This window comes from Juglans microcarpa x Juglans regia, chromosome 7S (assembly GCF_004785595.1).
Source record: "Juglans microcarpa x Juglans regia isolate MS1-56 chromosome 7S, Jm3101_v1.0, whole genome shotgun sequence".
Classification (NCBI taxonomy): Eukaryota; Viridiplantae; Streptophyta; class Magnoliopsida; order Fagales; family Juglandaceae; genus Juglans; species Juglans microcarpa x Juglans regia.
In genome coordinates this window covers 20,478,808-20,550,896 of record NC_054607.1, presented here as the reverse complement: position 1 = coordinate 20,550,896, position 72,089 = coordinate 20,478,808, and the positions used below count along the sequence as shown (strand labels likewise).

Genomic DNA, 72,089 nt, shown 5'->3' with positions numbered 1-72,089 from the left:
CCTGGCCATCTCTACCATCTTTACTCCTGAGATTCTGACTATCTTTCTGTTGTTCAGTATTATCCTTTTGTCGTTCTGAAGTTCTACGTGCTTTCCTGTCATCGTCGTCCTCTGAATCATGACGTGCATGCCGGTCCTTTTTTCTACTAGCACCCTCCGTTTCCCGTTGTCTATGCCCACCTTCATGCCGACGGGATCTCTTTCTTTCTTGCTTCTCTCTCTCAAATCGCCTATCATATTCATCAGAACTTGGATAAGATTCTTTCACCTTATCAAGCTCTCCAATTTCTCGACGCCTATTCCCCTCATGTCGATGGGTTCGCTCTCTTTCTTGCCTGCTCCTGTCTCTCTCTACCCACTCGCCATCTTCATCAGAACTTTGCCGAGATTGCTTTCGCCCTACATGCTCACTTCGCGACCTACCATCTCCATCCCTAACATCCTTCTCGTTTACTCTTTCCCTATCCTTATCAAAACCATTATGCTCATCTCGCCTCCCATGCTGTTTTCTACTTCTTTTATCAGAATCCAACAAATCCTTACTACCATTGGCTCTGTCCCTATCTTTATCATCACGGAGGCGTTCACCTCGCTTGTCATCACGTTTATGTGCATTTCTTTTCTCAGAATCCGAAGACTCACTACTGTACTTTCTAGCCATTTTAATTTAAAACCTAATCAACACCCCCGGAGCACACACTAAACCTGCAATCTATGCGTCTGCAATGGAAAAAAAAAAAAAAAACACACATTTCACGGCCAAAACTAAAAGTGAATGCACATATCATTGACAAAGTGGTATCAATTAATAACCCTAAAGCTAAAATCCAAGCAAAATTGATAAAGAAATTAAAAATTAAAATAAATTTATATTCGTTTCTATAGCTTTTCCTTTATTATTATTATTTTTAATTTCCAAGGTTCCTATCGATTTGGTATCAGAGCCAGTTAGTTTGGAGTCCACTCAAAAAAAAAAAAAGATAAAAATAAGAAGAGAAGCTGACCACAGCCGAACCTCTTTGAAACGCGATGATCTGTTTCCATTTACAAAAATTAATTAAAAAGAAGAAGGGGAGAGAGAGAGAGAGAGAGAGAGAGAGAGAGAGAGAGAGAGAACCATACCTTGAAGAGTGGATCGTTCTCCTCCACAGCCCTCACGCATTGGGTGTGCTGTGTTCATTTGCCATTTCGAAGATGTGGTGGGCGGTGCGACTGCTTTTGGTTTGGGGGGAGACGCGAGGAGGAGGCAGGGACCCTGATTTTTTTTCGAAGTAGAAAAGGTGCGTTTGGCTCGAAACTTTAACCTGGTTTTATCATATCCCAGTCCTGTATGGGTGTCTGATTAAGCCCATGTTTGGACGTAGAAATATATCACTGTTTTCTTCTACCGTAAAAACTTTTAATCAAGCTATCAAAAAAAAAAAAAACTTTTCATCAATTTCTCCTCAAATATATACAACGTTTCATCTTTTTATATTTATTATTTTATTAAAATATATTATTTTAATACAATTACATATTAATATAATTATAAAAATTCATTAATATAATATTAATTATATATATTTAAAAATTACGTCGAAAACTATTTCAATGGAAATTTGTCATAATTTTGTCTTTGCATAATTAGTTACTTTCATAATTTAGATAAAAGAAATCATACGATTAAGATATAAATATATAATTGGCCTTTATAATCTTTTAAATTGAAAGCTTTTTTTTAAATAAATTATGAAATAGTTATAAGAATTTTTAAAATTAGCATCCATTTAAAATAGAGTTGTAAAAAAATTACATTTGTATATATAACTATTCGTAGCGAAATCTTTTCAAGTCTAAACATTATATATATATATATATATATATATATATATAACCAGTCTAATTTGTATCTAATTTACAATCTATTGTATAATATTTAATCAGAACCTCATGGGTGCAAACAATCATTTGGAGCTACATCTCTTGTTAAAAAACCAACAATTTAACCAATTCTGTATAGAAAAACTTTTGAGGATGAGGTGCACAGGACCAAAATTACTTTGCAGGAGTCGGTCCACAGGGCCCAGCCTTGAAGAGGTTTCCAACATTAAAAATAAATAAAAATTAATCAGAACAGGCCAGTTTTATACACTACACCATTTATGACCTTTTTTCACGAGTCAAAGTGGTCGGATTACATACCACATTTTCTCACCAAATTCGTTCATGGGAGCCTCGGGGCATATTATTGGTGAGATAAGGTATTTGTTTCCACCAAAACGTTATCTCATAGGAAAAAAGTAATGTTTCCCACAATGACGGTGTGGAAATCATCTAAATTTGGTCGCAAATATGTCATCTTCTGTAGTGGATTTCGTGAAAATAAAGATATTTGCAACGAAATGAGGTGGTGGAATTCAGTTGTTGCCATGACCAGTTTTTGTCAGAAAAATATTTTTGACACAAGCACCAATTGTCCGTATAGGTGGAAAAGAAGACTAATTGCCACGAGATGATGTGGTGGAATTCCATTGTTGCCATGACTAGTTTTCGTCGGAAGAATATTTTTGACACAAGCACCAATCGTCTATATAGGTGAAAAAGAAGACTAATTGCCACGAAATAAGGTGGTGGAGTGCTGGTAATCCCATGAACTTCTTTCGTTAAAAAAAGTATAATTCTCATGAACACACAACCGCCCGTAACCAACATTTTCCCAGGAGTTCATGTTGTGAGAAATACTTTTTTGACATTGTGTAAGTACCTATTTCTACCACCTCAACTCTTCTTAAAATATATTTTCTCACTAATACATCATGTAGACAAAGTTTTGAGATACAACTCTTTCTCCACGAATTGTTCGAATAAAAAATACCCAAATATCATTCAATTAAATTAAAAAGTAATAAATTAAGCAATATATCATAAATAGTCACAAGGACACTCATGTACAGAACGACACTCTTGCACAAAAACCAACACCTGAACAACTTTAACCAAAATTACAATTCACTCATATATTTATATAACATAAGTAGTATTAGTTTTACACATCTTAATTTCCACTGGGTTAACCAATCAATCAAGGCAATGGAAATACATCATGCAGTTTACAAATAGGAGAGTACCACAGGAAGAAAGCCTACATGGCCTTCAGATTGTTCATAACAAATCGAGCTGCCTAACTACATGCATACATGCATATTTTTTGTTCAATACACATGACTGAAAACAATTTCATGCTGCTGCAAATTCTCCATTTCATCTGTCCAAAATTTAGAAGTAAAGCCTCTTCATCCACAAATATTAGTCCTTCATAATTACCTGAAAACCATTCCAAATCATCTATATTAGCCAATAGAAAACATTTCTTACCAACTAGCTATTAGGACATTACAGATGGCAAATACTTCAAAGGCTGATACAAACATTTTCTTATCTGATACATTATAACGACCTTATTATAACTTCCACATATCCAACACTTTAATTTCATGGAACCTTACTCAAGTCTTCATAACATGATCTCGCCAGTTTAAAATCAAAAAGACACATTTAAATATTTTCCATTGACTTATCAGATTTGAAACTTTGCACTCCCCCCTCCTGTGGTTTACAACCTCACATTAGGAGCCTTTTAACAACCATTAATGGAGACCTCAAACTAAAACTATGGAGATCATTTTTCACATTAAACATAAAACAAACAAGACAAAGCAAAAACCATCCATATAAAATCCACCATGTTTCTAATTCCATTCATAAAGCCACTTGAAACAATACATGCATACTAACTGCAGTATATAAATTTTCCAAACCACTTATGAATAGCCCTATAATTCTTTGTAAGCCATCTCAAACATGCAATACCAACTTATGACCAGCCATATACATTTTTACTAAGATCTATCTAAAAATCTGCACCATCAGTTTTGGCATCCAAAAATACTCCATTCCAAACATCTCACATATCCAAACTGGCACTATGAAAATTAACACATTTCATATGCAAACAGATATAAAGTAGATGCATAAAATATATTTCATGAATAACTAGAATCTAAATTCCAACCCACATTTTATACTTACCCCTGTCCAAGGAGTACAACTATGTCTAATGCTTTTGCCGCTTGTCCATTACCTCTACCACCTCTTGACAACTGCCTTCCATGACTATGAATAATCAGTTTGCTGGAAACCTTGTCATCCTAATCTCCTACATGCATGTTGGTGCATGTTGTGGAACCAACATAGATTGAAACAGGGCAAATGTAGGTTCTTATGGTTGTCATCATAATACCTTTCTACAAACCCATTAAAGTATATATATGTCATTGGTTTCTCACCCCTTCATAATAACCACAACGCTCTGATGAACAACTTAGAGGAACAACAAGAGACAATCCCAAACAACCATGTATCTATGCAACCAATTCAAAAGGCAAATCTTACACACTTCTAATGAATTCTAAAATATATTCATAAAACAACCATCATTTCCCTATCACTTGTTTTAACATACCCTACCTAACACTTCCCTACTTACACATCAAAATAATTTCTCTACAATTCACACTGCCTTGACCATTGGATTGATGCAATCCATACAAAAAATTCACAAAAAAGGCTCCTGCTTCCAGCAACAGAGATGCCTAAGCATCTTGCTGAGTCTTTCTATGAGACTCACTGTTATGTTCCAACTCAAACATCCAGAAGTTCATGTATTTCTCATATTCATAAAAATCTCTCCTCATAGCAACTATATCACCCATAATTTGGTCTAGTTCACTCTTGTACATTTCTACACAAGTCTTGTTCTATTTATTCTCATCGACCAGATGCATAAATGCATTGTTCTTCTTCATTGAAGGAGAGGGGTTGAGAATGATCATGTGCCCCATCCTTTGTGCGTACCAAGATCTGAATCCTAAAATATCTTTGAAAACAGCCACTGCCGCTTCATCAACGTCTTCTTCGGAGTCTTTCTAATTCAATCTCTCCACCATTAGGTTCTGAATGTCATATTAGACAAAATCAACCATGCTTATATTAATGTAATAACCAGGTTCAACAAAATTTAAATCAAATCTAATCTCACATAATTGTGTTCAGTTTTGTCATTGATAAATTTGCCCTTCTTATTTGACTAGTGTGTGTCTTTATAAAATGCAACCATATTTGGTGCCGTCTCCCACTGCCACACATCATTAGATAGTTAATGCTTATGTAGAACAATTTTACTACATATATTAAAGCATCAGAAAGAAAATACATTCTCTCCCAAACTCCTAACAAAGGATTTTCCTCCCTGTTGTATGCTTCACTTTTAGTTTTTGCCTATTCTTACTGTTTCTTCAACACTTCTCCTAAATTATTATAGAAGATATCAAGTCCCATTTATTACCTTACTGCTCGAAATTATAGAGTTCAACAAATTAAATTTAATAACATCTAACAGATAAACAAAATCAAATGTCAACTAAAGAGCCATAATGGTTGCTAAAAATTACCTAAACATATTTTTCAAAGAAAAAAAATGAAGTGCTTATTTCAGTTATACATTGAGAGCAGCTCAAAGTGGTGAAACCAATTATGAATTCTGGTTTTCCCACTCCTCAAACACATAAGTCTCTGCATAACCATTCTAGTTTTCCCAGTTATGAAGTGCTTACTGTAGTTATACATAAAGTTCATTATCTACTTAAGTCTCTGCATAACCATTAAATCATGTCAGAAACTAATACATGCCACTGCCAAACAAGTTTGTCCACCATGGAAGTCCCACCACGTGCGGCCTCCTCATGCGATGCATATTTTAAGTACATTTTGTGAAGTTCATAGTGATAAGCTTTGTACTTATCGGACAGATACCCTATCACCATTTCACGATGGTTGTCTTTGTCCAGTCCAACACAAAATCCGCCTACAAGTTCAAAATATTGTCCCCACATATTGTCATCAACCGCACATTAAGATAAATTATAATATTAAGAAAATTTGAATACATAAAGAGAATAAACACTTGCCCTAACATGATCAATCAGCTCTTACTTCTCCTCTTCAAGTACAAAACTCTAACTTTCATGCCTCATTTCGACATATACTTTAACAATCCATGTCACTTAACTAGTTAAGATGGAGGCATTATCGCACGATGGACCTTTATGCCCATCCTTTATAACCAAAGGAATCTTACCAATCTTCTGGAGGCATTCAAATTGTGTGTCCCGTGCAAACCCTTGGTCCCATTTCTTAATGGGTGGAACTATAGCAACGAAAAATAACACGGCTATGAGTCAGGAAAATACTGTGCATTAAGTATTGTAAATGTGGAAAGTGTACTTGTATACCAATCTTGAACAAAGCTAATATAACATATATAATGTACACAAACCTGACATGCCTGTAGTAATATTCCCCTCTCCACTCTGTTCTACGTCCATTGACTTTTGTACGCCCACATTTGCTACTGCTTGAGTTGAGTCATTTAAAATTGGGTCATTCTCGTCTCGTAAATTCCTTCTCGGAGGCAACTCTTGTGCATTTAGGCCGTTACTTGCAGATGATGGTGCTCTACTGTGTCCACCTTGCCCCATCATTCCCCCTTTTACAGATTGCCACATCCTTTACTGAAATTCAAGAATGGTGTTTAAGTTAAAAATTATGCACACTTTCTTAAATAATGTCTATGTTATTATCATAACTCCCTCATTTTATAGAAATGAGTACCTGTGACAGCTCTCATAAACTCATCAGCATATCATTCTCAATATGTGTAAAACCATTCATTTCAACTTTAGTCTAAAGTTTTGGAAAAAAAAATTACCTAAACAAGCATTTGAAGGAAAAAAAAACAAAGTGCTTACTGTAGTTATACATTGAGAGCAGCTCAAAGTGTAAGACCCAGCCCATTGTCAGGCCTAGGCCCATGAAACACCTCTAGTTTTAACGTCGCGTAGAATCACGTCCACCTTCCATTTTCATGCATGTCGTTCATCACTCTTCTCTCTAGGTTTTTACCCTTTACTTCTTATAGCTTATATATATATATATATATATATATATGTTATGCATTCTTGACCTAGTTTCAGTGCCGCTAATATATCTTCATGCTCGCAGCCGCTCAACTATCTGAGTCTCCACCTCTCATTGTGAACCTCAGCCAAACCGCATCGCTGGCACCAGCCATCACTCCCCCGTAAACACCAAACCAGTGAACTGCCACCACCAAGCCGATCCACATACTGCAGCCTCACCAAATGAAGCCCACGCCGGTACCTCAGTCATTCGGAGTCCATCACCCCAGCCATGCGCCACCGCCCTTCGAGTATCCTGTCCGGTTCTCAGCTATCGGTAAAAACTAGCACCCCTGTTTCCCGCACAAAAAAAAAAAAAAACCAGAGCACCTATTGATCTCCACCGTGTGCCATCAACCTGCCAACCCAGACCGCAAGCAGTCGTTCCGTCAGCCCCATTCCACCACACGCCACCTCAGTCTGATGGTGCTGCCACCCAACGCACGTAGCCTCGGTTGCAAGCCTCGAAATACTCTGTTTTAGTTGTAAAATACAGAGCATCGTCCAAGCCGCTGCAGTCATCCTCCATCGAGAGCTCCACCGCGCTGCGCCCCCACAGAAACTGCCGGCGAGGACTTCCCATCATCCCTGAACGCCGCACACCGCCTCAAGCCCCCGGTAAGCTCACGCCATTTTCTTGTTGGTGGTTCGTTTCTCTCGGTCTCTCCCTCGTTGTCTCATCGTATGTCTCTCTCGCTCTCGCCGCCCAGCGTAGGTGGACTTGCCGCCATACGCCCTCCGTTGCACTCCTGTCGCGCCACCGTAGTCAACCGCCAGCTCCACGCTGTCGTGCCCCCATCTCCCCGTAAGTGCTGCCGCTGCATTGTTGTTGCGTTTTTATTTTTTGTTTTCTAGTAGTTCATTATAAGGTCTATACATATATTTTTATATATATATATTTATATATATATATGTAATTACCTTAACCATATAGTAGGAAGTAATATTACTTTTTACCCCTTATAGTATTCCTCCAGAGTTATTGTTTCGGGTGTTCAATTTAATGAGTTTATATTATGTACTTTGGGTTTGAAATCAATGAATATATTACATGGGTTGCAGAGTATATTTTTATTTGGACGGCGACGTGTGGTTTTATATTGTTAAGTTGGTTTTTGTAGGAGACTGATATTTTAACGGAATATTTTCTTCATAAAAATATTGATGAATTTTTGAAGTGATCGGCAAGTGTAAAATCTTGATTTTTAAATCCTTTTAAAAATATATATATATTTTTTAAACAATAGTATGATTTTCTACTTATGATGATCACGATATAGTTGTGTTATTTTAGTTTTATAAATTATAGTAAGATCTCAATTGTAAATAAGTTGGAATTTAATGTATTTTAGTCAGAGTTATTATGTTAGATATTGATGAGTTTAGAACGTGATGTTGGTATTTCAGGAATAATGAGAATTTTGGATCTGAGGAATTAAAAATGGATTATTTTAGAAGTTTTAGGCTTGAATATCGAAATACGAGATTGATTGGAAATTTATAAAAATTTACGTGATTATCTTGTAGGTGAAGATTAATATTTATTCGGCACTTTTGGAGAAATTTTTGAAAAAGTTAAGAAGTCCAGGTAAGCGGGGTTTCTATGCTAGATTTGCATAAAAAGCAATGAACTGTGGTTGGTTTGTAAAAATGTGCATGTTGTTTTAAAAAGAAAAAGTGAAAAACAACCTCAGTATATGTTTTGCATTCACCCATAAGATACGTATGAAAGAGAAAAGAAATATTTTTGACATGAAATGTGTAGACATGAGCAATATTTGATAAGTTTCTGAAATATGCAAAAGAGCGAATATGATATCATTGAGAATTTTTTTTTTTATGCATGTGGTATGAAATGATTTGGATATGTTTTTGATCAAATGGAAATGATATGAATATGTTTCGGACGTGTTTTGATATGATATGGATATTTTAAAACTTTGGCATACTTATCTGTTCTGAATATGATTCTAATATGATGATACTGGTTCACGTGATATGGTTGGTACCAACATGATATGATATGATATGAGTGCACCCACTTTGGAAACGAAGTGGTCTTTTACGTGTTCTTTCCTGTGTGCACACTCGGGGCTCCGAGATTAAAAAGGGAAAGTTTCACAATATGATACTGCCTGGTTTGGCCACCGGGAATAGCACAACCCTACCACGAGGGTTAAACATGGTATATGACATAATATGATATAATAAAATGAAGATGTGCAGTTACGTTATGCCAAAGCGGTTTTCGAATATGAAAATGGTTTATGAGTATAAAAAGATTTAAAAGTCGCTTTAATTTTCTGATAACACGTTTTGAGATGTGCATATGGAAACAAAATGTTTTATTTTTGCATACCAAACTTTCTAAAAATGGCTCATGTTTACATACTAGTATATGTACTCTGCTTACTGAGTTGTGGATAACTCACCCTCTTATCTTCATATATTTTCAGACGACATTGACTACCCAGCCGTGGGTCAGGAATAGAAATTGAAGCTTGGATAGATATGGATGGAAGGTTGGGTACCTAAGAGTACCATTGTTAGTAAAAGGATTTAACTTGAGTATTTGAAGTACTTTTTGTTGTTTAGACCTATTAAGACCTAAAGATGTATTGTTTATTTTCGTTGAGGTTATTGGGAGACTGCAGACCCTCCTTTGGTTTATGTTTTTGTAATGATGACTTATGAAATTTGTATTATGTTTATTTGGAAGATATGAGTTTGTGTGCTAATCATGAAGTCCTTTGAGTTTTAAGTGCTTGGAGAGACAGGTTTGTAAGTGACAGATAGTAATTTTCCGACCCTCCCGGGGGCGTTACACAAAGTGGTGATACCAGTTATGAATTCTGGTTTTCCCACTCCTCAAACACTTACAAAATTAATTTCAACATTCAGGAAGCTTTAAAATAGAGTTCATTATCTACTTAAGTAGGCTGCATAACCATTAAACCATGTCAGAAACTAGTACAGGTTTGCTTAACCAGCAGCTGTGAAGTATGGTTATCTATTTTCATGAGCTATGAAAGCACATCTCAAATAATATGTATGAAGAGCTAGCTTTTAGGATGATTCATGTTAGCCCTAACTAGAAACAAAAATACTCTTTTAAATCCTAGCTAAATATGAGTGAAATTCCTACCATGTTTTTATCTAATATATATATGTGTGTTGATAAACTATACATGCAAGCAAATCTCTTGACCATGCAAACATTAGTTCATCATCAAGTTCTTTCTCGGGCATATTATATATGCATCATACATATCCTATATATATATATATATATATATATATATATATATATTATCAGAAGTTAAGCAGATAATATTATTGGACCAATTGTTTGACAATATGAAATCCAATATAGGATTGACCATTTTAAGCTTCTTTTGAATTCTAACAATCAACACTTGCATTGCCAAAGATGCTACTAAATATATGGTCTAAATCAGAAGTTCTACCTTTCTACCATGATCTGTCTTCCTCATTCTCTTGGTCTTCCATATTATCTATGTATATGTTCACACACGTGGTAGTACAGCCCAAATTAAGCATAAATACTGGGCATGTCTTTTCACATGCTTCTTACTTGCAGAGTTAGATCACTCTCTGAACCAACAATGGTATCTTGTGTATAGGATGGTATGTTTGTAAAATGGCAGCAAAAGGGAAATGCTACTTGGTTAAATGGATTATCAATTTGCATGTAGGTTTTAACTTCTAGATTAGCTTGTTATAAAGTGTATTATTATGAGTTTATGGAATCTTAAAACCCATAATATTCAGGGGTCTTATGTAGATTAATATTTGTTTTCCTAGAATTTTTTTTTTCCAAAACACGTTCAAAGCATAAATATATCTTAGAGAGTCTTTGAAGATAATAAGCCTATGCATGCATCTGGATGTGTGTTGACAAATCCGTGTTCTAAAACTTTTTCCAAGTAAGTGAAAAGTATTCTGCCAACTACTTATTAGTTGGGAGATGACTATGATTTTTAAAATAACTCCCAACCCATATAAATATTCCCAATCTCAAATAACTCTTATTAGGTCACATTTGCAGGAGATTGAAGAGTGCATGTAAAACCCATGCCAAACTAGGTAAAAAAAATGTACAAATTCTAAACCTAGAGGAGTCCTCGCATGGGAAAACCCGTACCTAGTTTTACACCCTGGGTTGCGTGGTAGAGGTCAACAACCAGCCTGTTAGACTTGCAATGCAGTTTAGTGAGAGGGAGCCCAGGAATACGAAGAGAGCTACAACTTCTTTACCAAGCTAGACCAAGAAACCGAAGCAGGGAAGACATGTTCTACATTTACTTAGCTAAAGTAAAACCAGAACTATGGATAGCAAGGTGTACACAGCGTAAAGGGGAGAAAACTATCCATTTAGGAAAAATCATACCCAACACAGTAATAAGCAGGGAAGTGACCTCTGGCACCATTTCGCTTTTTCACACTATCCCACCCTTACAATGTGCAATGAAAAATTTGGGAAAAATTGACTATCCCGCCCATAACGTCCTCTTTGCTTCCGCCTCTTCACTTGTAATGTAAACTTCACTCTGTGACTATGATTAGTACAAGTCACTACACGGCCTTGAACTGCACAAAAGTGGAAAGTGTTATATTTAACATATAAAAATTAGAAATTTCAGTTTTTATCCTTGTAAAGGAAAAATTACCTTTTTGCCTTAGACTTACTAATGAAACCAGAAAATTTTTAACGACTCATGAGGAGATTGCTCCCTGTTTTTTACTTTGCAAGGAAATTTAATTTATTTCATTTTACAATAAATTAAATTCTTATGAGCCCACATATTTTCATTCTGAACGTACAAATACAAAACCTCATATTTAATAGTTAGTTTTGAACCAAAAATAACCCTCTAAATAAGATTTTTAAAATTTACAATGCGCAAAAGTGATTAAATTAATTCAACTATATAACGCATTAAAATTTTCCTGAAAATTCACCATACACTTCTCATTTCAATGTCATGCACATTTTTAAAAAATCGCATAGATAGTTCCTTGAATCCACCATACAGTTCCTATTTCATTGTCATGCTTTGAAAATAAAAAGTTCACCATATATAGTTCCTTAAATCTACAAAGACTATTAACATTCATTCTAAGCAAATGCAAGATTGCTTTTCTGCGATGACACAATTACATTAATTCAATCATTCCTGAAAGCACCTACAAACTTTAAAACTACAAAGAAACTTGGGAACATCCTATTCAAAGTAAACTCCCCTAACATGATAACATATAATTTCTTATCATTCCTGTCATTATAAGAATGGGAGAGCTGGCAAGTAATTATACAATTCAATTGAATTATACTAGCCCCTGCCTATAGGCATGCAAGTAATTGTATCATTTATGGAATTATACCATCCAACTACTTGCCTGTATACCATTCAATTATCCATGTGCTGCTCTCCAGCAAACCAGGATGAAAATTGCAGTGTGTGCATACAATTAAGGTAATAATCAATACCATCTTCAACATACATCATCATCATTCATTCTTCCAACTTTCAGTTACATATTTACACCTCATATCCAATTTTTGACATTGACTCCCATTTCTAAAAAAAATCCAAAAAATCATGAAAATGAACCCACTAGCTGGCAATTCAAAGAAGATGTCCATCATTCTCGTCTATCAAAGTTCTTCCTTCGACCTTCAATATAGTTCTTCCATAATGTTAGCTGTGAGAAACCACTCCATCTGCACACAATATTAACACCTAATGAGTAACATGATCCCACCTTTACATAACCATGTTTTTTTGTGATTGTTAACTACAAAATACCAAGCATCATTTGCCTATCCAAATTCGTATCATGTATATGTTATAAACTTCAAATAGTTGAGAGATGAGGCATTATAATAAATACATCTTACTAGTTTTCATCTTACTTCTATTGGAATACAAAATCTTGAAGATGGACTCCACTTCCTACCACTTAAGATAGTCACAGGGTTTGGGTACATTCATTTTCCTTTATCTACAACAATTTGCCAACAACATTTCATCCATCATTTCCAATTTAATAACAATAGTCATTGATGGGAAACCAGTTACCCCATAGAAGAAGGTGTTCAAATATACATCATAGTGATAATAGTTTCCTTACAATACAACAAATATTGAAATTATAATTTTTCCCACTGTTTTGCCCCATAATTATTCCTATCGTGAAATGAGGTCATGAAAGACTAGGCTGTTTGTAATCTCTTTAGCCGAGGATGAACCAACAAAGTCCTACTTATTTGTTAGTACTAGCTGCCTAACCTCATGAAATAGAAGTTGAGCTTACGAATATTAATACGCAATGAAGCGTGCATTAGAACGTCAATTTCAGTTCTACTCATCTTATGCCGAATGGTATTACTTTAAGCCCATCATGTCAATTGAGAAGTTCTGATGCTCCCATACAAAATTAAAAAATAATAAGTAAAGTGCATGTAGTTTAAGAAACAATACCTTATGCACCAGCCTTCAATAATTACAACTTTATTCTTACACTTACATGTCATCTACTCTCCTTGAGTCTAAGCAATACCATGTCATGCACCGTCTGTGAAGAGCCATATATACACAATAAGCATTTAGTATAAAATATCAATACATTTCCTAGTTCATTCAAACAAGTTTATTCATGCACATGGGTTGTGATATAGTTGGTAGAAAATACATTCATGAAACCACGACACGTGCTCATGGATGGGAATATAAAATGAAGGCAATGAATTCATGAAAAAAAACCCATTCACGATTATCGGGCCTATATGTAAAAAAGTATGAATTCACTAAATTGCATATCGACTCATTCATGACTACATATTGGATTTAAGCTTAAATGAAAATAAAATTTGGGAAATCAATAATACCATCATCATCATTCGTCTCCTCATCATGCAGATGAGGCTCGGACTCGCTACCGGAGTTATCATCGTCATTTATGTCCTCTATCCCCAATACATCATCAAGTGGGTCGTCATCAATAAATGCTTCATCATCAACTGGTTGGGACGAATGTCGACGTGATATGATTGAGGGGTTAACGAGCAAATGCTCTTCAGCGACTCCATGCAATGGATCGGACATGCCATATGCACTCTCAATAATAAGAGGATAGTTGACAACATTAGTATGACCCTCGTCGTCTGCTTCACCCCCAGAGGATTTGTCAACAGGGTCCTCCTCAACTAAACCAAATTATGAGCCATATTGTTGCTATGAGGAGAGCCTTTTTTTAGTATAAGAAAAGTATGAACTTCTGGATGTCTGAGTTGGAACATAACAGTAAGTCTTATAGAGAGACTCAGCAAGATGCTTAGGCATCACTGTTGCTGGAAGCAAGAGATTTTTGTGGATTGCATCAATCCAATGGCCAAGGTAGTGTGAATTGTAATGAAATTATTTTGATGTGCAAGTTGGAAAGTATTAGGTAGGGTATGTTAGAACAAGTGGCAGAGAAATAACGGTGTTTTTATGAATATATTCTAGAATTCATTAGAAGTGTGTAAGATCTGACTTTTGAATTGGTTTCATAGATACATGGCTGTTTGGAATTGTCTCTTGTTGTTCCTCCGAGTTGATCATCAGAGTGTTATGGTTATTATGAAGGGGTGAGAAACCGATGACATATATATATATATATATACTTTAACAGGTTTGTAGAAAGGTATTATGATGACAACCTTGTGAACCTACGTTTGTCCTGTTTCAATCTATGTTGGTTCCATAGCAGGCACCAGCATGCATGTAAAAGATCAGGATGACAAGGGTTCCAGCAAACTGGTTATTCATGGTCATGGAAGGTAGTTATCGAGAGGTAATGGAGGTAATGGACAAGCGGCAAAAGCATTAGGCATAGTTGTACTCCTTGGACAGGGGTAAGTATAAAATGTAGGTTGGAATTTAGATTCTAGTTATTCATTAAATATATTGTATGCACATACTTTATATATGTTTGCATATGAAAGGTGTTAATTTTCATAGTACCAGTTTGGATATATATATATATATATATATATATATATATATATATATATGAGATGTTTGGAATGGAGTATTTTTGGATGCCACAATTGATGGTGCAGATTCTTAGATAGATCATAGTAAAAATGTATATGGCTGGTCATAACTTGGTATTGCATATTTGAGGCGGCTTACAAAGAATTATAGGGTTGTTCATAAGTGGTCTGAAAATTTTATACACTACAGTTAGTATGCATGTATTGTTTCAGGTGGCTTTGTGAATGAAATTAAAAACATGGTGGATTTTATATGGCTAGTTTTTGCTTTGTCTTGTATGTTTTATGTTTAATGTGAAAAATGATCTCCATAATTTTAGTTTGAGGTCTCCATTAGTGGGTGTTAAAAGACACCTAAGGTGAGGTTGTAAACCACAGAAGGGGGAGTGCAAAGTTTCAAATCTGATCAGTCAATGGAAAATATTTAAATGTATCTTTCTGGTCTTAAACTGGTGGAATCAAGTTATGAAGACTTGAGTAAGGTTCCATGAAATCAAAGTGTTAGATATGTGGAAGTTACAATCAGGCCATTATAATGTCCCAGGTAAAAAGATGTTTGTATCAGCCTTTGAAGTGTTTGCCATCTGTAATGTCCTAGTAGCTAGCTGGTAAGAAATGTTTTCTATTGGCTAATAAAGATGTTTTGGAATGGTTTTTTCAAGTAATTATGAGGGAGTACTAATATTTGTGGATGAAGAGGCTTTACTTGCAGATTTTGGGAGATGAAATAGAGAATTTACAGTAGCATGGAACTGTTTTCAGTCATGTGTCTTGAAACCAAAATATGCATGTATACATGTAGTTAGGCAGCTCGATTTGTTATGAACAATCTGAAGGCCATGTAGGTTTCCCTCCTGTAGTACTCCCCTATGTATAAACTGCATGATGTATTTCCATGGCCTTGATTGACTGGTTAACCCAGTGGAATTAAGGTATGTAAAACTAGTATTACTTCTGTTATATAAATATATGGGTGAATTGTATTTTTGGTTGAAGTTGTTCAAGTGCTGGTTTTTGTGCAAGAGTGTCCTTCTGTACATGAGTGTCCTTCCGTACATGAGTGTCCTTCTTGTAACTATTTATGATATCTTGCTTAATTTGTTACTTTTTAATTTAAAGGAATGAAATTTGGATATTTCTGATTGAAACAATTTGTGGAGAAAGAGTTGTGTCTCAGAACTTTGTCTACAGGATGTATTAGTGAGAAAATACATTTTAAGAAGAGTTGAGATGGTGGCCGAAATATATAAGTACCTTCCACAATGTCAAAAAAGTATTTCCCACATCATGAACTCTTGGGAAAATGATGGTTACAGACGGTTGTGTGTTCATAGGAATTATACTTTTTTCGACGAAAGTAGTTCATGGGATTACCGGCACTGCACCACCTCATTTCGTGGCAATTAGTCTTCTTTTTCAGCTGTGCAGATGATTGGTGCTTGTGGCAAAAATATTATTCTGGCGAAAGCTGGTCATGGCAACAACGGAATCCCACCACATCATTTTGTGGTAATTAGTCTTCTTTTCTACCTATACGGACGATTGGTGCTTGTGTCAAAAATATTTTCTTGACGAAAACTGGTTATGGTAACAATTGAATTCCACCACCTCATTTCTCGGCTATTTTCACGAAAATCACTGCAAAGGATGACATATTTGCTGCCAAATCTAGATGATTTCCACACTAATCTCATCCTGGGAAACATTGTTTTTTTTTCCACCAGACAGCGTTTTGGTGGGAATAAATACCTTATCCCACCAATAATATACCACGAGGCTCCCACGGGAGAATTTGGTGAGTAAAAAGTTTTTCTCACCAAGGTGTATGTAATCCGATCATTTTAATTCGTTGGAAAAGACCATAAATGGTGTCATGCATTACTCTGCGCGCATGGTCATTTCTTTTGGTTGTTCGGGAGTTGTGCTTCACATAGAGACGTTTCATGAGTACTGTATATTTCTTCTATCTATTAGATTTCAAGAACCCAACTCTTTTTTATTCACCTAGTTTTCTCCTAAACAATTAATTCAATTCCGAGCCAGCTTTGTTGGCTGCGAAGACGCGCGGCTTGATGCAGATCAACATATAATATGTAAACCCAAAACATCATGATCATGTGCATATTATATGTACTGACCGGGCTTCATGAGTACTCTTGATCCTTTTTTGGTTTAAGCTCGAACTCAAAAAACATCATGAGCATATAAAAACACCATTCCCCCATAAAGTAACTACAAGAAAAAAAATAAAAATAAAAATAAAAAAAATTCTAGAGGAAGTTTGTGAGCACAAGGGTACGTACGTATACAATAAAAGATGCTGCGAAGGCAATTAGGGATGGAAATGTTATTAAGGAAAAGACAATAGGCTGCCCACATGATGTAGTAGTCGATCGGAGTAAAAGTTTGTGATTCATGTTTTCATCTCATTTCATGCATATATAGTAGTTCAGACTATTGGTTCAGTACGTACTAGATTTTTGGGGATGAGACTAGGTATATATATATATAGCTACATGGCCATGCATGCATGCAGCTGGGTCTCCAAGTTCTTTGACCTGCAGATTGCACAAATGTTTAGAAAGAAATAAGCTGCTGCTTGCTGGGCTAGCTTTCCTATATCTATATATATCAACATGATGGACTGCACTGATCATCATCGTGAACTTAAAATCATGTGCAGTTGATTGCAGATCGACCAGTTAATGTACCATGCATTAACGCGTTTAACACTCTAAACCAAACTTCAACTTCTTTTCTATTCCTTGTTGGTTTGTCCTAAAAGGTGGCATGGATAATTAGTACTACGTACTAACGCATTAGATAAATCTCCAAGCTGTACTTTTTGGATCCAAGGTTTTTTTTTTTTTTTAAAAAAAAAAAAGCAATTTCTCTTTCATTTCCTCTTTTCTTTTCTTTTTAGTTTGTAATTCCTTCGACGATTAATCTTAGAAAGATTTGAAATGAGAACTTAAAATATATATATATATATATAAATATATATATATATATATATATATATGTAGTATTTGGCTTATTTGCTTAACATGTATTATACTCATACGACTGCATGCATGCAATCGTGTTTAATGTATTTGCAGGCATGTGTTCGATTCCATTCAACAGATCATCATGCAGGCCTGAAAATTATATCATTATGATCTTCTTTCTTATTGGGCTTGAATATTAATGATTATGGTGATCACTTGTTTATAACACAAACAAAAAATTTCCTGGCCTGTACCTAAGATCCAAGTTGCGCGCAGTTTATAAACAAATGATTTTCATCCCCTTAAGCTTTAAAAGAATCCTAGTATATATGAATGAATGAACAAACAAAGTCAAATTTCAGAAGATCTCCTTGCTCCCTCCAATCTAGGATCATTGTACGTCATTAGCGACATTTCAAATACCTACTTCCTTAAATTAAGTGGTTATTTTATACCCTAGCTATTATATCTATTACAGAAAACAAGACAATGCCATGCACATGCCCTTTGCATATCCTATTAGTTTATTAATAACATGTACACATGGTTGATCATTCATGTTCATTTTCTGAGGTTAAGAAGCTCGATCCAATTATCGAGTGTGGCGCCCCCAATCCCCCTTATATAAATACACAGGGATCGAGACGTCAGGATGGTGACAACACGGTCACACATCCCAACGAAGTGCCAGTGTGTGTACATGCAACAGTGTACAAATAAAATAACGCAGCGGATAGTCAAATAAGTACCAGAATTTAAATACAAATATTTAACACAATTTATCTTTTAAAAAAATAAATATACAGTCATCCCAAATATAATACAAAAGGTAAATACATAAACTGATAAAAACACATAACTCACTAAACAGGAGCAATCCCAGATCACTCCTCCAACGGAGCCAAGCTAAGGCTCGTCATCATCATCTGCATCAAAATCTGCGATACCATAAAATGGTACCACAGGTAAGTATAAACCAAACAACTCTCGGGATAAAAATACATTAATGCAACCAACAATATAGCAAAATACATTTAGCCATAAAATATCATTTTTTCCCAGAAAAATGATTATTTCCAACACACGCCAAAAAATCCCATTTTGGCCCAAAATAACCGTAAAACATTTTCTCATAAAATGATTCACACAAACAATCCATTTATCGGACACTGTAGGCGGGAATCGCAGGCGGGACTCTACCACCGTCCCTGCTTACCACCATCCCTACCGCGTGCACCGTAGGCGGGAATCACAGGCGGGACACAACCACCATCCCTGCTTACCACCATCCCTATCGCGTGCACCGTAGGCGGGAATCACAGGCGGGACTCTACCACCATCCCTGCTGACCACCATCCCTACAGTTCCTTTACACACAATGCATACTTAACAGAGCACTGTAGGCGGGAATCACAGGCGGGACACAACCACCATCCCTGCTTACCACCATCCCTACAGTTTCTTTTCCTTTTACTCACATGAAAATCCAAATCCAATAAATACATGAACATGTATGCAATACACGAAAACCCAGTTTTCTTTACAAACATGATCATGCATGCAATATGCGATGTACGTGAACAAGTCATAACCAACAACCACAATTCACAATGCAAACAAACACAACTCCGTCCACAATCCATCCGACCCCCGAAACTCCTCGGACTCAGTCCGGCAAAACAAACCAATTCACAGATAATATGTGTTAGTGCAAAAATATATTTAAATCACGAAAGTTCTTTAAGGAAAATACTTACAGTGCAATATAATAATTTCCGGAGGATCTCGAAGTTGCAAGTGGTGATTTCTGAGTAACACCACAGTGTAAAATACACTGTGGCCGTGGGTCACAGATACCCACTTTTCAACGAGGACAAACGAAGACCCAAGATTGATAGGGTAGGGCCTAGGGAGGTCGGTGAAGCCAATGGTGGTGGTGGTTTGCCGTGGGTGGCGGCGAAATGGGCGGTAGAAGACCAAAATGCCCAAATCGGAAATGTAGTTGGTGGAGCTTCACCGGTGACTGATCGGAGGTGGGGTTGGGTCCAATGGGTTGCCAAGAGGTCGGGGATGAAGTGGTAGGAAGATGGTGGCCAATGGTGGTGCGACGGCGGCGCAACGGCGGAAGGAGTGCCGCGGCTTCGAAGAGCTACTGGTGGTTAACGGCGGCACGGATGGAGGTGAGATTGGTGGGGTGAGGTCGCCGGCGGCTGGGGAAGCTAATGGGCTGGGCGGTGAGGGCCACCGCCGGCTCACGGCGGCGCTGGCGTGAAGGTGGCCCGCGGCTTCGTGGGGGGCGTGTGGGCTACCGGCGGCGAGGTAGGGGCTGAGATTTGGGAGGTGAGGTCGCCGGAGGGAGGGGGAGCTGGTCGGCTGGGCGGTGTCGCGCACGGCGGCGCGACGGCGGCGCTGGGAGGAGAAGATGGAAACGGGCGGAGGAGAGGAGAGAGAGAGATCGCGCGGGAAGGAGAGGAAAATAAGGAAGAAAAAGAAAAGAAAGAAAAGAAAAAGGAAGGAAAGAAAAAAGGAGGAAAAAGAAATGAGGTCCAATCCTCATAACTTGGGTCACAAAAAAGATCCAACGGAGACGATTTTAAAACCACAAGTTAAATAAAATAATTTAAACGTAATGGTAAAGTCAAATTGAAATAATTAAATCTCACGGTAATTAATTTAAATATTAAAAGCAATTTAAATGCATAACAATAAATAAATATTTAGAAAGCACATAAAAATAATTTTCACCAAATTAAAATCATAGAAATAAACTTACTAAAAATCCAACCAATTTTAAAATAAGAGGATAAATTTTTGAACAATCAAAAATAATCCTTCAGTAAAAATACACTGAAATACGGGGTGTTACATCCTCCCCCCTTAAAATAAAATTTCGTCCTCGAAATTTGTAGGGCCAATCATCACTCTAGAGCAGGATACCAAATACAACCAGAACACCCTTAAGAAAATCACACAACCTCCAACACCCAACGGGCATGGATACAACTTGCATAACTTTCCAAAACCCAAGAATAAACCATACATGGCATCCATTACGAAAGGTAAGATTAGACCCATACCTGTCGTAACTCCAGCGTCCTGAGTCCCTGGAATCTCGTCGCCAGCACTACCAGGAGTCACTGCATACACCCGAGCCTGAACTAGTTGCCTCTGATTAGTCCTACCACCGCGATGACCACCCTGATTCCCTTGGGTCCAATTAGGGCACTCACGAGCAAAGTGTCCTGTCTGACCACACTCAAAGCACTGGTTCCAATCCTGACGACACTCGCCCTCGTGGGCTCTATTACATCTACCACAAACTGGAGCTCGGCCCCCAATACGTATACCGGAAGCTGCCTGCGCTCTGGCCCCGATCCTTTGCACAAACTTCTGTGGCGACCCGGAGCTGCTCCCTTCACCATCAACGTTCAGTCGCTTCTTACCCGGAGGGGAATCTACCACAGCACCTCGCTCTCGCTCAGCAATTGAGGCCACATTGACCAACCTCTGAAAGTTCTGGATTTCCAAGCATGCGACCTGCCTGCGGATTTGAGGGCGCAACCCTTCTTGGAAACGTTCAGCCCGCATCTCTTCCGTAGCAATGAGGTGAGGAGCAAACCGCCCAAGCTCCATAAATTTCCTTGCATACTGCTTGACAGTCATGTCTCCTTGAACCAAATTATTGAAATCCCGAGCCAATTGCCGTCTCACCGAAACAGGAAAGAATCGATCATCAAATTCTTTCTTAAAACGCTGCCAAGACATAGCAGCCAAGGATCCCAACTCCATCTCTAAAAGTGACCGCTTGGTCTCCCACCAATTTGCCGCTTCACCTTGCAGCATATAACTCCTATATAATACCCTCTGGGCCTCAGTGCATCCACAGACCTCAAACTTTCTTTCCAGATCTTGAATCCACCTTCTTGCCCGTAATGGATCCTCTTCACCAGAAAAAGCAGGGGTCCTATGCGCTAAGAAGCGCTCATAGGTGCACCCGGCCTGCATCGCCCTGAACTGCTCTCCTTGCTGTGGACGAAAATTCTGCTGAAGAAACTCCGTCATCCTATTCAACGCCCTCGCCATGGCATAATTTCCATCACCCCTCGGTAATTCATCCTCGGGCTCATTAGCTTGCCTTCTTGGTCGTACCATTTTCCTGCCATAGCGTAACCCTTAACCCCACTATCAGTTTAAAACAAACTAAAAAATATAATTATAGTAAAATAAATTAAAATACAACCATATCACATAAAATAAAATAAAATAAAACCAACAAAATAAAATATCATAAGACAAAAGGAATAAAACAAATGAAATAGTACACAAGAAAATAATTGAAACAAGTAAAATTGCCTGCCATATAATAAAATAACTAAATAAACTAAAATAACAAAAATAAGATAAATGACAAACAATTAACGTACAATTAAAATAAATAAATTAAATTAAAATAATGTACTCCCAACAAAATAATTTCAAATCAAAATTTTAAAATTTTCTGGTACTACACCTATGGGACATGTGGTTTTACCCAGAGCCGAACTGCTCTGATACCACCTGTGGCGCCCCCAATCCCCCTTATATAAATACACAGGGATCGAGACGCGAGGATGGTGACAACACGGTCACACATCCCAACGAAGTGCCAGTGTGTGTACATGCAACAGTGTACAAATAAAATAACGCAGCGGATAGTCAAATAAGTACCAGAATTTAAATACAAATATTTAACACAATTTATCTTTTAAAAAAATAAATATACAGTCATCCCAAATATAATACAAAAGGTAAATACATAAACTGATAAAAACACATAACTCACTAAACAGGAGCAATCCCAGATCACTCCTCCAACGGAGCCAAGCTAAGGCTCGTCATCATCATCTGCATCAAAATCTGCGATACCATAAAATGGTACCACAGGTAAGTATAAACCAAACAACTCTCGGGATAAAAATACATTAATGCAACCAACAATATAGCAAAATACATTTAGCCATAAAATATCATTTTTTCCCAGAAAAATGATTATTTCCAACACACGCCAAAAAATCCCATTTTGGCCCAAAATAACCGTAAAACATTTTCTCATAAAATGATTCACACAAACAATCCATTTATCGGACACTGTAGGCGGGAATCGCAGGCGGGACTCTACCACCGTCCCTGCTTACCACCATCCCTACCGCGTGCACCGTAGGCGGGAATCACAGGCGGGACACAACCACCATCCCTGCTTACCACCATCCCTATCGCGTGCACCGTAGGCGGGAATCACAGGCGGGACTCTACCACCATCCCTGCTTACCACCATCCCTACAGTTCCTTTACACACAATGCATACTTAACAGAGCACTGTAGGCGGGAATCACAGGCGGGACACAACCACCATCCCTGCTTACCACCATCCCTACAGTTTCTTTTCCTTTTACTCACATGAAAATCCAAATCCAATAAATACATGAACATGTATGCAATACACGAAAACCCAGTTTTCTTTACAAACATGATCATGCATGCAATATGCGATGTACGTGAACAAGTCATAACCAACAACCACAATTCACAATGCAAACAAACACAACTCCGTCCACAATCCATTCGACCCCCGAAACTCCTCGGACTCAGTCCGGCAAAACAAACCAATTCACAGATAATATGTGTTAGTGCAAAAATATATTTAAATCACGAAAGTTCTTTAAGGAAAATACTTACAGTGCAATATAATAATTTCCGGAGGATCTCGAAGTTGCAAGTGGTGATTTCTGAGCAACACCACAGTGTAAAATACACTGTGGCCGTGGGTCACAGATACCCACTTTTCAACGAGGACAAACGAAGACTCAAGATTGATAGGGTAGGGCCTAGGGAGGTCGGTGAAGCCAATGGTGGTGGTGGTTTGCCGTGGGTGGCGGCGAAATGGGCGGTAGAAGACCAAAATGCCCAAATCGGAAATGTAGTTGGTGGAGCTTCACCGGTGACGGATCGGAGGTGGGGTTGGGTCCAATGGGTTGCCAAGAGGTCGGGGATGAAGTGGTAGGAAGATGGTGGCCAATGGTGGTGCGACGGCGGCGCAACGGCGGAAGGAGTGCCGCGGCTTCGAAAAGCTACTGGTGGTTAACGGTGGCACGGATGGAGGTGAGATTGGTGGGGTGAGGTCGCCGGCGGCTGGGGAAGCTAATGGGCTGGGCGGTGAGGGCCACCGCCGGCTCACGGCGGCGCTGGCGTGAAGGTGGCCCGCGGCTTCGTGGGGGGCGTGTGGGCTACCGGCGGCGAGGTAGGGGCTGAGATTTGGGAGGTGAGGTCGCCGGAGGGAGGGGGAGCTGGTCGGCTGGGCGGTGTCGCGCACGGCGGCGCGACGGCGGCGCTGGGAGGAGACGATGGAAACGGGCGGAGGAGAGGAGAGAGAGAGATCGCGCGGGAAGGAGAGGAAAATAAGGAAGAAAAAGAAAAGAAAGAAAAGAAAAAGGAAGGAAAGAAAAAAGGAAGGAAAGAAAAAAGGAGGGAAAAGAAATGAGGTCCAATCCTCATAACTTGGATCACAAAAAAGATCCAACGGAGACGATTTTAAAACCACAAGTTAAATAAAATAATTTAAACGTAATGGTAAAGTCAAATTGAAATAATTAAATCCCACGGTAATTAATTTAAATATTAAAAGCAATTTAAATGCATAACAATAAATAAATATTTGGAAAGCACATAAAAATAATTTTCACCAAATTAAAATCATAGAAATAAACTTACTAAAAATCCAACCAATTTTAAAATAAGAGGATAAATTTTTGAACAATAAAAAATAATCCTTCAGTAAAAATACACTGAAATATGGGGTGTTACATCGAGAGTATGCAAGTAGTGGTTGTCTCTATTTGAAAAAGTATATATATTATCTTTTTTCTTTCACCTTCTTGCCCTAGCTGATCTCCCCCCTCCCCTTCTCACTCACTCCAACTATATATAAACCATTTTAAATTTATTATTACCATTATTATCATGTCGATAATACCATTTATTATTTCACTATGTTCGATCTATAAAGTGGTGGATATATACTTTTCTTTTCTTTGAATGCACTTAATTCTAATATATAGACATGTCAACCAGCATTAAGCGCCAACGGGCCACATGCATCGATCGACAATATATATTGGTGTTAGGATGGTCTAGAACTAATAATATTCTATCTCGTAACTATCTAGATCACTAATTTGGGGTCACCCCCAATCTATGTTGATTTGATAATTAAGTTAAACATATATAGATGATGCGACTGATAATATTGTTTGAGCTTTTCCCAAGTCGTACGTTGCAATCAAGTTCTTAAATAATAGTTTGATTGGGCACACAACTCAATTTCTCATTCCTTTTACAAATTCAAAGTAATAATGAGTATGCATTGTAACATTTATACATATGGAAATGGCAACAATCATGGGATGAGACTTTGATGGAGAATTGAACTTTGGATGGAGATTTCTTATGCTATTGTATAGTAATACTACTTACAAAAAAGAAACTTACAAATTAATATGGTTTGATTTGATACGTTAGATTGTAAAAAGCTATTTGATATAAAATAGAATTGGTGTATCACATTAAGTTACGACAACATGTAAACTTATTTTTGTAAGACCTCTTTATAGATTTTTTCATTCAAATAAATGTGTAAATAAATTCAGGGTGCATGTATGCTTTAGTACTACTAGCTTTAGGAGCCAGATCAGATGGGTTTTGAAGATGAGAAGTGTTATTGCTACGAAAATATTACACAAAAGTAAACTTATAAATTAATATGGTTTCATATATATGATATGTTAGATACATCAGTTTGTGAATTTACTTTTGTGAGATCGATATTTTTGTGACCAATACATTTCTTTTTTAAGGATATATAGCTTAGGGCAGTTCTTAGAATAAGAATGTCTTGATTATAGTGATGTCATATCCGGCCGTCTTGGCTGCTTAAATGTGTTAAGAGAACTTTTTCAAAGCGCAAACAATACTGACATTTCCATATATTGGGTTTTGGTTTATAAGTAGGAGTTTATACCATTAGATATATGAGTAATACTACTCATCATCCCAATTATGATTATTATCTCGTCATTTCATGATGTGGTATCAGATGATTGAAGATTATTTATTATATTTAACTTGTGAACCTATCATCTAATACTACATCATGAAATGATGAGAAAATAGATGATGAATAGATTTTTTCTATATATATTACTTGTTGAGGGAAAAAAAGAAAGAGGAATTATAAATTCGGTATTATTCATTTAATTGCCCTCCCCGGCTCCTTCTTAACTTTTCGATATCAAGCTCATGATCTTCGAAGTTTGGAAACGTTAACAATGAAACCCGGTTGAGAAATACTTGACCAAATTATCAAGAGGAACATCGATCGCGCGTCTTGGATTTAATTAATAATCTGTCAAATTCTCAACGTACACCAGCATGCATGTCACTGCCTCTACTTGGATGATCGAGGTCTAGTACTCATTCACAAATTAATAATATATGTTTGAGAACTAATCTGATATATCAAGAAGTTGGATATTTCCTGTGATCTATTGATCATGGGTGATAACTGCAGAATTGAGCTGCTGCTCATGCATGCATGCTCCTTATAAAGTTAACCACGTGTAATCATGTATGCGCATGTATATATGTATGCGCATGCAATATTTGACATTTCTTTAATTTGTCTCGAAAACTCAAATATATATATATAAATATATATATATATAATTAAGGTGCATGCAGGGCACTTGACTAGTCTCTGATCAATGGCCAGATTGGCAACTGATCATCGATCATAGTTTTCTAGTACTATAATTAGGTCCTTAGTGCCATCTTGCATGCTTGGGTTTGGTTCATGAACTTTTTAGTACGATCTATACTTTGATGTTCACCATACCTAGACTGGCCGACCGAGTTGATCATGAAATGGCACTTCGCTTATTTCATGAACTATTAATTATATAGTGTGTATATATATATATATATATATATATATATATATATATATATATATATATATATATATATATATATATTGTGCATGGCATCATGCATGGATCGTTAAGCTAAAAATGGGAGGCCAAGATTCTCTGGCCATTTTTCATTTGAAATGTGTAATATCCATTTAGTTTAAAATATGAAATGTTTTGATCATTTCATTTTCACGTAGTAATGTATTAATTGACTTTTAGATATAAAATGACCAAAATTTCTTGTATTTTACATATATTAAATGAGTATTATTTATTTCAAGTGAAATGGAGAGGATCCTATTGATCCAAGAACCCGCAACCTCCCCCATTAATGTTTGTTCCACTTAATCAATTAATAACCATCCAAATTTCCCATGCATGCATGTAGTTCAAAATTAATTAACCATAGCGATATAGTGCCAATCTCATTTATTGTTCTCCGAGATATTAGTTATATGAGCAATAATAAATTTTACTGTATGTGCCGGCCTGATCTCCTACTCGAAATAATCAAGTTTGAATAAGAATTTGAGAAGATTTTTTTTCTTAAAAGAAATTACTTTAGTACTTTTAAATAAAAATATACAGTGATAATCTTTCTTTGATGAGTAATCCTACATACAATAATGGAGTGTGTAAGTACTGTACAATAGTTTTGAAAAAGAGTAGAGTTTACTATTAAAAAATTAATTTTTTTTTCATATAGGTCTAGTATTTACTCATTTTTTTAAAGAAGTTGTGTGGTGCTTGCGCACTCCACGATTGCAAATATAATTTATCTTCTTTAATACTTTAGTCTTCAAGCTACGTTTTGGAAAAAAAATGATACAACATTTAGTAAGAATGTTGTTTATTGTTTCGAAGGAATTAATGTCAAGGCCGGTAATGTATCTTGGTTAGTCTTTTATAAAGTAGACACTTTTTATAAGAACGTTTCAAAAAGATGTACGTATTTTGTAATTCATTTTAAAAATAATATTCAAATACATAAGAAAAAAGAGGATGCAACTATATATAAGGTGATTTGATGATCATGATTCCATGCACATGCATGCAGATAGAACTTGATGAAAACCCTAGCAGCTGATCTTCCTCTCCCCGGCCCCGAGTGTTTTTTACATCGGTACAAGTACTGGCCGGTTAAGCAGTTGCCCTGCACCCGGCCTCCACAGTACTGCAGACCTTTACCATATGCATTCAAGTCAGTCATCGATCTAGGCGCGCACACATATGCATATATATATATATATATATATATATATATTATATCATGCAGAATAAACAAAAAATATGCATTATTTTGTGTTTTTTCTTCTTCTGCATGCCGCTCGTTGGAAATATAAATGTAATGCACAAGGAAATTAATCTCATCTGCCACTCTATCCGGAATGTGTCAATGTCACTGCTGGCAACTGATCCCATAATGAACAAAAGTCAAGAGTTCCAGACAAAGGCCAGTTACATTCCTCTTATTTACTGTATGTTTGAAAACAAACTGGCTGGCCTATGATCTCTACCCTAAACCCTAACCAAGAAGCGCTGCTCTGCTAGGTTTTGTACATGTACATGAAAACATGGGGTTCCCAGAGATACATTTGCCTAATTTTTAGGTGCTGCATTTCGAGGAGGCACGAGCACTTTCCCGGCATTTCGTCTAAGCTCTTCGAAGTTGTCAAAACTTTTCTCTAGATTCTCGTGATCAACTCCTTTGCCCTAAAACACCCTCCATCGTATTTGCAAACATACCCCTCTTTTCCTTCCGTCCTCTCTCTCTCTCTCTCAGATCTCTCTCTCAGATCTCTCTCTCTCATGTTTTCGCTTGGTACGTATTGGACATCAAGCTAGGTTTAGTTTGGGGATTTCGAATCCACAAGGTAAGTTAAAAGATAAATTAAAACATGACGGCCTTGGTTTGGACTATTTTTTTATTTTTATAAAACTTTTCAACTCATCTCATTTAATCATTATAATTTTTTTAAATTTCCATACACAATAAAATAAACAATTTAACTTTTTCAAATCTCAAAATAAAAATAATATTAAAAAATAATATTCTAACAATATTTTATTTAATTTTTAATTTTCATTTCGACTTATCTCATCTGTGAAAACAAAAAGAGTTATATATCTGGGCTGACATAACTTATATAATATATATATATATATGTACCAAAAGACTGATCAAAGAGTATGATCATATGTAGGATTCCTTTAAAAAAAAAAAGGAAAAAAAGGAGTCTTATTCAATTTGTATGATTAATGATAATAGATGAAAGGTTGATAGAGTAATAATCGGAATTGGTGTCATTAATTGATCGTGGTCATATAGTGGTCAAACTAGTAATCCCCTTGTTTATTATGTTTCTTAGTGCAAGCATGCAAACTGGGTAATTGGCCATCCTGGCCCGCAACTAGTGAATAGACAGAATTAAGAAACAGAGTGAAGAAACACAACTTTTCAAACCGAAACCCAAAAGCCGGAATGAGACTGACACGAACGCGTACTCCTTCACATTCGATTCGTCCGAATTTGGTCTCGGAACCTGAAACGGCGTGAGGAGCCTGATTTAATGATCTCTTACCACGATTGGCCGGTGGCGAATCCCCACAACCCCTCCTCCCCTGCATTCTCGACTTTCAAGAAACGAAATAGACTCTCTGACACTGAAGAGAGATTCTTGTTCCTTGGTACACAATCTCGTTTCTTTTTTTGTTTTCTCAATTTTTCTATCTTAATTCATCTGCAAGGCCGTTGCATGGCACAGTCAAAATAATGTTTTTTTACCCCTATCTCCGAGTAAAATAATGGATGTTGTTCTTTGCGATTTGTTTGAACTTGTGCTCCGGCTTTTCTTCTTGCAGCATGCATGCAGTACTGTTTATTATTTGTATTTAGTTAGTTCGATCTTCTTTTTTTCTCTCTTGAACCAGTTAAGGGGATTTCACCTTTTGGTTTCATCTTCTTCTGATATTTTAGTTCTAGGGTTCTGACTGTTTGGAGGTTTTGCAGTTGAAAAGGTTGATCAAGAAAGCGAGAGACGTGGGTTTTGTCTCCTCATTGTGGTGCATGTTAGTCAACGTAGCATTATTTTAGTGTACAAGAATTTGGCAGGAACCATGCATGCCATGTATCTATAACGACAGGTGATTTAAGTTTGTTTCGTTTACATAATTTAGATAACTGTACGTTTTGTTTATTAACTCGTGATCTGGGTTTAGATTCCTAGCTAGACTAGCTAGCTGTGTTCTCTTATAATTAAGTACACGCCTGTAGCCTTGTACAACTCAATGATGCAGGCCACACTGATGCACTGGCCTTCAAGGAAACTGACTACATATGTAAAATTCGGATATCCAAAACCCTGAATAAGAATAAAAATTCTTTTGCGGCTCTGTCTGATCTATTTCGATGTTGGATGATGTAATATAATTTTTTTAGGCGCCATTGACGCATGCAACAGGTATTATTATTTATTTCCGAATTCTTTCTTTTATGTGTGTGTGTTACACATGATGTACATATCCGGACTGAGATATTCAAATTCCTTGGGCTTATCAGTACAGAAGTTAACTTCACATTAAAGCAGAAATTAATCTAGCCTAATGTTGGACGTTTGATTAATGATTATTTTATCTAATGAAAAATTCATTCCAATGATGCAGATAAATTCTTTGAGAAAATATTGTAGGAAAGTAAATTGTCACGGTAAGAAAAGTGCTTGTTGCCAATTATTTTTTGTGAAAATGACTATTTTATGTTAAAATGAGTCTATTTTTGTTTCAAATAGTAGTTATTATCGTCACAAATAATTATTTACAAATACTTATTTTTATTGTAGTGACTATGTCAAAATATTTATAGCTAGTGGCATTTCAAACATTTAGTATATATATAAGTACTGCTTTTACCATGGTCGTTCACTGAATGCTGTATATGCATGTGTACATCCAGTAAAAGTACTTGGGTTAATGTAGTATATATGATCACTTTGTCAATTCTATTCTTTTAGGCTTTGGACTTGTAAATATATTCTGGACGACAGAAAGCATTGCACAAGTACTCTATACTTTGTAATGGATCGACATGAGTTATAGTACCATGCAGTATCTTCTTTTTATTTTGGGATGAATAAGTTCTACTGACATGCATTTTCAAATTTTAATTTACAAGTCTTTGACGGGTGCGAAAATCGACAAGGTGGTCAACATACAGATTTCTACTTGGGGGAACCAAACGAAATCCTTCATTAATCTATAGTTGTATTCTTTTTTTTTTTATATATATATATATATATATATATTGAACAGAGTTGATGTTATTTGAACAAGAGCAATTCTTACTCTTTCTCTAGTACTTTAATTATTTAATATGTCGGATTTTTCCCCTAAAATATTGCATGTCCGTACACATGCATCTTTAACACATGCAGGACTCGGGGATCCACAAATTGGGTGGTGAGTACCCAGTAGGGAGATCTGTAGTTACAGGGTTTGATCGTCTGTTACAACCTTAGTTTGGCCATGGAGATGAGAGTGTGAGAGAGATCAGAGAGAGAGAGAGAGAGAGAGAGAGAGAGAGAGAGAGAGAGAGAGAGAGAGAGATCAGAGGTCGGTTAACTTTACGTAGAGTGTCAATATTGAGGCTGAGATGAATTGCATGAGTGTGGGAATGCTGGGCTTTGGGGAGTCATTTATTGCACAGAACGAGGACGAGAGTTCCAATAAACCAAGTGGGTAGAGAGAGAAAAAGGGGTGGGTTTGGATTTTTCCACTTGGAATTGTGGGTTTGTCTTAGTACAAACACCGAAGAAGCTCAACTCTCATATATATATATATATATAGTTTAGTATGACACTCGATCGTGTCCTTCGACCTTCATACTTTCTTATGGATTTAATAATGCTATCCTGAATCAATAATATACATTATAATAGGATGATCTGACCTTGTTTGAAGCGTTGGATACGTTGAAGAGAGTTAGACCACAAAAAATGACCATTGCTAGAGGGGTTAGTAGGATCAGAAGCACGTTTTAAGAAAGCAATTATTCGTGTAGTACAGGACTATACATCAAGATTTTCTCTTTCCAGTCTCCTCTCCTTTCGCCTAAGCAATAAAAGCTGTCTGAGAGATAGAGAGAGATACCGATTGACTGTTGCAAACCCTAGTCACTTGGTTAGACCCATCGAAGTTTTTCCAGTGCTTCCAATCTTTTCTTTCCCTCAATCATTTATATCGCTCCATTAGTAGTCTAATTCTGTTTTGTTCTCTCATGCAGGGGATTCTTGATTTGTTGAAGAACAAACATATATATAGATAGTCAAAGAATCGAACATCGGCTCCATGAATTCAAACAACTGGCTTTCCTTTCCTCTTTCTCCCACTCATTCTTCCTTACCAGCACATCTGCAAACAACTCCGTCTCATCACTTTTCTCTAGGGCTAGTGAATGATCAAATGGAAAATCCATTCCAAAGCCAAGGTACTTTCTAGTCTTTCCTCTTCTTCTTATCCTCCTCCTATTTTTCTTGATCTCCTCCTCTCTCACTTTCATATTATGCTGTACATTTGCAGAGTGGAATCTAATGAATACCCATGCCAGTAATGAAGTTCCAAAGGTTGCTGATTTTCTAGGCGTGAGCAAATCTGAAAATCAATCAGATCTTGTAGCCTTCAACGAAATTCAGGCTAATGATTCTGGTTACCTATTCCAAAACAATAGTCTAGTGCCAGTGCAAAACCCAGTAATAGCCACCTCTAGTCAATATGAATTTCAAGAAAATGCGAATAGTATGCAGTCATTGACATTATCCATGGGTAGTGGTAAAGGATCGGCTTCATGCGAAGCCAGTGGTGATAGTCCTAATAATGTTGAAGCCACTCCTAGAAGGTCTTTGGATACTTTTGGGCAAAGAACATCAATATATCGTGGTGTAACTAGGTTTGTATATCTACTTGCATCTATTGATAGTGCAATTGTACTGTTTCGCCTCAGAACATCTCAATCTTTACGTTGCTTGATTTATACTATTAATTTGTATTCTCTGCAAATATAGGCATAGATGGACAGGTAGGTATGAAGCTCATCTTTGGGATAATAGTTGTAGAAGGGAAGGGCAATCAAGAAAAGGTCGCCAAGGTAACTTAACATTTTTCAAGGGCTTATTTTTCCTTTTTGGGCATTACCTAATTGCTAGCTATTTCGAACGTTACTAACTCGATGATTCTCTTGATCCTTTGCATCTTCTCTTGCAGTTTATTTAGGTGAGCACGATTTTCTCCCTTAACTTCTTAATTTCAAACTTCTTTTATTCATTTTCTATATTAGTGTTTTTCAAAGTAATAACATCTTCTTATTGTATTTATTTTAATTCTTCTTTTGAGCAGGTGGGTATGACAAAGAAGAGAAGGCAGCTAGGGCCTATGATCTTGCTGCACTGAAATACTGGGGAACATCCACCACTACCAATTTTCAAGTAAGTTTGTGCTGCCATTTCTGTCGTGGCCATCTGGGATACAAATGCATGCCATGCTGCATTTGTGTCATTAATGTACTTGGGCTGGTTCTAATTTGTGGATACTGATTCAATTGGCTTTTGCAGATCAGTAACTATGAGAAGGAATTGGAGGAGATGAAGCACATGACAAGACAGGAATTTGTGGCCTCTATTAGAAGGTGAGATATTGATGGCGTTAATAGCTTGCAGGAGTGAAATTTGACTCAGTAAAATCTTGGTATGTGGAAAAATCATGCAGACTAGATTTAACATGCCAACATTGCCCAACCCATTTTCTCTGTCTGGAAGATATTCATGACAATGAGCAATGTCTTCATAATGAACATATAGTTACATGCAGCATTTGTGCTTGATCCCTAGAGTTATTTTATCGTTACGAGAACAATTATCTGTTTCTTTTCTCGAGTTACTTGCAACTAAGTTCTACATTTTCTTCTATTGGTGATCAATTTCAGGAAGAGTAGTGGCTTTTCTAGGGGTGCATCCATGTATCGCGGAGTTACAAGGTACATTACAAGAAAAGAGGCTCTCTAGTCTCTCTCTATCTCTCAATTTCTCATGACAACATATTTGAACAGGCACCATCAACATGGAAGATGGCAAGCAAGAATTGGCAGAGTTGCAGGAAACAAAGATCTTTATTTGGGAACTTTCAGTAAGTCATGATCTACATGCAAAATATTTTAGCCTCGCAAAAAAGAAAACTCCATATATAGATTATGCAAGCACTTTTTAAGAAGATCCCATCGAATATTACAAATTAAAGAAAAGTTCGCCATAAAGATTTCACCATTATTTAATTCTTAATATATAAATCATAAAGGTACGGAGGAGGAAGCAGCAGAAGCATATGACATTGCAGCAATAAAGTTCAGAGGCCTTAATGCAGTCACCAACTTTGACATGAATCGTTATGACGTTAAGAGCATTCTCGAAAGCAACACTCTTCCAATTGGGGGAGGGGCAGCCAAACGACTAAAGGAGGCTCAAGCCATCGAATCTTCAAGAAAACGTGAAGAAATGATTGCCCTTGGCTCAAGCTTTCATCAATATGGTGGCTCAAGCTCAAGCAGGTTACAAACATTCCCTCTAATGCAGCATCAGCAGCCGCCGCCATTTGAGCAACCCCAACCTTTGCTAACTTTACAAAACCAGGAGATTTCTCAGTACACCCAAGACCCTTCATTCCACCAAAGTTACATACAAACCCAGCTCCATTTGCACCAGCAACATGGTACTAATTATAATCTTCCCCAGCCAGGCCAGAATAATTCTCCGTTTTACAACAGTTACCTTCAGAGCCACCCGGCTTTTCTTCAGGGTTTGATGAACATGGGATCATCTTCGTCATCTCATCATGTGATGGAGAATGATGGCAGTTCTAGTGGAAATTACAGTACTGGAGGATATCTGGGGAATGGGGTGGTTGCCATGGCTTCTAATTCCACGTCAGGCAATGCAGCGGGATCTGCGGATGAACTCGCACTCGTGAAGGTTGACTACGACATGCCTTCTGGGGGTTATGGCGGCTGGTCGGAGGACTCGGTTCAGGGATCGAATCCCAATGTTTTCTCAATGTGGAATGACTAGGATGTTTGGAGGAAAATCTGCCTGTGGACATGGCCGGAACTAACTTTTAGGCCGTGTAGGAAACCAAATATTTTACTGCATGCATGCACTGGTTTTTTGTTTTTTTTGCTTGTTTCTTTATAATGTTACTGGTATTGAGTTTCATTGCAAAACCAAATTAAGAAGCTAGGATTTCAACTTTATCTTATTCGAACAGTCTGTAATGGTTCTTGATCATCAAATCGAGTTTCGTTATTGATCACTTGCCGATTGAAAACTGACCCAGCTAGCTTATAAATCCGATCAAGTACGTACCAAGGTTCCCCTTTAGCCATATATGTACCTTGAAATTTATGATTTTGACTTTGTGACAGTGTTCCAAGCAATATTCCACGATACAAACAGCCAGGACTGGTCACTGGGATCGATCATGTAAATGATAATGAGTTATCACTTTTCGTACTCCTATATATTCATTTAGAAATTAATATTTATATTTGAAAAATGTTTTAGTCATAAAAATAAATTCACGAAATGATCATGTGACTTGAATATGTAAATTATCTCGCAAACTTCATTTAAAAAGATAAAGAAAAAATTGGGATCTATATGAAAAAATTATATTTTTTATTGTGAATTCTATTTTTTTCAAAAGAAATATGTGATATGGGAATAATGAGTAGCATTTCTCATAATTGGAGTATTCAGAATAATCTACAAACCAAAAGAAAATAAACAACCACACCAGCATGCACACTACAACAAATATGAGCTTTTTCCACAATTTTTTTTTCAAGATATACGATTGTCAAATAGTGTCATGTTGATGACACGAAAACTGGTCGTAGGAAAAAAATAAGCCTTTTGTCACAAGATCACGTCAGCAAGTAAAATTTTGTGGAAAAACAACTTTTTGCGATGAAATAAACGATTTTTGCGGTGATAACAAGTCGCCGCAAATAAACTTATAGAAATACTTTCCTTCCGTGGATTATTAGTTTTTGCCACAAGGTTATTAGCTTTTTGCAGCGACGTCTTATTGCCGCAAATAATTTTACTTGTCAAACCTATTTTAATTTTGGGTTATTAGTATTTGTGGGAACGTTATTAGTTGTTACGGCAATAACAACCCGTCGCAAATACTAATAAAATTAAATATGGTCTTTTCTGACGAATATGGTCTTTTCCCACGAATGTTTTTTTCAAGATATATATTCGTGACAAATAATTAGCTGATTTTTAAGTAAGCCGCTTTGTATTTTTGGAATAGCCAAAAATAATATATAGTTATAAACAATAATTTTATTTAAATGATTTCATCTATTAAGAATATTATGTGATATGCATTATTTTAATTTATGTTAAAAACTCTATTTAATTAGATGTTTTTATTCTTTTAAAAATATTTAGCAAAACTTTATCATTTATTTAATGATGAAATAATAGTATTTCTATAATTCAAGTTGAGTTTAGATTTATGATATGATTTTTCTATCTTAATTCCTATCATTTTACTTAATTTATTTCAATGTTTTAATCTTCACCATCAGATCAATATGAAGACCCAAGATAAATGGCCTAAATTAAAACCTATCTCTTCTCTTTTCCCCCTCACTTCTCTTTTCCCTCCCCCTTGCAGCCAACGGAACCCCTCCCATCTTCCCTATCTTCTCCTTTGGCTATAGCCCAGCTGCCGGCCACCACTACAGCGCCACAACCACCTCTCGCCGAACCCAACCTCCCCACGACGCCTCTCTCTCCCTCTTCTCCTCACTCGAAACGAGCCTCCTTCCCTCTCGACTTCTCCACGTCGTCGTCGCAACCCAAACCCAAGCCACCGCCGTTCATCTTTGACGACACTGACAACCCCTCGCCGACTCCCTCCGATCATCCCCCAGCTTCCCCACGATCTCTCCCTTCCCTGTAACTCCCTCTTTCTCTCATGAGTCTCCACCACCCAGATCCGCTGCCTACAACCTACTTCTCTACCACTCACTGTCACAGGCTCGCCACAACCACCACCTCCTCTTCCTTAGCCCCCCCATGCCCAACCCAAGGCCTTCCCCACTCTCCCTTTCTCTGGTTTGATCACCCATACGACCCACATAGCCTCTTAAGGTAGACTATTATTGTATTGTCCCTATTTTATTGTTATGTACCTATAGTTATGTATCTATTGAAAAGTAATTTAGTTGAATATGTGATTAGCTTACTCCTTATTTCACTTCTTCTTGTGCTAGTTTTTGTTGTAATGATGGCTTGTGCTCTGATAATGATGTTCACATTCTTTATTTGAATATATTCTTCACAATCTATTGAAAATTGTTCAATCTATTCAATCTATTTATGATCAATATGTTGATAACATGCATAAATCCATTCAAGGCCCAACAAATAGTTGTTATGGTGTAGTGTTGGTTCCCTGATCAGGGGAAGCTCCTCAAATGAGGCCTAAGATGATGACGAAAAGGCTAGAAAGATAGATATGTTACGACTGAAGTGCTAGTTTGTTGCTGAGTGTGGTTCCACATATTTTTCCTTTTTTTTTCCCTTCCTTTTTTCTGTTTTGATGGTACTGATCTCTTTGTTCCCTTCCTTTTTTCTATTTTGATTTGTGTTGTATAATTTTGGGAAATCATATATCTTCTCAAAAAGTTAAGTTGCTTATGAATTTTCAGCACAAAAAGAAAGGAAAATAAAAAGTCGTAAATTTTCCTTTGTTTGCGCTAGTGGCTAGTGTTTTTGGTGGTTCAAGTGCATCGAGCGTCCTTTGGAATGGAGATGGGAGGGAACAGGTTTGATAGTAATATCAATGCTATAGCCTACAGTCTCCTCTGCTAGTAATATCAGTGGCTCTAGAAATTATGGATAGGTCCAACCAATGTTTTGAATACCGTACCGGATGGCGTACCGGTCAAGGCACTGGAACGAAATATTTCGGTACCGGTACCGTTTCGTGTACCGTTTCAGGATAGTCGATATATGAATAAATTATATATATAAATACATATAACAATTATATTCTAAAATAATAGTTTATATATGAATAAATTATATATAAATACATACATATATATAAATTATAAATAGTCTAGTCTAAATTGGGGGTCAAAAAATGAACTTGTAGTTTGAAAAAATGGGAAAAAAAATGAAGGCCGAAATATCGGCCGGTACAGGCCGAAATTTAGGCCGCTACAGGCCGAAATTTAGGCCGAAACGGCCGGTACCGGCCGGTACGGCCGATATTTAAGCCGGTACGAAATACAGGTAGTATCTGTACCGGCCCAATGGCCAGTACGGCAAATATCGGCCGTACCGGCCGGTACGAAACGATTTTTAAAACTTTGGGTCCAACACTAGAAGCTCCATGTCTTCCTCTTGGACTTCCCTGTTCTGACCAATTAATACACTTTTGCATGGAACCTACTTGATTTGACTAGTCCTCTCATTTGCATTCTCAGTTTGTGGAGATACTGTATCTAATTTTTGTACCTCTTGAAAAGGGTATGGTATTTTTTGTGGATATGCAAAAGTTTATTTTTGTACCTCTTGGAGAGGCATGTTAGCTGTTTTCTTTCATTTTTATTTTGAATCTAAAAAAGCTGTTGATCTTTAGTAATTTTTTAGAGTACTTTGTAGTATTTAATCATGAGAATTGTTTCTAGAACAATTAAGGATGTTAGTTATGTGCAAATTGGTGTGATTATGGTATTCTTGTCAGTCCAAGCCACTTACATGGAGATGCCTTTGGTTCTAATTTTCCTCACGTCCCTTTTTCCAGATTTTACATTATTCTATCTGTAGTAATGAGTATTTATGGAGATACAGTTCTGATTTTACATTAGATCTATCTTTTACAATTTGGCTAATGCGTTAGCCTATATGTCTTTTCATCTTCGTATTGCTTTTGGGGAATGGATTCTTTTGGTTATGACTTTATATGGAATTGTTAATGGTAGTTAGATATTTGTTAAGCTGGCTTCTAATTGGAAATTTTTTTCTCTATCTTGATTTTTGTGATTTTATTTTTTCCAGGCATATGGGATGTGTAATGTTGGAGTTGTTATCCACAATCATGGAGTTCAATCTTGTCTCGTAACAAGGGTACATCCACATGAGTCGGTAGCTAGCAATCAAAGTAGGAAAATGAGAAGAATCAAGGTGGCCCAAGCGAGTAATCAAGGTGGAAAATGAGAGGAATCAAGGTGGCCCAAGCGAGTAATCAAGGTATGGAGTTATTATAATTTGTATTCTGAGTAGTTTTTTTCAGTTTTTTATTCTCTAATTTGTTGTCTCTAATCAAGATATGGAGTTATTCTTGATGTGTTTTAGGTAAGGGTTTAAGGGTGTGATACTGTTTTACTAGTATTTATTTTTAAATCTTGAATACTTAATATTTCTATTTCTATTCTCTTTCTATCTATATTGGTATTTCTTTTTAAACCATGCCCCACTAATTTATGTATTGCACTTCTCTTTCATATTTTTGTTTTTATGAATATTTAATTTGGTCGTATTGATTAGAAGCAATCATATCTATGCATTACTTTATGGTTCTAAAGTGGATTTTTTTTTTTTTTTGGTTGGGCGATAGCCTATTTGGATTGCAATAGAGTTGATGGAATAGAGTGGCTTCACTTGTGTTGATGTTTGAGCATGGAATGAAGTTGGGATGAAGATGAATTGTTTTGAAGTGTTGGGATTAAGTGATGGAGTTGTAGTGAGTTTGTGAAGTATGATGATGATGTTGGTTTAATAGAGAAATTTGTGTATATGTATTGAGTATGGATGAAGCTTGGAAAAATAAATGAGTACTTTAAATGGATTATATGTTGATCTTATAAAACTTGAATGGATTGTATGATTGTAATTTTATGGAGTCATGAATTGTAACTTATAAAGTTTTGTGGTTGTGTGGTGTATGTGTATAAATTGTATGCGCAATTTCCTCTCATGGGTTCTCATTAGAAGTTTTTCTTGTGAATGTTGACACAATTTTATATATTTTTTAAAATTATTATAAGCGTGAATTTGGATATCCAAGGTTCGGATATCCAATTTGTTATGACATATCAGCTCAGTCTCATTTTTTTATTTTACAATTTTTTTTCCTGAAATTTCTTAGCATTTGTTGTGAATGCAATTTGTGGCAAATGTTTTTTTTTTCCCCGGAAGTGATTATTTCCCGCGATAAGATTTCTTCATAAATAAGTATTTTCGTATTTCTGACGAAATACTTTGTGAAAAATATATATTTCTCAGGAAAGTATTTTATTGAAAATATCAAAGAATTTTTTCTATAAAATGTGTCATGGGTAAATATTTTTTGCCACAACCTCTTCCCATGGAGAATGATTTTATTTCCCACCACATTATACCAGATGAGACCTTATTTGCCACGAAGAAAAAATATTTTAACTTCCACGAATGTTGCGGAAAAAAGAAGGTTTTTTCCATAAACTTGTGGTTTGGTAGAAAAAGACTTTTTCTTCACCAATTATATGCCACGAGTCTTCCACGGAACAAATTGGTGACAAAAACTTTTTTTCCACTAAAGATATATTTTTCCTCATGACTGTCACTCCTGGGAAAAAGTATTGTATTCTGTTATATATGTGCAATACATACATGAAGTGTTTTGGGTCTTTTTTCTTTTGCATACTACAAGGGAAATTGGTGCATATTGCATCATTCTCTTCGTTATTCCATTCATAAACATATGAAGTTTACAAATCCAGTTGTATTTTTTTAATATTTTTATAAATTTATTTTTTAATCGTGTGTTTTACATATGAGAATAATAATGTAGTAATTTTGAATATTGTAGGGCGTAAAAGTCATATTTACACCGCATTCTCTTTTAAAATTAACAATTATTAAATTAAATTAACACTAGATTGACATTTTGGGTTAATGCTATTCCAAACTATTAAAATTGACCCTAAAAATTGACATCTTACATTATATATTGAGATATTGTCATTAAAATTCTCGTTTCATTCATTAATATATCATATGGTTTGTTTGGGAAGTAAGATGATATTATCTCATCTCATCTCAAAACTTCTCATAATTTTCATTCTAACATGATCACTCAAACACATGAAATACTTTTTAATTTCAAATTTTTAACGTTTACATCTAATTTTTATAATTTTCCTAAACTTCCAAACAAAACACAAAAAATAATACATTTTTTTTTTCAAATTTCAAAATAAATATAATATTAAAAATTATATTCTAACAATACTTTAATTTTATAATAAATATTTTCTATTATTTCCTAAAACTCAATAAAATCTTTTTACTCAAACCATTTCACTACTATTCACGAAATTCTCGTCTCATCTCATTACTCAAATACATAACCCTTAATAGTCATAGTTAAATTAGGTATAAAGTATAAGGTACTATTTAGATAGTGAGTTGAGATGAGATGAGTAGTTGATATGAAAGTTGAATAAAATATTATTATTGTTTTGAGATTTGAAAAAATTGAATTGTTTATTATATTTTGTGTGAGAATTTAAAAAAATTATAATAATGAGATGAGATGAGATGAACACTTTTTGTATCCAAACGGGATATAAATCTTCGATAATTTGGGATGTAAAATATAAGACTTTGAAAACGATCTTTTTCGTAGAAATATTTTACTTTTCTCTTTCTTTCTTTAAATTTGATTCTGTTTTTACTCTTGATAATAAGATTTAGATATTGATATATAAATATATTCATAATATTTATTATATATTTAAATTATTTGAATAATTTACTTGAACTGCTAAATATTCATTTTATATATTTATTTCTTTTTTATTCCGGATCTTAAATTTTGATAATAAACTCTGAGAGCACTCCCAATGGCTCTTGTAAAGTAGAGTTTTCTTCAAAATATAAAGAAATGTTGTTAAAAGAGGACTCTATCAGATCTTGTATTTTACAAATATTTTACATTTTGATACAGTGATCCCGCTACATCTATAGAATCATGTTCATGCTTGTAAACTTTTTTAATTAATTTCTCTTTCCTCCTCATCTTCATTTCCGAATTCCTTCATATTTCTTTTATTCTCATTTCAGACTATCTCTCTCTTTCCCACGCTTTCTCTGTTGTTTGGCACCAAAGACAGAAGCAGAGCCTTCTTCCTCGACTACGCTCTCTGCTTCCATCACCGATCATCCAACTTCAAGCTTTGCTCTCAGTGTTGAGGTAAACATTGGAATCTCTCTCTCTATCTCTCACTCTCTCCAAAATGCATGAAAACTTGAATTTTTTCTTCTTAGATTATAGGTGTAGGAGTTTGCGTGGGTACTATACCGATTCACAAAATATATGGGTGAAATATGTTTGCTTTCTTGGAATCTCTCTCTCTCTCTCTCTCTCTCATCTCCAAAATGCAGGAAAGCACGAATTTTTTCTTCTCAGTCTATTCTCTCAACAATTTGGTTTCATTGCCTTTTCTCAAGGTATGACTCTTGCTATACGAGTACGAGTACCACAAAAAAACTTCTTCAAATGCAAAAAAATTGTTTCTTTCCCTTGCTATTAATATCATTGATTGTATCCACAACATTTGATTGATTTTCTGCAATCTCACAGCCCACTACCACCTCAAGAAATGAAAAAGAACAACTAGCTCTGACTCCCCTGCAAGAAAAACCATAAAAGTCATGTATAAAAAAAGTTTCCATCTTGATCCCTAACGTCGACCATGTGGTTTTGAAAATATTGTTTTACATGGAGAAAAGCACAATTGTATATAATGCAGACCATTTGCACTGTGATAAATATGAATACTTTCGAAATTATTAAAAAAAGAATCAAAAGTGCTCTTTAGGGATCATAGCTCCTGTTTCCTGACCCTTCAGAATCCCTTCGTTCAACTTGAAGGCTCATTTGTATTTCTTCTCTACTCTTTCTCTGTTCTGTCTTAGTGGTAAAGACTAAGAGTCTATGAAGATGGAGTTGGTTTCCATTCAAAATGAACAATTATGACTACAATTATTGACTCATACTATATCAGAAAAATTGATGAAAATTTATATCATACTACATCATAAGACTAAAAAATACCTCATGATTATTTTACATATTTTCAATTTATTTTATATTGAAAGTGATTTCATAGAATTTTTTTGTTATAGCCATAGGCATGACCAATCATATCAGTCAAACGGCAGGCTTGGATTAGCTGTAGACTCAAATCTTGAGTTTGATTTCACACTAGGAGTTTTTATGGATTACCAATACACTATTATGATAGGTGTATTAGTTTATTCAGGAAGAGCCTTGTCTTAGTGAACTTTCACATCATCAAAAAAATAATTAAAACTGAACAAAAGCATGGAAATGATGAATACACATGTGCATGGGTTGTATGCTAGTATCTTGGTATTGCTTTGAGTTAGAGTTCACGCAAGCAAATTAATTCAGTTTAGCTCAAGAGGATTAGATGCAAGCACTCTGTTAACACCTCCCATTGCCAAGTGCCAAGTGCCAATTCAGGCACCCAAAGCTCTATAACAACAGTAATTAAAATATCTTAAAGACCATCTACAAAAGGTCTAATCAGTAGAACATCTTGCAAGAAATACAACAACTTCTTCAAATAAAATTCAATCCTTTCAGGAGAAAAAAGAGGAATACCTGGAAGTTATCTCAGGAATTTCAGGAGCACACATATCTATGTTGCTTCATTTGATATTTCTTTCTTGTTTGCACTAATTATGCCATTAGATTCATCTTTCCAGAAATTTTCCCTTTTCATCGTGTTGTACCTTTTTGTCCAAAGTCATCATATATTGAATTCCTTGCATCCTCCTAAAACCTCAAGGAGGTTAAATGTGAAACAAGTTCATGTAGTATGTGTATGTGTGTATATATATATATATATATGTAGATCAATACTTCAACTCTTTCTCTCCTATCTTTGGGAAGGAAATCATGTACATTTTGCAATTACCACTGCCAACCTCTTTTTGCTTTTGCCTTTGGGACGTTTGCTTGCTTGATTTTATAGTTTATATCTGCTTGCTTCTTGCTTAGTTTTGGTTACAACTCGTGGTTTCTGCCCTCCCAACTTCATTAACCCTACACAAACCAGCAGGGTTACAGTTCCCACATTGCATTACCTCCCCCAATGCATATGTATCATGTATATATACACATACATACATATATATATATATATATATATATATATATACATACATACATATAGATATATATATATATATAGAGGAAATCAAAGATAGATCAAGTTGAATATTTCGTTTGGGTTTGCTGAGGACCATAAATTGCTGCCCCCTTTTGGGTTTGTTGAGGACCATAAATTGCTGCTATTTATAGATTATTTTCAAAATTTTTTTTCTGATATTTAGCATGTTCATATACTATGTTCTTTGTTAGTTTAGCCTGCTATATGTTTTAGTTTAGCATGTTCATCTATTCTGAAATTTGTTTGAGTTTTTATTAAAACAAGTGGTACTTATTAACATTTAAAATTTCACAAACATGAATATTGAGTTTGATTGAATTCCATGATCCCATTTTTTTTCTTTTTCTTTTTTCCTTTGAAGGATGGATTCACAACTCCATGGAGTTCATTCCTTCAATACCCTCTTACAAGAGGGGGAAGAAAGCTACAATGATACCTCATCACATCTTTGAATGACTTAGAATCCCAAATTACTCCACCCAACCCAAAACAAGGGACTGCTAGAAAAACTAAATCTAGACAAGGAAACTTTAGTCCAGAAGAGGACAACTTACTAGTGTCAGCTTGGCTTAATACTAGTTTGGATCTAATCAATGGGGTTGATCAATCTAAATATTCATTTTGGGCTAGAGTTCATGAATATTATGAGAAAAACAAAAAACCCACATCTTGTGAATGTAGTTCCAGCTCTCTCACAAATAGATTGTCTACCATCCAACATGCTACAAATAAGTTTTGTGGTGCCTTAGCTCAAATTGAAGGAAGGTCTCCAAGTGGGATTACTGAGCAAGATAAGGTGCACAAACAATATCATTTTATTTTATCGTTTATAGGACATTGTATTAGATATATTTCACATCTTATTTACTAATTTTTCAGATTGAGCAAGCAAATGAGCTATATCGAAGTAACCAGTCCGCAACATTCAACTTCCTTCATTGTTGGACTATTCTAAGGCACCATCCAAAATGGAAACAAACTGTGGCTGAGGGTAGCAGTGTGAAAATTAAGAGAAGATCAGTAACCCCAGATGGTCATGTGCCAGAGTTTACATTCCTAGATGAAGACACCATATCTTCATATATAGATGTGAATCTAGAGAGACCCATTGGAAAGAAGGCTGAGAAGAAGCGAAAGAGGCAAGATAATATCTCTTCCAATCTTGCTGATTTGGTGACTGAAATGAGAGAGGAGAAGAAGAGAGCAAATGCTGAGAAGGGAGAAGATAGGAAAGAGCTTATCCGCCTTACAAAAGAGAGGCTTGATTTAGATCAACGGAGAGAAGAGAATGAACAAATGAGGATGGACACCTCAAGTTTACCTCCAATGCAGCAAGAGTATTTCCATAGCCTCCAATTGGAAATACTTAAGAAGCAAAGGTCTAGAAAGCCATAATTGGGTGGTGTATGGGCTGTTGTTTTGGGTTTTTTGAAAGGTAACAATGCAGTCACTTTTGGGAATGCTCATTTGTTATTTTTTGTATAGAACATTGCACAAACCTCAAACCACAAATTCAGCCACATTTGGAAGTTCTAATTTGATAGCTTTTTATATAGAACTATGCACAAACTTGAAGTCACAATGCAGCCAATGGATAGTCCAGATTCTATTTTGTATAGAACATAATACAATTCACACACTAAACTGTCTTATTAGTCTAATGTGTTATTTGTTGCAAGAATTATGATGGCGGCACACTAAAGTGTTTGTTGTGAATGGTTTAAGAGTATTATGTGAATGAATGAGCATGAATGAGTATTATGTGAATGAATATATTTGCTATAGAGTTTATTATATGAATGAGTATTGATGGTAGCACACTTTATTATAGAGTTTGCTTTATTCACTATGATTTCTTTTAAAATGGTCATTGTTTATTAGATAGCACTATATATTTGAAATAAATGAGGTGCTTTTCTTTATAGGCTACCTTAAAATATTTTACTTTTCATTCTATTTCTCTTTAGATTTAGGAAGATTAATTTATAATTATATATTTATATATATATAAATATAATTATATATTTATTCACTTGATTGGTGAGAATGAAGTGGTTGCGGTGAAAGAAGCAGGTCTATGGATACAATTTCTTGAAGAAAAATCTGAAAATGGAAGAGAGATTCCTCGCAAGCGTATGCTAAAAGTGGGCATGACTTATGAGCTTTAGTTTAGAACTTGTTCTATATCTACTGGAAATTAGTACAGATTGGATTCAGGTGGGGGCTGGAAATTAGTTTATCGAATGTCTCACTAGGATTAATATTTGTCGGATGTTCTATATATATTTATAATTATATATTGAATTAATTTATATTTTAGTTTAGTTTATTAATTTGAATTAATTTAAAATAGAATATAATTATATTATATTGTATATGAAGAGATATTGTAAATATTAAAAGATATGAGAATATTATTGATAGTTAGAAAAAATATTTGAAATGAATAAAAAAGATTAAAAAATATAATATTTAAATAATATGAAAAAAAAATAGATAAATTGATATATGATATATTGTAAAAATTAGAATGTAAAATAAAAAAAATAAATTTAAATAATATATTTTAAAGAATAGGATAAAGAAATTAGAAGTGCTCTTACAAATAAATTTGGAAAACTCGTTGATATATAGTACACTTCCCATCACGACGACTTTTATTGGGCTTGGGTCACGCCTTCACCCTGCACTGTCAGCTCCAACCCAACAGAGGCATATATGAACGGGAATGACCAAGCAAAGCTAGTTGCTGAAGATGGGGGATGCTCCACTATTGTAGCAAAGTTTTCTGTTTTCTTAATTTTTGTTGTACCACCACAGCGAATTCTCTCTTCTTACCCTGTAGATTTCCCAGTTCTCTTCCCCAGCTTTTATAAATAGCTTCTTTGGTGGAGTGCCCAGTTACCAACTCTCAATCTGCATCTCACTGAATCCAGCCCCACATTTTTCTGCTGATTGTCACTTGTTTTTGGTGTTCGAGATTGAATTTTGGGGTACAGGAAAAAAAGGAAACGAAAAGGCCGCTATGGACTCCCAGGTCTTGGTGGCCCTTGCGCTCTCGCTTGTTGGTGGAATGAGTACTTCTCTAGGTGTGCGAAACTTCTAATGTAAAAAATTACAATTTTTTGTACTATTGAAGAAGGACTTCATGGATATAGTTTGAGGGTTTTGTTTGCTTCTTACATTTGATAATTCAATTGTGCTTTTGGGTATGGTTAACTGAAATTCGCTTTCCCTATTTGACTTTTTTCTGGAATTCAAGTGGTTAAAAGTATGATATTGAAGGAATTGGTTAATGTGTTAATTCTAATTGGCCTTTAATTTCAAAACTTTGACGTAATGGCATTCTGCTGAATACTTGTAATTCGTCGGTTTATTTACTCGTCTGTAACTTAGGCTTTGTTTTGGGATCGAGACTTCGTTGAGTGGTTACCTCATGGCCTCAGTAATGGATATAACTAATGACTTTTAAGATTTTTTTTTCCCGTAGTCTAACTTGAAGTCCTGGAATGTTGAACAGGTGCGCTTTTTGTTATAATTAATCAGGCTCCCAATTTGAAGATGCTTGGGATTTTACAGGTGATGATCAGCAATCAACCACTTTATTTCTTAATCCAAAATTCTGGATTGTGTGCCTGTGCCGTGTGATACCTCTCATTTTGTAATACCCCAAATTGTGTGATGTGTGAATGGGTATAGGAAGGTGGTGAATGGGATCTGAATTTGCTTGGGAGGGAGAAATTCAAGCCCTTTAGAATAATCCACAGGGCTTCAATTGTAACATTGACCAGCCCTTTTGGAATATGGGCCCAGATGTGGCTTACACCTTCCTTAGGTCGTTATAAATAGTATCAGAGTCAATCTCAATTAAAAGTGTGAGACTTGAGCCATGCCAATTATGATGGACTAGACCTGACAAGGACGTTGGGGATTTAAAGGAGGGAGATTGTATTACCCCAAATTGTGTGATGTGTGATTGTGTATAGGAAAGTGGTGGAAGAGATCCCACACATTGCTAGAGGGAGAAACTCAAGTTCTTCATAATGATTCCAAGGAGCTTCAATTGTAATATTGAATAGTTCTTTTGGAGTATGGGCCTAGATGTGGTTTGAGCCTTTCTTGGGTCGTTACCCGTTTCCTTAATTTTGGTAGTTTTGTTCTTCTATTCTAGCCAATATTTTAATTCTATCCAAGTATATTATTTATCTAGATACTCTTGAGTAGGTTAAACTGATAATAGAATTGCAGGACAACAATCTATACTTTGATTACAGATTGAATAGTTACAATTAATATGAATGTTTGGAGATATTTTGTGTGGTATGATTATCTCTTCCTTGCAGGGATTTGCAGCAGGTCTGATGCTGAGCATATCATTCCTGGATCTGGCTCATAACGCCATGAACTCTATTGGATTCTTAAAAGGCAACCTTTGGGTAAGCTCTATTCTCCAATGTTCATATAATTCAAATCCTTCAATTCCATCATACGTTTTATTCATTTTCATCATTGTAATTAAATTCTACATTCTTGGCAAGGAAGTTTTTTGCAGGTGTCATATTCTTCGCTGTTGTTGCTAATTTTATTCCAGAACCGACGCTCGCCCCTGTTTCAGATGTAAAAAGTAAAAAGGTATTTGTGACTTATTTTTCTACCCGATAATTCTTTTATCAATGATTGAATATTGTTGTAATGGCTCAATAAAGTAAAAGTAGTTGAAAGTTTTCCAATTTCCTAAGCACAGAAAACTGGAGATGAAGGTGGCAAGGACATTATGAAAAAGCATCGCCGTCAAGTTTTATTCAGTGGGATTATTACGGCAATAGGTAACCTCGTTGACATGGTTAACTCTCCTCATAGATTGTGATGTGGATTATTCGGAAATTAATTGCATATGTTCTTGAACTGAAAACTATCATTGCTGAATTTATTCTACCTTTAAGTGAAGTAGCCTTGAATAAAGACATAGGATAAATGATTAAATTTATGGTTCTCAGTCCTTGTAAAGTGTATCTATTTGTTTATGGGAATTTTCTGTTTCTTAGCATTTTTTTTTTTTAAATTTTCTTTGAGAAGTACGGTCTGCCATAATGTTCAGGCTTCTCTGCTGAATTTCATTGCAATATACATTTTTCTACCACCTGTTAGTCTGACAAGGCCAAAAAATGTTACCATTTGATTGGGAACCATTAGAATCGGCTGTGTGAATCTTCTGTGTAGCCCTCTTTGACAGTTGAGCTTCTTTTTGCCCATGTTGGGTGCTCCTTTACATTGTATTTACTACGTGGAATCCTGAATTAGTCTATCTCATATGTAGGTGGACCCCAAATCATTTATATTTTATGCTGCCACTTCTATACTTCATCGCATCATTTGATAAATATGAAGTTGGACAATATGGTAGTCAGTTCTGTTATTGATGAGCCCTCAAAGAATCATTATATCTCATTTCTAGGTACCGTATAAAGTTTATTGTAATGTATCTTTGAATAGGTATTCATACAAGTTCATCTAAGTTTACCAAAAAAGCAGTTAGCAGGTGGAAAGTTACTTTTTTGACAAACTTAAAGGCATACATCAGCCTGGAATCAGACCCCAACTATATTGTGACAGGGCGGCATTCCATGACTAGATCCCTAACTTGGATAATGCATCAAGTGCCATTTCATGTGTTGTGATGAAGATGAGGTTTTTCAGGTGATTAGTGGGGTAGTTAAGGATAAAGATCCTGGTCCAAATGGATTTTCAATGGCCTTTTTCCAAGCTTGCTGGGAGATTGTGAAAGATGACGTGATGCGGGTTTTTCAGGAGTTCTTTTCTTTTAAAAAGTTTGAAAAATCACTCAATGCTACTTTCATTGCTCTCATTCCTAAGAAACATGGGGCTTCAGAGTTAAAAGATTTTTGACCTATTAGTCTTGTGAGTGGAGTTTGCAAGATAATTTCGAAGGTATTTGCAAATCGTGTGAGCAACGTATTGGAGCAAATTATCTCTAAGCCCCAAAATGTCTTTGTTTGGGGGAGAAAAATCCTTGATTCGGTACTTATTGGTAATGAATGTTTAGATAGTCGTATGAGGGAGGGTGTTCCTAGTGTTCTTTGTAAGCTTGATATGCAAAAGGCATATGATCATGTGAATTGGTATTTCCTTTTCTTTTTTGATAAGTAAAAATATTATATATATATATCAAAAGGAGTAACCAAGTACACTGATGTATACAAGAGAATACCTTGCCCATAATAGAAAACCCCTAATAACCAAAAAAGCCAGTGAACAAAAATGGTATTTTCTTTTCTACATGCCTGGGAGATGCAATTTTGGAGAAAGGTGGTGTTCATGGATTAGGCATTGTGTTTCTATTGGTTGGTTTTCAGCGTTGGTTAATGATAACCCTACTGGCTTTTTCCATAGTTCTCGTGGTTTGAGACAGGGGGATCTCTTGTCCCCTTTCGTTTTTGTCGTTATCTCGGTTGGTAATGCTAATAATGAGTCTATTTTACTTTCTCATCTTCTTTTTGCAGATGACGCTATTATTTTCTGCAATGCAGACCGTGATCAGCTTCAAGCCTTAAGGTTGTGTTACTATGTTCTGAAATTGTCTCGGGCCTTAAGGTGAATCTTGGGAAGTCGGAAATGGTTCTGTTGGGGGTGGTGTGTGATATTAATAGTTCGGCAAGTTTGCTGGGTTGTAAAGGTTCTTCTTTACCTTTGAAATATTTAGGCCTTCCATTGGGGGCACCTTTTAAGGCTAATGCTATATGGGATGGGGTTGAGAAAGTTGAGAAGAGGTTGGCTGGTTGGAAGCGGTTATATTTATCTAAAGGGGGCAGAACTACTTTAATTAAGAGTACCCTTTCCAATCTTGTCACTTACTTTCTATCGTTGTTTCCATGGCCTGCAAGGGTGGCCAATCGGATCGAGAAGTTATTTTGTGCTTTCTTGTGGGATGGAATGGGAGAGGAAACTAAATTCCATCTTGTTAGTTAGAATAAAGTTTGTTCTCCTATTTCAGTTGGAGATTTGGGGGTTTGTAACTTGAGGATCTTTAAGAAAGCTTTATTGGGGAAGTGGTTATGGAGATATCAATCGGAATGAGAGTTGCTTTGGAGGGAGGTTATTGACTTGAAATATGGTAGTTCTTGGGGGTTGGTGTTCTAATGAAGTACATGGGGCGTATGGTGTAGGTCTTTGGAAGTTCATAGAAAGGACTGGGAGAGTTTTGTTAGCCATGTTAGTTATGCTGTTGGAGAGGGATCTAGGATCCGTTTTTGGTTTGACATTTGTTGACTTTGCATAATAGTCCTCCTTTTCCTTGGAAGTGTATTTGGAGTTTTCATGTATCTTCCAAAGTGAGACCTCCTTTATATATATATATATATATATACACACACACACACACACACACATATGTGATATGGACTACTTCTCTTGGGAAAATTTTGACGTTGAACAATTTAAGGAAGTGTGGTATCATAGTTATGGATTGGTGTTTCATGTGCAAGAAGCATGGGGAATCCGTGTATCATTTACTTTTGCATTGTGTGGTGGCTAGGGCTTTATGGGATGGCATTATTCGTAGAACCGGTTTGGCTTTGGTGATGCCTTTGAGAGTGGTTGATCTTCTTGCATATCTCAATGCATCGATATCACAATTCTTTCGTCCATGACACGAGAGCTAATCATGACACAGGAGATGTCACGCACAAAATAAGAACAGGCTTCATGGTTGTTCTAAAGTGGATGCGGCTTGGAAGATGGTTCATTTGTGTCTTATGTGGTGCATTTGGATGGAAAGGAATGGGCGGTGTTTTAATGATAAGGAGCGTACTTTGGAGCAACTCTGGAACTTTTTTGTGCACTCTTTATTGCTTTGGTTTTCTGTTTTAGTGATTAATGGAGCTTCGGCTCATGATTTTCTGTTGTTGCTTTCTGTTTCTTAGAATGTATTTAGGTGATTTCTTTTGTATACTTTTTGTGTATGTAGGCTTCGCCTGTACATTCGGTTCTAATAAAATTACTTTTTACTTATTAAATCTGATATTGCGCACACCATGTGCATATTTGGTAGCAGATGTAATTTTGTAGAGATATTATGATCTTCCAATGAAATTGTCTGTGATGATAATTTTCTGGGTAAAGTATCCCGACATGGTTATTACAACTTTAGATACAATGCTTACAAATAAATGATTTGGTACTATTCATACAATATATGCTCTAGGATGTGTTAAGCAAAAATCATATGTTGGTCATATAATGAAAAATCTGTTCCTTACTATTTGCAGGCATAAGCTTGCACAATTTTCCTGAAGGAATGGCAGTGTTCCTTGGGTCAATTAAGGTATTGCAAGAATTTTTTTTTGTGGGGTGTTGAGCTAAATTTTATGGTATAATTTATGTCCATTGTCATGAGCGTGCTACTGAACTAGATTTCTGGTTTATTTAGCCTAGTGTAAATGACTTATGTGACAAAAAATGATCTTTCACTTATCATTGTACTTTTGATAATGATCTACCTTCTCGAGGTAGTTGAGTGCTTTTAACGTCGTCTCTTCCCGCTGGTTTTGTGCTGATCTACCTTCTTGAGGTAGTCCAGTGCTTTTAACGTCGTCTCTGTCAGCCGATCATCACCGGGCTCAGATTCCCCTGCATGAGCTAAAATTTATGATATTATTTATGTCCATCTTCATGAGCATGCTCCTTTAACTGAACTAGATTTCTGGTTTATTTAGCCTAGTGTAAATTACTTATGTGACAAAACATGATCTTTCACTTATCATTATACTTTTGAGGTTCACGGTGAAGTATATGAATTCAATTTCCCCTTTGCGTTATTATTCATGCAGGGGGATGGGGGGATAGTTGGGGAGAGAAAGAGAGAACTAGCTGTCATTTTGCAAAACTGATTATTAAGTCTATTATTATTGGATTAACATATAGTACAGCAGCTGTTTAGGGTTTTGTCATTCTAGGTTTTATTCTGCACAACCCAAATGGTCAGGTTGTTCTTAAGATCTACCATCTAGTTGGTTGTGATAATTCTTTGAGGTTATCCTTGCATTACATTTTTAGACGTCAGGGCCTTTCTTTTAGACTATAGGTCTCCAACTAAAATGAATCTATGAGGTTTTTTTAGTTAATGAAAATCTGACTGCGGTGGCAATATTTCCATTTGTTCTTGATGCTCAATCTTTTGATATTTCAGATTAGTTGACTTATATAGAAACTAGGGTCATTTGTGGTTCTTAAAATAGGTTGAATTAATTGGATGCTGTACAACCTGTTTTGTGTGCAACCTGAGACTGCTAATGTGTGCTCCTGAATTCATTGAGTTAAAATACTGTGTCGTTTCACAGGAATTGGGTGTTTATGAACATATTCATGCTTCTTTTACAGGGTCTTCGTGTTGGTGTCAATTTGGCCTTGGCCATTGCGCTGCACAACATTCCAGAGGTATGTGTTCTCTGATTCTCCAGTTCTTTAGTATATCTGTTTTGTGTGGAGTGCCATTGTTTCTTTTGGATGCTTGCACTCTGCCATGATAAAAGTAATTTATAACTTTCAGTTGCTAACAAATTCTGGATTACCATATTTACTACTAATACCTTAACAGACCAGTCCTTTACTTCCCTTTTGATGAAATAGCATAAGATTGAGCCTATATTCTGGTTTCATTGGTAGCCAAACTTGACCTGAAGATTGCCGTGGCTTAGCATATGATCGGATATTAGCCATAGTGGACACAAACATGCATTATGCCGGCAGTATTTAGATGTGTTTTGAGTGTGTATTTGTTACCAATGATCATGATTGATTCCATGCGCTACTAGACAACTTTGTTCACGTCTTTTGATGCATGTAATATAATAATTTCCAGGGATAAGATGTCATGTGTACCTAGTAATGGGTGACCACTCAAAATCTACGACACTTTTGGTGTTTTTTTAATAAATTTAGCAAATTCTTTTGAGTTTCAGAAGAAAGATTTACTATTTGAGTTGTTAAGTGCATAGAATGTCTTCAAGCTTTGTATTTCTTAGGCTAGATCTGAAGTTTTTTAAAATCAGGAATTCTGGAGAGTTTTGGCAAGGACAAATGTTGAACATGGACATGATTTTTAAAATTATCTCTGCGTTAATCAGTATTGCATGGTTTTTCATCTAGATATCCAAAGAAAGGGAAGGACATTAAGAATGAATATAGAGCAGTATAAACCTGGACAATGCTTCCTGGACTATAATGAAGAGCCTTTAGATGAAACAGTTACTGCAAATTTTATTTCTACCTTGTTAGGTAAATTGGTTGGCCGTACAACTAAATGTATAAAGCTTTTACAATTTCAAAGCAGCTTCAAATGAAACTTTGATCCATGTAAGGAATTACCACTTTCTTAAGGTTTTTTTGGCTCTGTTTTTTTTTTCCCATATTTCTAATTACAATATTCTCACAGAAGACCTCCATAAAAACCATTTTATTATTTGTGTATGTTCTGCTGGTGCTATATTAGAAAAAATTGAACTGAAATTAGATAGGTCCATGAAATTAAGATTATATGACTGAGTTAAACCCCAAGGGGTTGGCCCAAGTGGTGAAGGCCTTGGTCTTGGGGCAACACTCCCTTCAAGGTCCAAGGTTCAACACCTCATGAGTGCAAACAATCTTTTGGGGCCACACCCCCTGGTGAAAAGCCAGAGGTTTAACCAGTTTCGTGTAGGGAAACTTCCGAGGGTGCAATGCACGGGACTGAGGTTTACTTTGCAGGGGTGAGTCCGAAGAGCCCTGCCTTGGAGAGGTTCATCGACATAAAGAGAGAGAGAGAGAGAGAAGAAGGAAAGACTTAGTTTGCTCTGGTACCTTCTTTTCAGCTTGATTTTTTAAATGGTTTTGAAAGCTTAGGGTGGCATCCTAGTTTAACTCATAAGATTCAATCCATTGTTCAATGTTGTAATTTCTTCCTCTCTTTAGTAATTCAAAGCTTAATTGAGTGATTAGTTGTAATAGTAATATGATGATAACAATCATTTATTAACACTCATGTGGCACTGAGCTAAAATACATTGAATATCTTGTTCCTTTATCTTTACAAACTCAAGTACTCTTCTATTTGATAAAGAACCAATTATATGGTGAGGCATTTCATTTTTCCCTTTCTTTTTCACAGGGTGTTGCTGTTGCACTTCCTGTATATTTTGCAACACAGAGGTGAGAATCCTTGAAGGCACCAATTAGTTTAGCTTTCTGAAAGTATATATAACTATTCAAAATGCATAAACTGAAAGTATTTTGCTTCTTTTTCAAATATCTATTTATTTTCCTTTTGTTGCAATCGTAAGCTGACTATAGCTGGTCAGCTTATGCAAGTATTGCTGGAATCATGTGTGAAAAATTGTTAGGTTGGTTATGGAGAGAGCAGTTGTAAAGGGGTGATCATACTGTTGGCTGTTATGGTGGTGTCCGGTAGTTCTAATGTGATAAAGGTAGTGCTCCTTGTGTTGGAGGAGATGATCTCTATGGTTGTGTACCTTTTAGCAAGCAGAGCCTAGGAGTTTCCAACAGTAGTTTTCAGGTAGTAATGGTATTTACAAGCAGTAACCCTTCAAAGGCAGAGCTTGCTTCTTTTTTCCCATTACTGAAAAATGTGGATCTGAAATTTTAGTCCCCTTCTGAACATGAGTTCCTTGTTTTATCCCCTTCCCAAAGCAAAATAAGAGCTTCAGGCCACCTTAAGTATGCTAATATATCCAAGAGTTCCATATGGCCCCAATGGGATTGTATTTAGTGCAGAATTTGAATTTGTAATGCGATATAGGAATTCCCCCTTGACCACATTATGCTGAAAATTGGCTGCCATGGACACTATAGTGATTGATGTAATATGTATGGTAGATATTTTATGAAGCTACAATGAAAAAAATATAAATCACCTATGTGGTTTAATTGTAAAATGGTTGATTCTTCTACAAATCACAGCAAATGGCAGGCATTCAAATTGGCTACACTTTCTGGTTTTGCTGAGCCCCTGGGTGTTGTAATTGTAGGTATGTCAACTGCTTTTTCTACTGCATAAATTCCAAATCAGCTGTGTTTTTCTTATAGAATAGAACAATTAAATTTGAGAGAGAGCCTTTGATGGTTATGAGGTTCCTTGGAGAAATGAATTATTTGACATCTTATTTTCAGCCTATCTATTCCCAAGCAGCTTGAGTCCTGAAATTCTTGAGGGTCTACTTGCTTCTGGTTAGCATTATGATCATTTCTTCATCATCCCAGTTGATCACAGAATGTAATGGGCTCTTGTAATAATTCATTCTTTGTTTTCAGTTGGTGGGGTGATGGCTTTTCTCACCCTGCATGAGATGCTGCCACTGGCGTTTGATTATGCTGGGCAGAAGCTAGCTGTCAAGGCCGTGTTCTTTGGAATGGCTTTCATGTCTGCAAGGTAATTGTTATAGTCTTGACTAAATCCTGAAATCCACGCCTTCCAATTGGTGATTTAACGTGGTATTGGAGCAATGATCTAGATTTCAAGTCCTAACTTTAAACTATACCTCATTTCAATTTAATACACGACTAAATTCATCTCTTCTCATGTTTAAGTTTTTTGGATCAATTGATGATTTACTATTAACTCCAGATCAAAGGCCAATGGAAAGCCTCTGGTTTTTTTATTCAAATGGAAATTGTAAAAGTAGTATACTCTTTTAGAAAAACTAAAAAAGAAAAGGAGAAAGCTAGTGGCAGACCTACAGTTGGGAATGCTGCTTTCCTCCTATGAAATTATGCCATTTATACCTGCCAAAGAAATGAAATCATGCCATTTATAAGACCTCACGCCTATCCTTTGTAAAATCAAGTGGAAAGTGAAACTGTTGGATCCAACATTTTAATGTGACTGCTGCTACCACTGCAAAATTTTTATATGCATGTTTGATAGGACATACTATTTGCTGGAAAATAGTAATTGCTTGCCTGTGAGTGGAAAAAAAATAATCAACAGCTGGAAGATGTCATGGCTGTGTTACAAGTCCGGCGACTCCTACAAGGGTGTTAGGGACCCCGGTCTTGTCCCTAACACTAAGGTCTACTAGTTTGCCTTGGTGAAGATGACGACCGAGTGACCTTGCCAACTTGCTTGGCCTTCCACAAAATGGTGGTGTTTGGGTGATGGAATGATGATGTATTTGGGTAGGCTAAGTGTTTAGGCTAAGACAAATCAACGTGGGTGGCTAGACTTGTTCTTGAGTGAAGTGCCGAGATGATGGAGGCTAGGGTGGAATGGATGAAATGAGGTTATGGTTCGGGTTGGAAGCAACTAGGGTTGCCATGGACTATGAAGAGGAAGGGTAGGCGTGGTCTTGGAAGATTGGCTTAGGATTATGGGTGTGTGATGCAATGGGAATGGCCTAAGGTTTATCCTTGATGTTTGGGCCACTTGGATGGTGATTTGGGTAAGTATGGTGTAGTGTAGCTAGGGTTTTGTGGGTTGGCTAAGATGGATTTCGAGATTAGCAAGAGATGGCTTAGGGTTTGAGCTTAGGATGATGCTAGGGTTTGGTTGGCTTAGGAATGGATATGGTAAGTTAGAAAGATGGAAGGAATCTTTGAGTGATGAGGGAAATTTGAATTTGAATTTGAATTGGAGGAAGTCAAGACTCCTAAAAGGAAGGAATCACCTTAGGGAGCCTTGAGAGATTTTAGGAATTGGATGAGTGATTGGAGGGATGGAGTGATTCTAGGGAAGTTCCTAGAATTAGGGATTAGATTGGATTGAGTCAACTTTCCTTGAATTAAGGAAGTTGCCAAAGAGGACTCTTGATGGATGGCTAGGTCAATGGATTAGATGATGGTCTTGGCTAGGGTTTGTGTTTAGGGCTTTGGAGTTGGGGTAAGGATGTGGTCGGCTAGGGTTGGCCGAACAAGGTTAGAGAGTGATTCTAGGAAGTTGTTCCTAAAATCTAGGAACTCAATTTGGAAAGGATTTGGCCGAGAGTGATGAAGTGTTTGGGTCAACTAGGATTCCTAAATTATAGGAACACTAGTTTGGCAAGTAGAGTGGGCGGCTAGGGCAAATTCAAATAAGGCAAGTGATTGCCGAAATTTGAATTTGAATTCAAATTGGGAGTGTGTTTCGGCTAGGGCAAGTTTGATGGAGGGAACAATTTATGGTAAGTTTGACAAACTTATGAAAAGGATGACAAACTCTATGGTGGTCGAAATTTGTGTATGGCTTGGATTGAATGGATGACACCAATGAACAATGGATGAACACTATGAATGAATGGACTCAACAAAGAATATGAAGACTCTTTTTATGATTTAAGGATATTTTGATATGCAAGAAAATATATGAACAAGATGAAGAACATATATGGACAAGGATAGATAATGGATGAACAAGATATCACTTCAACTATTGATTCACGGATTGCACAATAATTGAATAAACATCATATATTGATAAGATCAACTTGGATTCACGAATTGCACCAAGTTGGAAGAACAAGATAGATGGATTGAACCACACCTATTCACGAATTGCAAGGTGTGATCCTCTCTTTGGGATTCACGAATTGCACCCAAAAAGCCCAAGTGCTCTAGCACCGAAATATGATCTCAAGAACAAAAAGTCTACCCACTAGGGAATTTGCCAAAAGATGTGAATGCAAAGACTAAGGATCCTATTTATAAGGATTACAAGTTGGAAACCTCCAATAGGTCCCTTGGAAAATAAATAATTAAATAAAAATTAATAATAAGAAATTACATAGTTGGCATGGGCCAAGTTGACCCATGGCATGCATGAGCCCATGGATGGGCTAGGCTGGCTGACAGGGCCCTAGGTTGGTCTGGGCTCTGGGTGCTGGGGCGCTGGGCGTGCTTGGGCTTGCGCGCGCGCTAGGCGTGGGCGAGGCGTGCGCGCGGGATGCTGGGGTGCTACGCGCGCGGGGCGCAGGCGAGGCGTGCGCGCGCGGCATGCGTGCTAGGCGCGCTGTGTGCACTGGGCTGCGTGTGCTGTGCGTGCTAGCCATGCTGAATGGGCTGGTTTGGTCACCAACCTCCTTGGGCATCCTGGGCATGTCAAGGCAGGCCCCATGGCATGCCCGTGGGCCTGTTTTGGGGCTGTCCAACCTTGTCTTGACTTGGTTAGTGGCTTGACCATGGGCCACAAGACATGGGTTCCTACCAAAGGGACTTCCGACGCCAGTTACATCTCCAGCGACCGAGTTCTTGAGTAGTCTGGTTTTTTTTGCTGCACTGATCTACTTTTTTTTGGGTCTCATTCCAACGATGGGAAGTTTTGATCCGGTGAAAGGTGTTTATACAGCTTTGGGAGGGTGTTTATACGATGGGGACTCTTAAACACCTTTTAATAGACTCAAAGGTGTTTATTTTGTCTATGGAGGGTGGAAATTATTGTCGTATCATAGAGAGGGGCAGGAAGGTAACTAAGGAGATGGTGCTCAGTCATACCAGTGCTTGTTGGCTGTTTTATCGGCGGGAAGGAAAGACTTCTTCAAGGCATATAGGGATGGAATCAAAGCTCTGTTTGCTGCAGCACATGCAGTTCCGAGTCATCCTCTGGCAGTTGATCAAAAACACAAAAAGGGAGGCATGGCAGGGGTACTTTCAGCTATCCAATTACTTGAAATGGATAGTTGTCCAGGAGAAAACGAGTTGCAGGGATATCTGCTTAGTCTGAAAAAGGAGGTAACGGGCGTGAAGGAGGATTTGAAATTGTTTAGAAAGGAGATAAAGTCTTGGATTTTTAAGATAATCAAAGGTTTGGGCCTGGGGTTGGGCCGCTTAAGCCCGAAATGGAGACCGAAGCTTCATTGGCCCGTGTTTGAGAAAGGCTCCATTTCTGGGCCAGTTTCATGGTCCAACGGAAGTCCTGGGCTAGATAAGACCCTTATCTCGAAGCCAGTGCCCTTCGTCGTCGATCATGATCCCTACGCAGGCATTCCTTCGTCGGTGACAATAGCTCCTACGCAAAAATGTATGCAAGCTTCTATGGAACACTTGGAGGAGGTTTCTAACTTGTCCCCAGTCATAATGGCAGAGAAGGCGACATGTAGGGTATCTGAGAAGTCCACGACAGGAGTAGAGTCTGTGGAAGGCTTGGAGCACGGTGGGAAGACACAGATAACAACGATGTGTCCCTTGGCTCTGGTTTCGTCCTATGATCATGGTGTAATGCCGACATCTAAAGGGTCCGTTGAAGTTGCACACACAAGGTTGCCAGGGATGAAGGGACTTGCTGCCAACCCAGAATCTCCAATGGAGAGTACCATTGGTGTTGTTGAGGAGGCACAGGTTCTGAACAAGGGTTTATCGTTGGTACCATTTGGATCTACGTCGGACGCTACATCGGGGGAAGACGTTGTCCCCTTGGTATCTCTTCCTCCATTAAACAATATAGATGAATCATTTTCGGATTGGGTTTTGCAAAAGGTTAATGAGATTCAGAATATTGTGGGAATCTCACATTGAGGATGTGAAGACTAGTTTAAAACTCTAATCATTGCGATTGAGGCAAGCTACTCGCGTGATACCAAATCAAGCTTCAAGAAAAGCAGAGAGTTGAAGTGTCTTTTTAGTGCAATCAACTATGACGCAAAGAGTGGTAGCTCAAGTCGAGGGCATCGAGGTTGATGTATGTTGGGAAGTCTTTCGCATAGAGGGTATTTTGGGAGGTGTGATTTATGTTGGGCTATGGGAAACAAGGGGTTGGGGTTGGAGAGGGGTGAGTTATTCTATCTGGGGCTTGATGTATGTTGGGTAGTTTTTCGTGGGCTTTTGGGGCAATAGGAGCTCTCTGTATGGGTTAGGGATTTTCTTGTATACCTCCAGTGTACTTGGTTCCTCCTATTGATATATATATATATATATATATATATAATATTTTTACTTGTTAAAAAAAAAAAAAAGATGTCATGGCTGTGTTGATCAGATCACACTCGCTTATTATATCCGGTATAATTCTATATCATCGGCCAAATAAGAAGGGATCGAGAGAAGAGATGCAAAATGTCAATATGCCACTTTAAATTGTCTTTGGCATGTATGCTACCCTTAGCAAGAAGGAATTTTTCAAGGGCAGAAGAAAATGCAAGTACCTAGAGTAAAAGAAAAATGCAAATAGAAAAATGTAGCTGTTTCTTTAAGTTGTTTGCGTACAGTTCTGTACAAGGCAACTCTTGAACTGGTAGCATCAAAATTACATGTCAAGCTAAGAAGTTAATATCAAGGAGTTTCTATAACTTTGCGTCCAGCTTCTTTCTCCTCATTTTAATTATTTCTGAGGCGCATCTCTTTGATTTTTTGCAGCCTATATTTTCTTGAAATCAGCTTACCCGAGGAGATGAGCTTGTAGTCATGGATCAGCCTTTTGGTATTCCCACTGCTATCCTGCCACGATGGGGTTTTCAAATGGTGCCTGCTTTTGTCAACTGGCATTGAAGACCTTTACTAATGGCTGGCTTCGTTTGATCTCAAGACAGAGAAGGTAGAAAACTTATCCCTGTTTTTGTACTGCTTGCAGTTCGTATCATTAAATAACAGATATGTACTTCACAGTTAGTGCTTTATTGGAGAGACAGAAAAAAAAAATTGAAAAAGAAATTCAAGACTATGGAAGTCTTCTTTATTAATTGATATCATTATCATCCATCCTGTTCTTGTTTGCATATGACACAAAATGTCAGGACCCTCGTAGGCTTTTTTGACGCTTTGCTTCTTTTTCCCCCTGATTGAAGATTAACTTATTTGCCACCCATGGATAACCATTGACTGTTAGCTACCTCAAGTATGGAGCCTTGGGACTATAACATTATACTACGCTTCCGAATTTGAAGTTCATGGCAACCCACTCTATCGACACCAACCTTTTGGTAGTTGATTCCCTTTTGCTAGCTCTATTTACATATCAATATTCACTGATTTAACATTAATCCCATGGATAATATCAAAGACATTGTACTTCAAATATACATGGTATCACGACATTGTAAGCTATCAGAAGGTTGGTTCCTCTATGAATCGAAGTCGTGACATGATTCCTCATTCGATATCAATTGTTAAGGCTTAATCATTGATCCGAAAGTCGTAAAATTGTAAGATATTAATGATGATAAATATTGCCATGAGTTAATTCGCCATAATGACAATGGCACAAATTTCTTTTTCCAAATACTGTGGGATCAAATGTGGACATTCAGTCCAATATCAGATACCCAAACATGCTTTAAAAAAAAATGGTGAAAACTGAAAATGAGAGGGAAAAAAATGGTTTTCGAGAGGAACCAACCTCAGATCAAAGTCATTAGAGGGACAAAAATCTTATCCAAGAGATTCATGACTCTAAAGCTGTCTAGTCCTAATATCTTTCCTTCATGCAGAAAAAGTAGATTTTGATTGGATTCATGAAAGCTGAATGAGAGAGATCAATGGGATATATGGAGAGGAGGTAAGGGAAAAAGAGATTTGAACACTCAAAGCAAAAAAGAGATCAAGAAAAGTGTTCCATCAGCCAAAGACCCAAAAAAGGGGGAAAAAGAAAGCCAAGTTCTCTCCTTTCTCTTTTCTTTTTTAAAATTTTACCCTAATATATACTTTATTGGGAGAGGAGCAACTTGATCTTGTAAATCACCTACATATAGTTTTGTCAGGTCGGCCTGTTCTTGAGATGGTGCTAATGTCATGATCTCTCCAAGAAAACAAAACAAGCAACCACGGGCCCCTCCCACTCAAACTAATTGTGGTTTATTTCAAATTGCTAGTTGAAAAAAATCTTAGATTTGCCACTAATTATTGCATATGATATGGTCTAAATTTCAGATCAAGAATATTCTGTGAATGAGGAAGAGAGAGATAGACACACTAAAAGAATAATCTTACGATATTTATAAAGCATTTAGTATTATTCGATCGAAAAACTCACATTAGTAATAAATATTATAAAGTCATATTTCATGTGTCTGTCTATCAATCTTTTCCCCCATAATTAAGTCATTTATATATATATATTTTTTTATTTATTATAAAAATATCAACAATAAAAAGTACTGCACACTTGACTTCTCATGATATTCATTCCATGAACAATTAATCATATTATTATCCTTATATGCCGATATGTAACTACTATTGCAAACAAATATATATATATATATATATATATATATATATATTACCTTCATCACGTAGCATTTAGATCTTCACTACCTGATGTATATATTTTATTATAGAAATATTTTAATATCAAAGACTTGCTTTTTCCTTTTGGAAAGTAGATTTATTATTACATCTGTAATCATATAAATTCGTTTTTTTTCCTTTTGATTTTTCTTTATGGGGGGTTCCGCCAAACCAAAGCTACTTTTATGCCAATTACAAAGAGGTTTCAGTCCAACATGCACCAATTTTTAGGCCAAACGAACAGGGACGGTTTACTTTTTATTTTTAGGCCGAACACAAAGAAAAAAGTTGGATTTTTACCTAATTAAGGGAGATCAGTACTTTGGATATTTTTAAATAATTAGAAAAAAAATATTTATATAATATATAACTATTTTACATAAAATTATGCCTAGCTATATTAATTAACTCAATGATATATATGGTGTGTGTGTGTGTGTGTGGCCTAAACCATAAAGCTGGAATTTAGAGTAACAAAATCAACCACTGGTCAATGATATATCGAAGAAATTAATTGCACATTTTATGTTTGCATATACTACTCAAAGTAAAGAAGTATGGCAGGTTATGATGAATCATATACATATTTCATTACAAATTCATATGCATGATTAATAGTAATGATACACTTACAACTTTTGTGTCGCTATATTTTGAATTGCGAATAATGATATAAAATTTGAATAATATTTTTAATGAAGTGACACTATTACATTGGCCGGGTACGGTCCGAGTGGTTAAATAGTTGAAGAAATCATGCATTACATGACCATTAGTTAGCATAAGAAAAATGTTAATTACCGTACTGATCATCATCTTATTCATCAACCTTTCATCATTCTCTTATATTATGTCAAACAATTAATATATAAGTAAAAGATGATAAATAGTTTTTATAATTACTTAATAAGAAATAATATTAAAATGACAATGAATACAATTATTCTTGATAAAAAAAAAAAGAAAAAGAAAAAAAAGAATGATTAGGAGATAGAAGAACATTAAATCCACGTATATATAGTACTGTTTCATGTATGTTTCATTAGAGCTCCATCATGCATGGTCTTTTTATGTATCGTAGACTCATTTACTGGTCATGTTACAGGTTTGACAGAAGAGAGAGCAAAGCAATAAAAGATGGAAAGAAAAGGCATAATCAAATCTCGTATTCCTCACCATGCATGCAGTTTTCACTCCTGTTAAATCTGTATACAGACAATGGTATTCGATCCTATAACTGTCAAAGACTGCCATATGAGCTACCTCATCAAAAGGTCAAAGACACAGACACACAGAGAGAGAAGAGAGAGAGAGAGAGAGAGAGAGAGAGAGAGGCGAGGAGCTCTGTAGTTGTGTACGTTGGTTGGGTTAAACTATACCCATACAGAACCCATTCCACTGTACATACCCTGACTACGAACGTACTGTGTCACACTTGGAAATGACATTTCAAGTCATTGACCCCTTTGACTAGTACTGCATCTGATCTCTCTCTCTCTCAACCTCACAAAGCTGCCATCAAGATCCCATTCTATTCCTTCCTGCACGTGCCTTTCTACTGTGAAAAACAAAATAACAAAAAACGAAATATGGTCTTCTAATTTAAAGAATAATTAATATAGTGTTGATATTTATAATAGTTTTTATATAATTAGCATTAAAAAAATAAAATTTTCACTTTAATTTAAATGCACTATTTGACAATCAATAGTTCAAAATATTGAGAAATTATTTTTTCAACGATAAAGATTTATTTATAAGTTGTAACTCTATCATGATTTTTGTTCTTTAAACCACACGGTACTCTCCCTCCCTCTCTCTCTTTCTCTCTCTCACTAATTTTATATTTTTTGGTGGACTTGCATATAGTTGTTATTAATGTATATATCGCTACACGAAAAATAATCATTTGTAACGGATTATTTGAGATGATAACAATTATTTGTAATAAAAATAAATTCATTTTGATAAAAAATAATCATTTTCACTAAAAATAATTAGTCACAAATAAGAGTTTTCTTGTTGTATATATATTATATATATATCTAAAATATATATAGATTTCGTGAACAGAAATAAATTAGCATTTAAAATCCTATTCATATAGAAAAAACTTGAACTATGATATAGAGATATGCATGGTCATATTTTACGAAGGACATGAACAACTGCTCAATCTTGCCTTTCCATGTCCTCAGTCTATAAGCTTATGATATGCTCGTGCATGTCAAAAGCATTTTTAAAAGAATTTTATGATCTGCAAACCTGTTTATTAATACCAACATACTACTGATATGAAATTCTGCTACATCAACTAATAATTCGAATGGATCTCATACTGCTTATGTAAACAGTTGCAACAGGTAATTAAAGGGATCGACTCTTTCACTCTACTGCTTTTGGATTCGCATCCTTTCTCTCCTTCTAACTTAAGCAGCATTGGGACTATATATCCTCTATTGATGACCCCGATCGACTAAGTTTTGATTTCATCTCTCGTAGGGCCGGGCCGGATAACTAGCGACTCAAGCTAGGCGGTCGCTCAGAATACGGTGTATCAACAATTGTAAACATTTCTTAAAACTTAAATTCGTGTACGTTTTATATCATTGCCACACTCATTGGTATATATAAAAGGCAGCCGACTAAATTCAAATCTGTTAGGAGTACGAGTTTAAGCCACACAGCATCTTCGTTTACAGCACGGTCAAATGTTGCTACTCTCTACTTCCTTTTAACCTCCAATTTGTTTTTGGAAAGCTAGCTACTGGTGATCTTAAACTTGATTTGCAAAGAATAATAATTTCAGAAAGGGGAGAGAGAGAGAGAGAGAGAGAGAGAGAGAGAGAGAGAGAGAGAGAGAGAGAGAGAGAGAGAGAGAGAGAGAGTCAAAATGGTTACAGGAACTTGGCCTAACATTTTGTCTATATATAAGGAGTCTACAATGCCAAGCAAATTCTAGGAATGAAAATAAGTTAAATAGAAAAGGACTGTGATAAGAGATGATGGAATAAAGGAAGATCAAGACGGCTCTACATGTAAGCCAATTAGGTGGTGTTAAGCAACAGCTCAAAAGGTTAAATCTTTTGGAAATCTATTAATTAGCTTGAGATCCAGCCTTCGATCCCATTTGTCTCACTGGGAGGATTCATTATCTTGCTCAATCAGAAGCTACTTCATCTTCCAGCTCTTCGAAATGGTCAATTCCATAAGCAGCATGGCCATGTCCAAATGCCTTGATATGATCTTTGAGGGACCTTTTGTGTTTGAAATCAGATCCACAAGTGCAATACCAAAGCTTCCCACAATTCTTCTCATGTGTTCGCCAATCACCTCTCACAGCAAAGGCTTTGCCACATTTTCTACACATGAAAGGCTTGATCCCATGCTTTCTCTTGTAATGAGTTTGGAGGGTCCTGAAGTCTTTGAGTGGTTTTGATCTTGGGTGATCAATGTTATTTCTGCACCCTGGTGCACAACAATAGCAAGGAAGCCTGAGCATGGCCGTTGGTTGTGTGCCCCTTAGAGACTCGGGGCCCTTTCTGTATTGAGATCCATGCCCCCACATATGCATCTATACGATATTTATAAGCAACATTCAAGTATAACTGTATAAGTGAGTGAAGAAAAATGTCTAACTCAAGGTTAATTATGATAATGTCTACTAAGAAAAAGTGAAAAAAGAGGTTCTAATGTAATATTATTTCGAGTAGTAAAGTGATGGATGGAGTACTACTGATTTAGAATTATGCCACAAGATTCGGGTGCCTTCCCTCTGAGTAAAATTATAAGCTGGTCTCATCAAAAGAACTTTTGCATATTCTAGCTAGTTTTCTAAAGCTCTCAAGATTTGGAACACTACAAGAAAAACATGCAGTTGCGGCGATTTTTATAGTGTTGCAAAACCCTTCGAAGGGTTTGTTTTTTTTGTTTTTTTTTGTTTTTCCTTTTTTATGGGGTGTATATATATATGGTGCTTCAATTCTCCAACCGAGTTTGAATCGCTATTTCCAACAGTTTCTTAATTTGCAAATTGTCCACAATAAAGTAAAAAGAATAAAAATGGAGCATGTTTAAAGGAGAAGATACTTTGTTTTTTTGTTTTTTTGCTGATGAAGCAAATCTGTGCTTGGGTTTCCATGTATTGATGGTGTATGTTGTGGTTTAATTTGCTCTAGGGATGAGTTTTAGATTGAGATTAAGACCAGGCCATTTATACAAAACTTAGCTATATTTTAGATTTTACTGACTGACTAGTCCAATAGTAACAATGCTCTAAGCACTTGAAAAGGTGGGATATCTTCAGTTTAACACACCTGCGCGCCTATGTGCAAAACACGAACTTCAAGGTGCAAAAAGCATATGGCTGTGTGCAATCACATAAAGGGCGATACTGATCTTATTCTCAGTTGGACCACGTAGATTTATGCTTATTTTTTAAATTCCAAAACGCAAATATCATGCAAAAGGATGAACAGAGAGTGAGATAGACGAAACTTTAGAAGAGAAGAATATCTAATCTTCAAACCAAGTGTGTGCGTGCGTGCGTGCGTGCGTGTGTGCGTGTGTGTGTATGTGTGTGTGTGTGTGTGTGTGTATAAAGCAGCAAGAAGGGAAAGAAAACCCTAAGGACCCATGTACTATTTTCTGATCCCATCGGTCCGCTTAAAATAAAGGTAAGAGGTTGAAACCAAGCGAGAAAAATAAGTGTGCGAACAAAGATAGGAATGGGTTCTCTTTTTCAAGAGCAATGATCGAAAGGAAAATCAGAAAGAGATGGGAGAGGAATTAAGGAAAAGGCCGGAAAATGAGACATTTTTCCTCGAATTACTATTTTTATTTTTTCAAGTATTAGGTATCCGTATTGATATCATGATTAGAATACTTGACAAACCTGCATGTTGTTGTATCTGTTGAAGGTCTTGAAGCAAAGGGGGCATGAGAACTGTGTTGGACCAATCAGAATCTGAGCAGGGGTGGGGATCCAGTACTGTCCCTTGTTGAGCCTGTTTGAAGGATACCCAGAAGCAACTGTGACTACATCATCTTTATCCGAGATCTCTGTGGAAGAGAGCCTTGAAATCAAATCAGAAGAAGTACTAGGGCTTGGCAGCCCTAAATTAAGAGACAATGTCACAGTGTCATCATCATCAGCAGATGTGCTAGAGAATAAGCTTTCTTCTGATCTGTCCAGCTTGTTCTTGTCCACTTCCATGGCGCTACAGGAAGATTGATCTTTTTCTTCATATATTCTGGGGCTTAAACTGAGGAGTGGAAGAGCTTCTTTTAGAGGAGGAGAGGGAGGAGAGGATTCAAAGTAAGTGAAAGAGGTTGTGCTGATGTTGTTGTTTGAGCAGTAGTGATCATAAGATTGATCATAAATTGATGGATTGGAAGATTTGGAGGAAGTGAAGTGGTGGAGAGAATTGAGGTTGAACCATCCTGCAGGGAAGTAACTGGAGTAGGGATCAGTCATGATGAGAGGTGGGGAGGAGAGAAGACTTTGGGTGGATCAGGAGTGGATGGGCAGGTTATTAGAGAGAGATAGAGAGAGAGAGAGAGAGAGAGAGAGAGAGAGAAAGAATGATAAAGAAGAGGAAAACTTTATCAGGTGTAGATTGATCAACAAAATCACCAAATTAAAAGAACTGCGAGGATGATAGGGGTTTAAAAAAAAAAGGAAAAAAATGGTATAAAATCAAGGTTGATAAAGTGAACCCAATTGAGTAAAAAATGAGACAAGAAATCACTTGTGAGGAATGACTAAACAATAGACAAATTATGCTAAAGCAAGAGAGAGAGAGAGAGAGAGAGAGGGAGAGAGAGAGAGAGAGAGAGAGGTGTAAAGTAGAACAGTAGAACGGAAGGTAGAATAAGATAATCTTGGGACTTGAAAGAACAAGCTATTTTTATGGGAAAGCGTGACAATAAAAAAAAGAAAATGACCTCTCGATCGGCAACCCAAGGATTAACACAACTGCATAGTTTATATATACATGAGATCGCAGATAAAAAAGCTAGGCCAATTAAAGACAAAGTTGTAATTAGGGATGGAGGTTGTTCCCCAATACCGTAATGGCATTCCATTCCATTCCATTCCACCATTTCCCATATACGACAAGTACAGTACTACTGAAAGAGAACCTATCTACTTTGTACGCCAAGAACCAATATTTATACGTACGTACACAAGTCAGCATGCATGCATTGGAGTTTTATCTTTTTCCCTTGTGATTTTCTCCTCCTTGGGAAACAAACAGAACTTCCAATCCAACCCAACATTTGCTTTGGTGGGGGCGCCCTGGTCGGCTTACCTCCTTACTTATCAGAGAGACTGTTCCGACCCACCCACAGACTGTAATTTTAAGCTGATCTAACTGTTTCCTATATACATACTTCCATGATTTCATCTCTCTCTCTCGCGTGGATAATTGGCTGAATGCTTCATGTTTCCAACAACCGCTCATCTGGATTTAATTCATTTCTTCTGCAGATGTATCATGCATGCATATAAGATCCAAAAGACATGTCTATACTTTAGCGAACACCCATATCCATAGGTGACCTCTAAGCCTAAGGATAGATCAAAACAAAATACTACCACAATCCTAGCTAGCTATATATATTTTAATGCCAAAAGTACTTTTTTAAGTTTTTACTTTAAGAACAAATACTGTCTTTAAATCTTTACATTTGGATAAGTGTTTGATGCATAAGGAGAATGACTACTACATGTCAGCCTTCTTTCATTGTTCAAGGAAAGAGATCATAAATTAAAGTGAACTTTTTGCCATGGTGCATTCTCAATTGCTTCTGTAACTTGGAATTCTAATGCAGAAAATAAGAAATAATAAAATAATTAAGAAGAGATATTAATGTTAGATATGGTACAGATAAAAGTGAGGCTTTCTCTGCTAAAAATTATCACACTTTTAATTTCTAGCTCTCTGGTTCTTCTAATCAAGCATACCCATGTCCGAGAAGGAAGAGGATTAGGAGCTCCAATCTTCTTATATATCCTTCCAACCGACATCTACGAGACCGATCCTGTCAAGTCCGGCCGGTGGATTGTCATGTTTTTCATGCAATTATCATGTCTTTTTACTTTTGGTTTTCTAGGGAACTTGTGGCTTGAATTTTTGCAACTTTGTTAATAACTCCATCAGTACACGACTGACCATACTGGTTGTCGGGGAGATTCCGAAGTCATGCTCTCCATAACACTGTCACCGGTGTGCATAAGTACGTAGCTTCCACGTGTTATTGCTTCCTGACATTCCCTTTTACTCAAAACTTGATATTCATCCAAGAACATGTTAAAATTGAGAAATATTCAAACTTTCATTCACATAACTTTATTTTTACAATGAGGAACGTTACATATAAATAGCCACATAAGGCTAACTTTGTATGGAAACTTTGTATCTAAGGGAATGCTTTTCTAATTACAAAAATTATGGAACTAATCAGAAGGATCAGACTAGGTATGGAAACATGTATCAAAGGTAAGTAGACTAGAATTAAGGTGACTGATTTTCTGGAGATGGAGAATCTGAAAAATATGGCAATTGTCAATATTCTCCCTCAAGTTGGCTCATGAAGATTCATAATGCCCAACTTGTGTGCAAAATGATGAAAAAGTTCCTGTCCTAAGACTTTGGTGAAGATATTGGCAACTTGCTCAGTGGAATAAGTGTGAACGGCTGTAAGGAGGCTCAAGCAAATTTTATCATGAACAATATGACAATCAATCTCAATGTGTTTGGTACGCTCATAGAACATGGGGTTGTGTGCAATGTAGAGAGCGGATTGGTTGTCACAATGTAAGGTGGAAGACTCGGGATTATAAACTACATGATCAGTGAGAAGTTGCATCAACCACGTGAGTTCACGGGTGGTGACGGCCATAACTCGATATTCAATTTCAGCGGAAGACCTTGCTACTGTAGTTTGTTTCTTTGTATGCCATGAGATTGAACCGGTCCCTAACTGAATGAAATATCCGATGGTGGGACGACTGGTCCAATCAGAATCAGTGTATGTTGTGACATGCATACTGCTAGAGGAAGAGAAGAAAATGCCTTGGACTGGACTGCCTTTTATGTAACAAAGAACACGAGTAGCGGCAGTCATGTGAAGAACCTGAGGAGCATGTATGAACTGACTGAAAATATTGACTACATAAACAATATCAGGTCGGGTGATGTTCAAATAGATGAGTCAGTCAATTAGGCATTTGTAAGTACAAGGATTAGGGAGGAGATCTTCGTCTTCAGTGTTGAGTTTTAAGTGTTGTTCCATAGGAAAAGGGGCAGTGCGGGCACCGAGTTGTCCACTGTCGGAAAGAATTTTAAGAGCATATTTGCGCTGATTAAGAAATATACCTTTGTGAGATCGAGCAACTTCAAGTCTGAGAAAATATTTCAAAGAACCAAGATCTTTGGTTTTGAAATGGGTGGAAATGAGTTTTTT

The 72,089-nt window shown here is 36.5% G+C and overlaps 3 protein-coding genes and 1 pseudogene across 3 annotated transcripts in view; 2 read left to right on the top strand and 2 right to left on the bottom strand.

Annotated features, from left to right (window-relative positions):
* The window catches only part of LOC121241114 (pre-mRNA-splicing factor CWC22 homolog), a 7,484-nt gene extending 6,188 nt beyond the window's left edge, over positions 1-1,296 (bottom strand). Inside the window, exons 1-2 of the mRNA XM_041138733.1 lie at positions 1,123-1,296; positions 1-720 (exon numbers count right to left, since the gene is read on the bottom strand). The exon at positions 1-720 is cut by the window's left edge and continues 446 nt beyond it. Of these exons, the coding sequence (XP_040994667.1) occupies positions 1-661 (661 nt within the window). The 5' untranslated portion in view covers positions 662-720; positions 1,123-1,296. The remainder of the gene's footprint in view (positions 721-1,122) is intronic.
* A 31,101-nt stretch (positions 1,297-32,397) lies between these two features.
* Positions 32,398-35,376, top strand: LOC121241394 (AP2-like ethylene-responsive transcription factor PLT2). The gene is made up of 9 exons (XM_041139150.1): positions 32,398-32,594; positions 32,687-33,053; positions 33,169-33,251; positions 33,368-33,376; positions 33,500-33,588; positions 33,715-33,788; positions 34,086-34,136; positions 34,209-34,285; positions 34,454-35,376. The coding sequence occupies exons 1-9, from the start codon at positions 32,456-32,458 to the stop codon at positions 35,218-35,220; spliced, it is 1,656 nt and encodes a 551-aa protein (XP_040995084.1). The 5' UTR covers positions 32,398-32,455; the 3' UTR covers positions 35,221-35,376.
* An 11,702-nt stretch (positions 35,377-47,078) lies between these two features.
* Positions 47,079-62,083, top strand: LOC121241313 (zinc transporter ZTP29). The gene is made up of 12 exons (XM_041139033.1): positions 47,079-47,509; positions 47,941-47,999; positions 48,764-48,856; positions 48,963-49,052; positions 49,165-49,246; positions 52,706-52,761; positions 53,817-53,873; positions 55,582-55,622; positions 56,391-56,458; positions 56,601-56,657; positions 56,742-56,859; positions 61,749-62,083. The coding sequence occupies exons 1-12, from the start codon at positions 47,446-47,448 to the stop codon at positions 61,792-61,794; spliced, it is 831 nt and encodes a 276-aa protein (XP_040994967.1). The 5' UTR covers positions 47,079-47,445; the 3' UTR covers positions 61,795-62,083.
* A 4,431-nt stretch (positions 62,084-66,514) lies between these two features.
* On the bottom strand, positions 66,515-69,270 carry LOC121241680 (annotated as a pseudogene).
* Between the last annotated feature and the right edge of the window lie 2,819 nt (positions 69,271-72,089).

Bases quoted from the DNA above. Each gene is read 5' to 3' on its own strand.
- LOC121241394 (XM_041139150.1), top strand. From the start codon at position 32,456: ATGAATTCAAACAACTGGCTTTCCTTTCCTCTTTCTCCCACTCATTCT. The intron at 32,595-32,686 runs GTACTTTCTAGT...GTACATTTGCAG, and splicing joins AAATCCATTCCAAAGCCAAG to AGTGGAATCTAATGAATACC. The intron at 33,789-34,085 runs GTGAGATATTGA...GATCAATTTCAG, and splicing joins TTTGTGGCCTCTATTAGAAG to GAAGAGTAGTGGCTTTTCTA.
- LOC121241313 (XM_041139033.1), top strand. From the start codon at position 47,446: ATGGACTCCCAGGTCTTGGTGGCCCTTGCGCTCTCGCTTGTTGGTGGA. The intron at 53,874-55,581 runs GTATGTGTTCTC...TCTTTTTCACAG, and splicing joins CGCTGCACAACATTCCAGAG to GGTGTTGCTGTTGCACTTCC. The intron at 55,623-56,390 runs GTGAGAATCCTT...TACAAATCACAG, and splicing joins GTATATTTTGCAACACAGAG to CAAATGGCAGGCATTCAAAT.